The sequence below is a fragment of the Arvicanthis niloticus genome, chromosome 4 (assembly GCF_011762505.2).
Source record: "Arvicanthis niloticus isolate mArvNil1 chromosome 4, mArvNil1.pat.X, whole genome shotgun sequence".
NCBI lineage: Eukaryota > Metazoa > Chordata > Mammalia > Rodentia > Muridae > Arvicanthis > Arvicanthis niloticus.
In genome coordinates, this window is record NC_047661.1 from 31,296,938 (window position 1) to 31,369,026 (window position 72,089).

The 72,089-nt window shown below is 34.5% G+C and overlaps 1 protein-coding gene across 1 annotated transcript; it reads right to left on the bottom strand.

Moving 5' to 3' along the window:
* Window positions 1–18,387: 18,387 nt before the first annotated feature.
* On the bottom strand, window positions 18,388–49,787 carry LOC117707921 (rho GTPase-activating protein 20-like). The gene is made up of 16 exons (XM_076932077.1): window positions 49,641–49,787; window positions 43,430–43,609; window positions 40,889–41,038; window positions 39,495–39,536; window positions 38,838–38,919; window positions 34,717–34,794; window positions 33,034–33,097; window positions 27,968–28,150; window positions 25,641–25,819; window positions 25,095–25,256; window positions 24,025–24,134; window positions 23,459–23,648; window positions 21,872–22,130; window positions 20,620–20,759; window positions 19,449–19,662; window positions 18,388–18,638 (listed from the first exon to the last, which is right to left on the bottom strand). The coding sequence occupies exons 2-16, from the start codon at window positions 43,570–43,572 to the stop codon at window positions 18,598–18,600; spliced, it is 2,037 nt and encodes a 678-aa protein (XP_076788192.1). The 5' UTR covers window positions 43,573–43,609; window positions 49,641–49,787; the 3' UTR covers window positions 18,388–18,597.
* Window positions 49,788–72,089: the final 22,302 nt, after the last annotated feature.

The following is a 72,089-nucleotide window of genomic DNA, read 5'->3' on the forward strand; positions in this document are numbered from 1 at the left end:
CATCCATGATAGCATGTTTCAATCCACAAATAAGTGCTACAGGATACAGATACATCTCATGGCCTTATCTGATATAAAGATGTCAGAAAACAATCCTTTGGGTAAGAAAGATATTTTAAATGGAAGCCCTGTTGACACTGGGGTCTACCTTGAGTGCTGTGATTCCAGCTGTAGGAATCACAATGCTATGTTATTATTATCCAAGGTTTTATTATCTAATTCCTATTCATTATTTTCAAACAAACATCATTAAACACACACCAATTATAAAACGATATATACCAGTTTTGTGGAAAGAAATACAAGACTTCAAAATGACTTTAAATTTCAATTCTAATCCCATTATAAGTGCTAGTCAGAAGCATTGTAATTATATTGGTGTGTTTTGTCTTTCAGGATATTTCTCTTACTGAAAAATATTTAGCAATTTAGACATTCCTCCTCCCAATTGAAGGGAAGAAATGAGACAAATCTCATAAAAATAAGACTGGAAAGTGGAATCACAGGAAATCAAACTTTCTAGCTGGGCCAATCTACCTGATAGTCGTTTTTTGTTTGTTTGTTTGTTTGTTTGTTTGTTTAAATTTCTGTCTCCCTATATTGTTTCTGAAAAAAAATTCCCTATATTGTGAGCTTCTGAATCAGACTGAAGATCTTAGCTGAGACTGTTAATTTAATTTATATGACTTTTTCCTTTTAAAATGTGAAGTATTATCTGTTCATTGCTTTGAGCATCTTTAACATTGGAGTCTCAAACAAATAAACTATAAACAATAACAAAAGGAATGAAGGCTGTGCAGTTTTGGACAACAAAATATATTTGCACATCTGAGACCCCTAGTATATTGCATAAAAATGTTAAACTGCTTGCTTGCTTGCTTGATGGTTGTTCTATTGTGATCGATTTTCTGTTTCTTGTTTGAAATTAGTTCTCTTGTATTAACAGCCTTTTTGTTACATAAATGACTACACTGAATCATTATAACAAGATTTTTCAAGAATACTATTTAATTTAGTTGTGGGTACCATTGTGTACTTTATTTTTCTATTTACATAGTTGGCTATTTTCAACTATACCAGCCTCCTGTCAGCAAGCACTTCTAGGCACGATATACCTGTCTCCTGAGAGGCTCTGCCAGTGCCTGACCAAAACAGATGAGGATGTTGGCAACCAACCATTGGACTGAGCACTGCGACCACATTGGAAGAGTTAGAGGAAAGAATGAAGGAGCTGAAGGGGATTATAATCCCATAGGAAGAACAACACTATCAAATAACCGGACCCCCCAGAGCTACCAGGGACTAAACCACCAATCAAAGAGTACCCATGGCTCCAGCCTCATATGTAGCAGAGGATGGCCTTGTCTGGCATCAGTGGGAGGGGAGCCCCTTGGTCTAGTGGAAGGTCAATGTCCCAGAGTAGGAGGAGGCTAGCGTGGTGAGGCTAGGTGGGTGAGCGGGTAGAGGAGCATCATCATAGAGGCAGGGGAAAGGAATGGGATAATGAATTTGTAGAGGAGAAACCAGGAAGGGGGACAATATTTGAAATTTAAGTTAAATAACCAATAAAAAATAAAGAAAAAATTAAAAAACAAAGTTTACTATTTTTTATAAACTTAACTTTTGACATTTTTGAAATCAAATTTTTAATTTTTATATTTCAACACTTTTTGCTGAAGTAAAATATAAATTCATTGAAATAAATATTATTTAAAAGCTATATAACATGTCTACACTTCTATTGATAGAATATGATTTCCAGTGACTTGTTAGTATTATAAAATAGCTCATAAATATTTACAATTCTGTATCTCAAATATGGGTTTATATTTGTTTTACTTAATGATAAATTCAAAAATATATTTTACACATTTTTAGTTAGTCTAACATTAGTAGCAAGCTCTTATGTTCTCACTCTATTTTTCTTCTCTTAGAGAATGCTTTAAATCCATGCAGAGTCTCATTGGCTATCCCCAAAACAGTAATACCACTATTGTACAAGTGGGAACATCTGCCTGGAAGGTTAATATCCTATTACCCAGAAAAATGCTGGTAACACCACCTATGCTATTCCTTCCTCCCTCCAACAGCATGCACAGTAGCTTCTGGCACTATGCAGAAGAGTCAGAAAATGTAAGCCTCATCTTGCTGGTAGCTTGACTCATCTGAAAGCTGTATCAATGGAATGTGATGTCTTCCCCAAAAGAGTCTCTGCACTGATATTTACATAAAGTTCAATTACTTTCAATAATAATAGTAATAATAATAATCTGTTTTGATTTTATTTTGTATCCCCATGCTTACTCTGTTTTATTTCTATTTTAAAAGTATAGTATTTTATATTATTATTATTATTATTATTATTATTAATCATTCCATTCATTTACATCTCAAATGATATTTCATTTTTTGGTTACCCCATTACAAACTCCCCACCCCACATTCACCCTGTCCCCCCTTCCCTTTGCCTCCATGAGGGTTGATCCCCCCATTACCCACCGTCTCCTGCCCCACTGTCCCAGCATCCCCCTACATTGTTGCATTAAACCTCCACAAGACCAAGGGCTTCCCTTCCCACTGATGTCAGATAAGGCCATTTTCTGTACATATGCATCTGAAGTCATGGATCTCTCCCTGTGTACACTCCTTGGTTGGTGGTCTAGTCTCTGGGAGCACTGAGTGATCCAGACAGATGATGTTGTTCTTCCTATGAGGTAGCAATCCCCTCTGCTCCTCCAGTCAATCTGCCAGTTCCCCCATGGGGTCCCTGACCTATGTCTGATGGTTAGGTCCTAGCATCCACATCTACATTGGTTAGTTGTTGGCCTGACCTTTGAGTATTTTCAATAATGATTTTGTAGAAAATAATTGTCTATTATTAGAAACATGAGACAAAGAGAATTATCCACGTGCAGTAAGCTAGTTCTTGCTGTTTATAAAATTCAAAGTTAAACATATACACACCTCAGATAGAGAACACTTTCAAGCTGCGTGTCTGAATTCAAATGATAATTGAATTTCATGGGCTTTAACTTTTTCTTGGATGATGAATATTTCATATTCAGAATAATAATTATAAAGTAAATGAAATAATTACCTAAGCTAAGCACAAATTGATTTAATTCCCTTTTGGCTTAAATGAACATGCCAGTATACACATAAGACTTTATAAAGAGAAAATTGCTTTGGAAAAAGGAAATATTAAAAATAGAATGTTATTATAATTCAAAACAAGAAAATTATCAGAATGATTTTTTAAAAATTAACTCATTTTGTGATGTTCTTAACTTTCAGTGTATAATAAATAGATTTTAAGATTAAAAATTGAACAAAGATGGTTTAGTAGCTTTTTTTGCTGAAGTTTTTTTATAGTAGGTGGTAATGAAAAGAAATAAAAGGGGAAAAAGAATAAGATTAAAACATTTTACCACCTTCAAAATTCCATTTATTTTCTTAAAGCCCTGGCCCCACATAATGCTACTATTTTAAATACTTATCCTTCAATCTCTACCCTTCTTCAAAAGCTCATACTTTCTGTCCTATGAACTACAGACTTCTCATGATCCACTGCAAATATCAGTTTGTGTTCCCATGTATTCCAATGTGTTCCTTTTCTACTCCTCTTTGGATTTGTACATGTGAAGTTAGAGGTCTCTGCTTCCTTTGCAGCCATCAGTGATGAGGTAGCTCTCAAAAGACAGCATGTTCTAGTATGAGCTCTTAAGGGTTTTCCCTTTGGACACTGGATGAGTAGGTGTCATCTAAAACGAATTAACAAAGCAAACAGTTTATTCATTTGGGATGCACTGACATGGTGGTTTAGCTTTAGAAACATACAACTCTGTAAGTGAACGTGATAGCTCAATGGGTACAGTCCTCACAGAGGATGCAGAGCAACTTCAGTTCAAATTCAAGTACTCAAAAAAGCCTTTAACTCAGTCACTGGAAGGTCAGGGAGGCACATAGAGCTTCTTATATATGGGACGTCTTAGCCATCAACTCTAAACATAAACTGAGTGCCTATTCAATGTGAGATTGTTTATGGAAATGTAGAGAACATTGTGAAAGGGGGATGGAAAGATGATAAGAGCCAGAGAATCAGTGAATTTTCTATAATACCAAAGGCTTCACTAATGAAATCTTACAAACAGGATTGAACATATGTGAGCTGAATAAGGGGCACAACAATGAATATTACAAAGTTTGGGGAGGACATAAGAAAAAAAAAACATTACAAAGTTTAAGAAGAGCACAAGAGGCTTCAACCCTACACAAAGAACTATAGACCAATGAGAAGCATTGAAGTAGAAGTGGTCATGCCCAGAAAAGAGCACACCAGTTGATGACCCAGTAATAAACTTCAGTTAGACCTGGAAACATTCACATAGGAACATGGTATGAATGAACAGGTTAAACATGTATATAAATATATGCATGCAATATCAATTAGTGTAAAAGGAACCCATGCATTTGAGGAGAGTTATATGTCAGGGTTGAAGGGAGGATAGGAAAGGGAGTGAGGTTTTAATAATAATCTTCAAGCAACAACAACAACAAAAGAGTAAAAAAGAAAGAAAGAGAATGAGAGAGAAAGAGAGATGGAAAGAAAGGAAGGAAGTGGAAGGTTACAGAAGACACTTTATTTCAATCTCTAGCCTCAGGCTTGGGGATCTGCATGCACATTTTCACATATCATACAAACACACACACACACACACACACACACAAATGTATGCACAGTATAAAAAAACATTTTACTGATTAGAAAGCATCTTTCTTTAAGGTTGAAACTAGGAGATTTTACAAAACTTTATTGTCTATTTCCAAATCATAGTTCGGAAATTCTCACATTACAGAGTGGCAAGAGAAGCTGGCTGCACCTATGAGGAAGCATGACAACTGAGATTGGATTTATTTTATTAATAGAGCAAATTATGTTAAGGCCTGTATAAAGTTCCACAAGATAAACTATGAAATTAATTTTAATAATATAGTGAAAACTCCAGTGCTTAGTATGGAAAAGTGGTATCTTATGCCATCAGATTAAAACAGTTGAGTGAAAAATGCTTTACTCACTTATGAATGAGAGAATATCCTCAGTCACAGAAAAGCTAAGAAATGCTCAAGGTGGACACATGAATCTCCTGGAGAAGGGGAACTAGAATAGAACTCATTGGTGGATTAGGGATGGAGAGAACAGGAGACTTGAATCCAGTGTGTAGAGGATAAAGGAAGAGAGGACTGAGAGAGACATCTGAAGCTAGGAGGCATTTGCAGGTGAGGTAGAAACCTAGTGTAATGGAAACATCCAAGAATCTACATGGGAGACATAGCTAAGACTCCAAGTAATGAGGGATCTGGAGCCTGAATCAATCATCTTCTTAATCTGTCAAGGCTTCCAGTGGATGGATTGTGACAACAACCCAGCAACAAAACTTTCTACCTACAATTTGTGCAGCTAACAAGATGTGATGGAGTTAAGATGGTGCAGAACTTGAGGGAATGGCCAACGAAGGACTGATCCAGCTTGAGACCCATGCCACCTTTGACACTGCATGGAGGGCCAGCACCAGAGGCTGAATAGCCCAGAGACCTAGGATAGAACAGAACAAACTGGCAAAAAGGAAAAAAAAAAGTCAGTGAAATATTTTCTAATGATACTCTGCTATATTTATAAACAGGAACCTTTCAAAATAGTCAGAGAAGATTCGTCAACGAATTGATGGGAGCAGATGCAGAGACTCACAGCTAACGTTAGGCAGAGTTTGGGGGAATTCTGCAGAAGAGGGGGTATAAGGATTGTAGGAGCTATAAGTTTCAAAGACGATATATGAAAATCTACAGAATCAACCCACCTGCCCTCACAGGGGCTCACAGAGATGGAATCAACAAAAAGGAAGTGTTTATAGGTCCCATGCATGTATGTTGTTGCAGTTGTATATCTTGGTCTTCTTGTGCAACTCTAACAGTGGGAACACAGGCTGTATCCTACTCTTTTGCCTGTTACTCTTTCCCTCCTGTTGTGTTTCCTCCTTTTATTAAATATAGATCCTTTTCTCATACAATAAAATCTGAGTATAATTTCTGTCCTTCTACTCCTCTCAAATCATCCCTGCACACAAGCACACTTCTCTCAATTTTGAGTTTAGTCCATTTCTGTCTTCCATTAGAAAGAACAGGCTTCATAGAGATAACAACTTAATATATCAAAATAAAATATAGGAAGATAAAAATGATAAAATTAGAGTGAATAAGCCAAGCCAACAGAAAAAAATAAGGAGCCCAAAAGAATTGAAGTTCCACTCCGTTACATATTGCTAGTATATATGCAGAGGATCTGCTGTAGACTCATGTAGGCCTCGTGACTGCTGCTTCAGTCTCTGTGAGTTACTGGAGTTTTGCTGATTTATTTTAGATGGCTTTGCTCTATTGGTGTCTTCCATTCCCTATGTTTTCATCACTCCCAGAATAGAATTAGTCTTTAAAATCTTTAAAATTACAGAAATTGAATACTACAAATATACATTACTGTTTAAAATATATTTAAATTATTAATAATGTAATAAATTTTGCAATATGGAAATTTACTTGATGCTAAAACAAAAAGTAAAACTTATATTACACTTTCAGTCAATAAAATTATAGACAGGTAGAGCAATCAGAATTGCTAAGATGCAAGAAACAACTAAAAACAAATGCAGAAAATGTGGGGACAGGGAAACATTCACTCGTCGGGACAAACAAATCTGTGCTGACAATCTGGAATTCAGTTTGGAGAATATTCATAAAGATAAACACAAACCTATTGTGTAACCCAGCTACACTAATCCTTAGAAAATATCTAAAAATCATCAAAATCTATTCGACTTGCTCAAAATTGTTCATTGCCAGTTTATTCACAATACTTAGGATACAGAAAGTGTATATGTCCTTAAACTGATAAACAGATAAAATTGTGATAAATACATATTGTACAAGTCCATTCAACTGTAAGAAAAAAATAAATAAATGAAATAAAGCTTAAAAGTAAATTGATAGACCTAAAAAAAGACATTTTATTAAGTGAAGTATCCCAATCCCATAAAGACAAACACTGACTACTCGCTCTTATCTATAATTTCTAGCTCCAATTCTTTACATGTAAGCATAAATGGAGGAAAACTTGAGAAGTTAGAAAAGTAAAAGGGACACTTTCGGAAGGGGTAGAAATTCTAGAGAGCGAAACAGCAAGGCAAGTGGTAAGCATAATAAAATGATAGTCCTATTTTATTTACTGAAATTACATACAAACATCTAATTTTTACACACACACACACACACACACACACACACACACACACACACACATATATATATATATATATATATATATATATATATATATATATATATATATACATACATATACACACACATACAGCTTATGACACTTGGGCTAAAAATACCCCCACTAAAGCTCACAGATTGTCTACAACAGTACAATAGTACCATGGAAAAATAACAACCACTTGGTTTTATTTTATTTTGTTTCGCTTTTGATAAGAGTCAAGAGACTCTCAAAATAATGTAGGTTGTTACTGTTGCCCTTGGTTATATTCTAGAGACTGAAGGAGTTTACCAATTGCTAAAGACACCATGCACCTCAAGACATAGGACTTGGAGGATCCAATCTGGATTTAACCTGAACACCTCCTTCATGGTTATATTTCATAGTCCTGGAAGGTTTTATGCAGAGTTATAAGGAAAGCAACCAATAGTTTCAATAGTTTTATAAAGATCTATCCGAGTTATGGTCCGAGTTTTTTTTAGGATTAATTATGCATATACCTACAAGATTCTTTCTTTCTATATATCACCCAGTATCGAGGTCCAGCATGAAGAGGTTCCTCAGAAAAGCAGGAATGAGAATGGTACTTATTCAATAATGACTTGGGATCAGTAGTAGATGCAAGCTGTAAGATCAGGTACTCTCTCTGCTTCCTGGAGTGTCTCATCATTCTTCCTTCTTTTCTTCTCCTTTCTCATCATTCTTTAGCTTTCTTCTCTCTAATTATTCTTTTTCCTGCTTCCCTTTTATGCTTTAGCTTTCTCCCAACTTGAGAACCTGAACCCTGTTTTTTATTGAACAAAGTTACATCAGCAAGGCTTTGATCACTGTTAATAATCTTCAAAAATTAAATTTACAGAAATTCTATGAATCTCAGATCAATAGTTCCAACCTATTTTTCCTTAGAACAGAAACTAATCACAAAACAAAAGCACATTTCCTTATAGGTTTACACAACCTGTTCTTCATGGGTAGTTGGGCACAACTCTTGTAGTTTACTGGTACAGCAGACAGCAGTCTTAATAACTATTTTTATTGTAAGAACAGAAAGATGACAGACTACTAAAGTTAAAATGATTGCTTGCAAAGTTTTGACTATTATGGAAGTAAAGCGGTTAGCTTTCTCTAATATCATTTTCAATTCTTCAAAAGCTAGAACAACAAAGTACTAACTTTTTGCATGCTTTTACATCATTTTCTAATTATCTAATCTTCTTTTCCTCAGCCTAGCCATTCCATAGCCTCATGTACTCTCTTTCTAATACTATTTATTCCTCTGGTTATATTGTCTAAATCCTTTCCCTTGGCCCTAAAAATGAAGTGGAAGGCCTGCTCATACTCCACAGCCTCATGACCATCTCCATTCTTAATTAATGAGAGCCACATCTGTTTAATTTATTATGGTGTGATAATCTCTGAGTAATGGGGGAAGTATATTCCCTAGAAAGACAGATTGAAAGTTAAGTAGTAAAGACAGCAGATCAGCGTCAGGGCTACAGCATCCATCAGCACACATGGGGATCATGGGACTCAAAGGCCTGGTGATGGAGAAAGAAAAGACTGTAGCATCACAGGTTCCATGTAGGGTCACCCTAATCCATATGAGTGAGGAAGAGGTCACAAGATGTTCTTCAAACCACATTACTTTCTTCCTTTCTTCTCTTCATGTTTCTGATATTTCTTTCCTTATGTCCACCTGGGGAGCCATTTTTAAAGTGGGAACTCCACAGAACTGCACTAAGGTGCCTATAGCTTCAGAGACATGCTTTCTGTTTTTAAGATGAAGTGCCCTATTGGGAGAGGAGATCCTACCCTCTGAGGGAATTCTCCTTGGGACTTTAATAACTTTCAGAAGAGTTGAGCAGGGCCCTGTTGATACTGTTGGTAATAAGTGGATATGTTTAAAGCACAGGAATTATGACTTTCTGAGGTAATCCTAGCTGGTATTACAATTTTGTGATAGAAGACAGAGCTCTCAGGATGGTGGTGAACATCTTTCAGAGGTGTTCTTAGTATTTCTGACAAGGTTAAAAGCAGGATTGATGTCATGGATCTGCAGGCTGCCTGTAGAAAATTGATAAATAGGGTGACATATTTGGCATAATCTCCTGGTGATGGAGATTTTATTTTTATTTATTTTTATTATTTCTTATTGGATATTTTATTTATTACATTTCAAATGTTATCCCCCTTTTTAGTTTCCTCTCTGCAAACCTTCATCCCACCTCCTCACCCCGTGCTTCTATGAGGGTGCTTCCCCATTCATCTACCCACCCTATCCTACCTCTCAGCATTGGTTTTATTATACTCAATCAAATGGATTAGCATTGGTTAAGTTTAAGAAGTAGTAAAAGGAAATGATCTGGCTCTTTTTGAGAAGAAACTTTATTTGATATAGGGTAATAGGATACCTCAGACTGTTTGAAATTGTGTTCTTCTTGTCCCAGTTTATTAAATACTGACATCTCAGATGTGATCCACCATGATAGGAATTTGTGATTTTTAGAGGGCGGGTGTCTTGTTTTGAGGCAGGGTCTTTCTATGTAGACAAAGCTTTCATGTGACTAAAAATCCTCCTGCCTCCATATGCAAAGTGGTAGGATTATAGGTGTCCCCCAATGTCCCCAGCTGAGACTTGGGTCCTTTTGTAAACCTCTGATGGGTTTTCAAAGCTCTAAGCCTTGATCTAGAATGGTGGCTTAGACAGTAAAAGCATTTGCTGACAAATCTGATGACCTCAGCATGATCTCCAGTGTCCTGTGCTAGGAAGGAGAGAACAAATTCTATCAAGTTGATCTCTTATTTCTATGCCTCAAAACACATACATAAATGCATGAAAACACACACACACACACACACACACACACACACACACACACACACACCGGAACTTTTCTTCTATTAGTTTCAGTGTATCTGGTTTTATGTGAAGGTTCTTTTTTCACTTGGACTTGAGCTTTGTACAAAGAGATAAAATGGATCGATTTGCATTCTTCTACATGTTGTCCTATAGTTGAACCAGCACCATATGTTGAAAATGCTGTCCCCTTTTCACTGGACAGTTTTAGCTTCTTTGTCAAATATCAAGTGACCATAGGTGTGTGGGTTCATTTTTGGGTCTTCAATTCTATTCCATTGATCTTCCTGCCTGTATCTGTACCAATACCATGCAGGGTTTTTTTTGTTTGTTTGTTTGTTTGTTTGTTTGTTTGTTTTTGTCACTATTGTTCTGTAGTACAGATTAAGGTCAGGGATGATGATTCGCCCAGAAGTTCTTTTACTGTTGAGAATATTTTTTGCTATTCTGGGTTTTTTTGTTTTCCAAATGAATTTGAGAATTGCTCTTTTTATCTCTGTGAATAATTGAGTGGGAATTTTGATGGGGATTGCATTAAATTTGTAGATCTCTCTTGGTAAGATAGCCATTTTTACTATATTAATCCTTCCAATCCATGAGCATGGGAGATTTTTCCATCTTCTAAGATCTGTATTGTTTACTTTCTTCAGGGACTTGAGGTTCTTGTCATACAGATTTACTTGCTTGCTTAGATTCACACCATGGTATTTTATATTATTTGTGACTATTATAAGAATGTCATTTCCCTAATTTCTTTCTCTGTCTATCTTTTGAGTAGAGGAAGGCTACTGATTTGAGAATTCTCAACTGAGGAAACTCGAATGGCTAAGAAGCACATAAAGAAATGTTCAATATCCTTAGTCATCAGGGAAATGCAAATCAAAACAACCCTGAGGTTTCATTTCAGACCAGTCAGAATGGCTAAGATCAAAAAGTCATGTAATAGCAGATGCTGGCGAGGATGTGGAGAAAAAGGAACACTCCATTTTTGGTGGGATTGCAAGCTGGTACAACCACTCTGGAAATCAGTTTGGTGGTTTCTCAGAAATTTGGACATAGAATTATGTTAGGACCCAGCTATACCACTTGTGGGCATATACCCAGAAGATGCTCTAACATATAACATGCAAATATGCTCCACTATGTTCATCACAGCCTTATTTATAATAGCCAGAAGCTGGAAATAACCCAGATGTCCTTCAACAGAAGAATGGATAAAAAGAAAATGTGGTACATTTATACAATGGTGTGTGGGTCCCTTGTTCTGGAGGGCGTCCCATAATGATCTCCTGGCTAAGGACAGGGTGAGAGCAGGGAAGGTTCTCTATTGTCTCTGCTGCTGCCTCTGCCTGTGTCTCCACTGTCCATTGGTCTCCAGCCAGGCCTGGTGAGGATGGTCTGGGCCAAAGGGCTCAGAGTGCGAACAGGGAGGGGAGATTGCCTGCCCCAACTGCTGCCTCTGCTGATCTCACATCCGGGTCACTCCCAGGTGCTACACCTCTCTCTTCTGCACTGAGCCTGCCAGGGCTGGGCTGATAAGAAGCCAGCTACCTGGCAAGGAGGCAGTTTGGTGTCCCAGGCAGTTTCCGGGAGAGCAGATCTCTCCCCAAATTACAGCTCTTGCAACAGAAACTCTCAGACACCAGGATGATTCTTGCACCCTTACTTCCTCTGAATAGAGCCCTTATATACAGTTTCAGGGTGGGTTAGAGTCTGGAAACAGATAAAGCGTATTGGCTTGGTCTGAGAGCTTGTGGGAGAGTCTGAGGCACTGTTTCTCCTGACTGATAGCCATAGATCTCTCTGTGGGAGGAACTGTGGAGGGCTGAAGCTAAATGAAAAGAACCTGGGCCCAGGAGCAGAGCTGAACAGCTACGATCCAATAAGGGTCCAGGTTTTCAGGCTTATGCTTGACCAAGCACACAGCTGCTTCTCACAGCCCACTGCCCCACAATGGAGTACTACTCAGCTACTAAAAACCAATGAATTCAAGAAATTCTTAGGCAAATGGATGTAACTAGAAAATATCATCCTGAGTGAGGTAACTCAATCACAAAAGCACACATATGGTATGCACTCACTGATAAGTGGATATTAGCCCAAAAGCTCACAATACCCAAGATTCAATTCACAAACCACATGAAGTTCATGAAGAAGGAAGACCAAAGTGTGGGTACTTTGATCCTTCTTAGGAGGAGTAACAAAAACCCTCATGGGAGCAAATATAGAGACAAAGTGTGGGACAGAAACTGAAGGAGGGGTCATCTGGAGAATGTTCCACCTGGGTATCCATCCCTTGTGTAGTCACCAATGGTAGATGCTGATGTGGATGTCAGGAAGTGCATGCTGACAGGAGCCTGATATAGCTATCTCCTTAGAGGTCTACCAGAGCCTGAAATATACAGAGACAGATTCTCACAGCTAACCATTGAACTAATCACAGTGTTCCCAATGAAGGACTGAGAGAGAAGACTGACGGTTCTGAAAGGGTTTATGGCCCTATGGGGAGAGCAACAATAACAACCAACCAGAGCTCCCAGGATCTATACCACCAGCCTGGAGCAAATAGGAAGGGACCCATGGCTCCAGCTGTATAAGTAGGGGAGAATGGCATTGTTGGGCATAGGTGGGAAAGGAAGTTCTTGGTTCAGTGAAAGCTGGATGCACCAGTGTAGAGAAATTCATGAGTGGAAAGGTGAGAGTGGTAGGGTGGGTGTGGTCATATCCTCATAGAAGCAGGAGAAGGGGGATTGGATAGGGGGTTGCTGGGGGGGGGGGAATGGTGAAAGGGGTTCACATCTGAAATGTAAATAAAATATCCAATAAAAATAGAGAATACAAAGCAGCTATATGTCCCACTTTTGTCTATTAAAAACACCTTTTCTCTCAGATATCATCAAAAATAATTACAAGTTGTATAGACTATACGGTATGATATGCACTAATAACATCCAGTCCATCAATTTTGTCAATTTAGATATGTTATATTATAATCTATTTTAACTTAAAGAGTTTACAATTATATACCTAAATTATGTTTTGATTTTAACTTGCATTATTATCTGAAAACCATCCTATCAAATCTAGGACATCTTCCTTTATGCTTAACAACTTAAGCTGAATTATGAGACTATAACTAGTCTTTAACACCATCAGAAATCCAAGATTGAATCAAATTTTACCTGAATGTATAAGCAGCACAAAAATGTAGCTTCCAGTATTTTCAGTGAGACAGGAGTGAGTGGATGGGTGTGGGGGCTCCCTCATAGCAGCAGGGGTTGGTGGGATAGCGAGTTTTCAGAGGGGAAATGTAATAAGATAGCTAGCGTTAGCATCTGTTACTCAGTCTTTGTATGCTTAGAAAGTTCATGGCTTGACTGAAGTTCTGAATGGATCTATCTGAAAGCCTGGATGAACTGAGTTCATCAGGAATCAGCAGCTATTCCTGAAGCTGTTCTGAAAGCAAGTCTCTGGAAACAGCATTATGAGGCAGAATCAATCAGGGAGCTCAAATGGCAGATCTTTTCACATCCCCAAGGATGACTCTTGCCAGAGCTGCACCTTGGTGCTTCATGCTGCAATATAAAAATCTTACAACCAAAATTTTAGCTACATAAATATATTCACATAGATTGTGCAAAGTGCAAAGTTCAGCTAAGAATTAATTTTTGCCCCATGTTTGAGCAGATGAATGACAACTGTCTTTTCATGAGTTAACCTGATCAATTACCAAATGTAGTAGATCTTCATTCATGCCACCGGAAAGATGGGATGAGGAATCTTAACTATTCTGTAACCAATAAGTGTTACTGGCTAATTTCTTTCTTTCTTTCTTTCTTTCTTTCTTTATTTATTTATTTATTTATTTAATTTATTTATTATGTCTGAGCAAGTGTGAGGGAATCAGCAAATCATGTTACCTGTCCTGTTTGGTCTTCTTGAATTTTTCTTTCCTGCTTGTAGCCAAAATCTTCAGGGGGCTTTTCCCTATCATATCTAATCAATAACTCTTTGGAAGATATCCAAAGCCTTTTCTTCTTTTCTGTTAACACAAACACAGAGCCTCTTTTCCAAAATAGTATGTCCTTGGTGCAGCAACCCAAAAATCATCAAAGTCTAGATTGATTCAAATTAACAGCCTCCTGTATTTTTAGGCCTGTTCTATTTTGACATCTCTCATAGAGGATTTGTAATACCATAACCCCCAAACTTATAACCATCTGCGTTTTGGACATTAAAACAATTTAAAGCAATCCTAAACAAATACTATCTGTTGAGAAGGACTTCTCCAAATTTCCTGTTGTTGTTCCCCCCTCCACCTTATTTGGAGTGTGCATGAATTTATTTTTTTATCCATACATAAAAACAATTAAGCAATTTTCATTCATTCTCCCTTTTGGGGATTAATAGTTTTGTAGTTATATATATATATATATATATATATATATATATATATATTATGTCACCTTTCTGTTTCGATGAATTGATGAATTGAATTAATATCTTTTTAAAATTTAACTTTAAATACCTTCAACTTACTATATAAGCCTATTCTCAGGCTGACAGTGTCATATGCCAGGCTAAGCAATCCCAGAATTCTTGTGGGACCCATGTTCAAAGAACTCAGGTGCTTGCGATAGGATAAACCTCTTAAATTTGTATCATTGCTCCATTTCTATATTTTATTTAGACTTGTTCTCAGTGGCCTGCCTTCTCAACAGGAGCTGCCTGTTTTTTGCTGCCTGCTTTCTCCCAGCCAGAGGCATTAGCATTCACACCTTTAGACCCCTTTCATGGTCCTACAGCAGACTACCAGTTCCATCTTTCTTTTGCATCCAAAACACACACTTGTTTTAGATATACTTGCATACATTTGTTTAGGATTCAGTTGCCTATATTTCTTTGTGTATGTTTCCGTTCCCATTTAGTTTTTTGTTTGTTTGTTTGTTTGTTTATGTTCGTTGGTGTTGTCCTTGTTCAGCTAATGCTTTGGCAGTCAAATCGGTGAAGATTTATGGGTGAAGCTGTTGGGGTCCACACTAGCCCCACATTGGGGCGGCCAAAAAATGTCGCGGCCCAGCAAAATTTTGAGGCCCAGGCTGCCCCGAGTTTGGCGGCTACTATATCCCGGTTCAAACTGCAGCTCTGGTCCGCGGGTCCGGGTTCAGCAAGAGAGAGAGTGAGGGCAGACTCGAAGACCAGACAGAGTATGTTTCAATCCCATTTATTCTTCAGTCTCTCTTCCTAGTCCAAATCCCAAGTCTTGAGTTTCTAGTCCCTAGTTCCTAGCCCCTAGTGCCTCCAAGTTCCAAGTTACTTCTTCCAAGTTCCAAGTGCCTAATGTCTAATTCCTACTCCAAGTTGTACTCCAAGTTTTACTCTCTGAAGTGTCTCCTAAAAGTGTCTCCCTAATATCTGATTCGTCTGATTCTCTCTAAAGCCAAGTGTCTTCTACCTAATGTCTGATGTGTCTACTGTCTGCCTCTGCCTTTTATATGTCTTACTTCTAAGCCACGCCTCTAAGTTACACCTTTAATCATGCCCTTAGATTTTATCTCTAAATCTGATCTCTACACTTCTAAGTCATACTCTTAAGTCACACACCTTTAATCTCACACACCTTTAATCTCAAGGTATCTAAACCAAGATTATCGGAGTGTGCTCAGCTGTTGTAGGCTATTGTAATCCAAGTCACATGTCAGGGTATATGGCTCAAGATGGCTGCAAAGCTGATAGCCGCTTTCTGCTAAAAGTCGGCCCCCAACATGAAGCCAATGGAACATGGCAGAAGACTAGGAAGAATGAGGGTTAAAAAGAGTCACTTCTATAATATTGTTTCTCCAAGTAATATCAGTAGTGTTATAAATTTTAAGCTGAAAAAAAATAGAATCAAAATGGTATTATAGTATGTTATTTATATATATATATATATATATATATATAAGTCTTACTGATTCATGATCATGGGGGAATCTTTTTATTACCTGATACTTTCTTCATTTCTAAGGTTTTTTTGTTGTTGTTCTTGTTGTTTTTTTCTTTTTTATTTTTTGTTCTTTTGTTTTTGTTTTTAATCATATAAAGTCTTTTCCTTCTTGGTTAAAATTTCCCCACGATATTTAATACTTTTAAAGGTTACTGTGAATGATGGTGTTTCACTGATTTACTTCTCAGTAAGTTTGCAATTTTTATAAAAAAAAGAATACTCACTTTGTGTGTTAATTTTGTATGTTGCTATTGTTGAAAAAGTTTACAAGATATATCAGTATTCTTATGGAATATTTAGGCTCACTTATGTTTACTATCATACAATCTTCAAAAAGAGAAAGTTTGATTTCTTCATTTCCAATGTGTTTCTCCTTCGTCTCATTCAATTGTAATATTATTCCTGCTTGTGTACAAGTGCTGTATGAAACAAGAGTCCATTGAGTATGACCAAAGATGAGCATGGTGAACCATTGGTACCATAATAGTTCATAAGTTACTAGATGATGGGCTGAACATACTTAAGGAAATTCTAGGTGATAGAATAATTATCATCCATGTAGAAATAAGGCAGTTACTAGTAAATGTTATTCACTTAACTCAGTATGGTATGGCATTTGATAAGTATGAATTTTCTGATTACTAGAAATTTCAACCTTTTACATTTCATACTATAGTTGATTAAGGCTAATTGCAATATGGAAAGTAGAAAACTAAAGTAGCTAAAAGCAAAGAAAATTTATATTTATATTTAATTTATTTTATATTATACTAAGAAATTGAATTACTATTGTCAGAGAGGAGTGAAAATGTGTGACTTGGACAAGTCAAGGGTCCTGCATGGATGATACTAAAGAGAAATAAGGAATAAATAATACTAAATAATAAATAATACTAAAGAGAGATAAGGAATAAAATGTCTTATTTCTTTAGAGGAGTACTTCAGAATAACATTTATTCTTCTGAGAAACCAAATGAAAGACCCAGAACTATGTTCAATTGTGTGGTTAAAAACACACACACACATAAGTCTAATTAGAGACCTATTGGATACTACTGACTTGTATGACTTATTGCACCTATTATGATATCTTACCTTGCTGATTATCGTCGTATTTCATAAGTGTTTAACCAGCAAGGTAAGATATACTGATTGTATATGATGCATGTACCTATGTGTATGTTGTGCATGTGCGTATGTGAGTTCATGTCCATGTGCATGTGCGTGTGCATATGTGTGTGTGTGTGTGCAAAAGACATGCAGATCACTGGTGATATATTTAGAGCTTTGAGCTTATTAATATTAGAGAAGAGCCTCAAGTTTCCTCGCACTTTTTTTTTTTTTTTTTTTTTTTTTTTTTGACACTGGGTCTCTTTTGTTCACTACTTACAACATGCCAGAAATATCTGGCCAAAAGAGCTTCTGTTAATTACTGCCTACAAATCCCATTGCCACCAGAAGCCTCTGGTTTAGAGATGCTTGTGCTACAATACTCAGTTTTGTTTTGTTTTTTATTCGGTATTTTATTTATTTACATTTCAGATGTTATCCCCTTTCCCCATTCCCCTCATTAACTTCCTATCCCATCCCATCCGTCCTCCACCTTTTTTTTTTTTTTTTTTTTGCTTTTATATCTTTTAAATTACATGCAAGTATTAAGGTCAGTTCTAGGTTGAGGAACTAGCAATACAATAGATGTAAATAATCAAGGAATAAGCAAGACAATAAACACAGATAGTCAAAGAACACATACGACAATAACAGAGTCCCGTGATCACTCTTGTGATCACTTTTTCTAAGGGCTTATCAGGATGACCAAAATATCTGAGCCAACTTTCCTGTCCTAGACTAAAGTCATTTTCATGTCTGAAGCCTACTTCCTTGGTTTTGATGATCCAAATTCTTGTCACAAAGTCTGTATCTCAATTGCTTTAGACACTGAAACATCTTTTCAGATCATTTTGTATGTTCTTAAAATTCTAATTTCATTGTGTGCGATGATTAATTTTGATTGTTAGTGGAATCTTATTTGGAACTATCTATGGCATTAGATTCTAAGCACAACTCTGAGGGATTGTTTAATGTCATTATCTCCTGTTCACGCTTTGGTAACTAAAGTGGGAAAACTAACACTATAACTGGACTCTAGATGCAGAGACTGAAAAAGATGATTTTCCAAAGACAATGGAGACTCATGAACAAGGCACATTGGAGTGTAAGCAATAATATAATTGAATAACATTTATTTTAATAGTAAGTAATATGTAATAAACAGCATAAAATATATATGAGTGAAAGCTATTTGTAATTAATATCATAAAATATCAAAATTAGGTAGTATCTTGTAATAATCTTTTCTGCTGTGATTAAGTGGGAAGTAGAAGAGAACATTAAAACAGAATGACTGAAATCTTCTTCTGTCACCCTCTACCACTTATATGATGTGGCAGTTGTTCTTTTTTGCCCTGCTAAAGGAAACATAAAATGTCATCATTAGAAAAACATTTTCAGATGATAGATTAACCTCACTTCAAATAAGAATATTATTTTGGTATATTTTCTTAACTCTATATAAAGAATTACTTGAGTTAGCAATGTATTTGAATTTGAATGGTGCTACCTGATAAATCAGGTATGTTTTAGCCCCCTTATCATTCTTCACATATGTGTTTTAGTGGATACTGGGAAATTTAATATTTATACCACTGCTAAGCATTTGGCAAGAATATCTCTCACATAAAATTAAACAGTGTTTTTACACAAGAATAGCAAAGCTTGTTGACAGTGGCACAGGACCTAATCTTACAGAATGTTTATTGGAGTTTTAAATGATTCTTACAAAAATAATTTTATATCCAAAATATCTTATATGACTTAAGGACCATTGGAAGAAAGAGGGGAATATAGTAGGCAATATTGTGGGATTCATACAGGGGCTAAATAAAGATTCCATCTGTCATAAATACCTGTATAAATCTGTATATATATACACACATATACTTGTATGTATATGTGTGTATATATATACAGATTTATATATATTTGTATGTATATATATACACACATATATATACATGTATGTATATATATACATATACATATATATGTGTATATATACATATTTGTATGTATGTATAGATGCATGTATTTATGTATAATTTAAGTGTTGTTTAAAAAACTTTTCCCATACTCTAACTGATGTGCCCTAATGCTGCTCTGAAATAAAGGAATGACATTATTCTTCCACTCATTTGATGACTAAATAAAACTTGTCTTACCTATAGGACCTTCCTCCTGCAGAGAAACAGATGAAATCTTGAATTTTTCAGCATTATTATAGGTTTTTCCACTTTGGCCATCTATGGCTTCTTTAATAACAGGTAATTCACCTGCAGTATCAGACTCATTTTGAATATCTTTATAAGTTATATCATCATCATCATCTCCAAAGATGTCTACACAGTTGTCAATCGTGAATTTTATAATAGACTGCTATAACATCACAAGGCAAAAAACAAGAACCTCTGTCATTTCACATAGTTTACAAAATTGAAATTTAAAAAAATTGAAATCCAAAACTGTGAAAAAAATAACAATTGCCACAAACAGATAGGAATCCATGAAATGAAGTCTGTCTGAAATGGAGACTCTTTAAGTTCTTTGCACCTTACTAAAAGTTGTTAAAATTTCATACATATTGCAAAGACTAGAGAAACTACTAAAGCAAAGTAACATTTTAGAATGTATATGCTGCCAATTACTGTCTGCAAAAGTATCTTGACTATGCTTTGTTGAATATTTTTTGTGGGGGATTGTGGGGTGGGTTTCATTGTGATGGTTTAAATGTAATGCTTCTGTAATTCCAAGCATTGCAATACTTGATAGCCTTTTTGTGACGAGTTTTGGGTGGTTAAAGTGGCTTGACCTTCCTAGAGGAAGTATGCCATTGGTTATAATTTAGAGTTACCAAAGGTAGATGTCATTTTTCATGTACGCTCTCTGCTTCATGTTTGCTGCCTAAGAGGAGAGCCATCACTCTCTGCTTCTTGTTTAGTTGTCCTTCCTTCCTCTGTCATGAATTTAAAGGACTGTAATCTCTCTTACATCTCTTACATCTGTAAGCCCCAAATAAACACTTACTTCTATTAGTTGCCTTGGTCATGGTATTTTATTAAGGCAATGAAAAGGGAACTAGGAGTAAAAAAGAAGTTGGTGAGAAGAGGGAATCTTAATTAAGACAATGTCTCCATCAGATTGACATATTGTGTAGGGAAGTCTATGGGATACTGTCTTGATTAACAATGGAATTTATATGTCTTTTACTCTCTTTTACTGTAAATCAAAGTCATGGCAATTATGGGTACAAAGCTATGACTGAGAGGAATGAAGAAGACATTGAACTTTTTTTCTGTTTACAGGACAGCTGTAGAAATACAAAATGAAACTCACAAGTATTGGAGCAGGCAATCTTTTGTCTTCACAAATGCTTATATGAGGTTGTTCAAACAAATAATTCTCAACTGGTGAAAATTGATTTTGCGAACATACTCGTCTGGTTGTATACACATTGCCTTCTCTTTTCACTGAACCTAAGAAAGAAGGAAAATCATTGTTTGTTGTAATTGAACTAACTTAGCCTTCGCATGCCTTTTCATTTTATAGCCTGCATGCCTTATGCATCACCACAAATAAACAGAAAATAACTAGTCAGTATTATACCATTTATAATGATATTGTTTCATAAGGCATTGGATATCTAGTTGTATATGGCCCATACTTCTGATATAAACAGTAAATTCTTGTGTTTGCCTTGAAAGCAATGCATATAGGTGTTAGACTCAAGCAATAATACTGTCACCAATCATTTTATACCCCATGTGACTTTCTGACTGAACTGCCATGGGCAACAGTAATTAACAACAGTATCTGTACTTCACAACACAATTTGCCTGGCTACACTTCTGTTACAGCCCTTGCCTTTCTACACTGAACTTCGAATTCAAATCTGAAATCATAGTGTCTGTTTCCCATATGGGTATATTATACTATATTTTAAGATTTTCATAAGAGACAAGCATGGTGGCACACGCCTTTATTCCTAGATCTCAGGAAGCATACCCAAGAAGATCTCTGTGATTTTGAGGTCAGCCTGGTCTACAAAGTAAGTTCCATGACAGCCAGAGCTGTTACATTGAGAAAACCCAATTTGCTATTAATTTGCTATTCTATTTAGTATAAGAATCTGTGTTAAGACTCAATATATCAATGTAAGAGATCTACTTCACATAATCTCATTTCTGGGATTTAACTCTTACATAAACTCAGGACCAGTGGTAAGAGGTACCAAAATTTAGAGGCAATTCTAACAATTGGAAAACACCTATAATGCATAAGTGATGTTTTTCTCTACATGGTTTAGTAAATACTTCACTGCTGTTTGTTATAATTCATAGTGTCATTGCTAAATGATTCTAACTTTAAGTTATGGTAGTAGAACATCTATACACACTTAGAATGCCCTCAGACACAGGAGGAGCAGATCTACTTCTGGGCAATGCATAACGGCCAGGGGTGCATGTTCTGCCACTGGGGCAGCTGCTGAGTCCATGTTCTGTTTCCTTCCTGTTTCCGATGTTAGATGGAGTATTCTGGGAACATGAGGACATTGATCCTTATGGATGAATAAGTGATGTTTCCTCACCTATATCGCCTTCACAGAGGAGAGGAGCCGATCGACTTCTTGGTAGGGCATAATAGCCAGGGCTGCATGTCCTGCTGCTGGAACAGCTACTCAGACTAAGTTCTGTTTCACTTGTACTCCAGGTGGTAGATAGAGTACTTTCTGAACACGAGGGCTTTGCCCCATGTGGATAATACAGCGATGTTTCATACCAAACAGGAACGATATCTTCTCCAAATATTTTTGGCGATTTTTCGATCATAAATGTTACCAAAGAAGTCTGTGACAAATGGGGCAAACACAGAGGGTCTCTGTCATTTTACATGGTTGCAAATTACATTTTAGTTATGAGTCTTAGAGCCCAAAAAATGTAGTTAAAATTCTGAGAAAACGTTAGCTGTTATAAAATATAGCATCGGTGTTGTGTTAGAAATTTAAATGATGATTGTGAGATGAGATGCTCAAGTATGTTCATCACAGTGCAATAGTATATAAGAGGATGATTTCCAGTTTTCACATTGGGATGGCCAGTATGTAAAACACACTGTCCACTTGAGAAACGTTGGTTGCCTTTGACACATTCATAGCTGTGCATATTTGTAAGGATGCTTATGGAAAGGTACAACTAAGGAGGGAATGTGACCTCTGAATGTGGGGACCATCCTACTGAAAGTTCCCATGGCTGACCAAAAAGCAACAGACAGACAAACCCATCTGAACATTTATGTGTTTCTGATGGCTCACTGCAGATGTAGTGGTAACATCTTGATCCTCGCGTTTATTATAGTGGGAGGTATTTGAAATAATACTTATTTGGAGGAAACTGGATAATTATGGATTTCCAATGATAGGTCCTTAGGAAACCTATCTTTATCTCCTGATCTTTGATTCTACACAATATGAGGAATATTTTTTGTTACTCAGGCTGTCCTACAATATATCCCTTACAGGTTCAAGGGCAATCAGTCAATTAATAATGAATCAGAAACTCAAATATTGAGAGTCAAAATAACCATTTGATCCCTACACTGTAAAAATTTTGGTATTTTATTATAGTATTTGAAAGATAGCTGAAAGAGAAAAGCATAATCTGTTATTTCTCTAAACCAATCATAACCAGCATCAAGAGGCCAAGGGCATATTTAATCACACTAATCAGGAGTCCTAATAACCATGTCTGATAAAAAACAATTCAAGTTGTATTGCCTTTGTTTTGTTGGGGTAACCACCTTGAAAACAAGTAGAATTTCACACTATCTACACTGATTATTTCAGAATTCAGTCTTGATTGCTGACCCCAGTATCCAATATTGTTTTTAATCATTTCACAGCATTTGTTCTCACTGGGTTAATCTAAGGATATTCTAAATCACAATTGACAAATGACTGAATCATTGAACTCAAATACCCATTTATATTTTACTTACTTAAAATACACCGACGATTCTTCCCTAAGAACACGATTCAAAGGTGTACTTATTTTACAAAATGAACCAAAACCAAAACAATCACCACCAACAAAATAACCCAGACTCTCAGGATAATCTTATATTTCTGTCTCAATGTAAAGGCTTATCAAATCTAGGCTTAAAGTTCATGTCTAATTACCTTTTTGTCAATGTCACTTGCCAGTACTTCATTGTGGGAGCTATCCAGGAATAAGAGACATGGCGCTATCACAAAGGACAGAGCGTAAGATGGCACTTGATTAACAGAAGAATTTCTTTCTATTTTGTGTAATATTCGAAAAAGGTGTGTCAGAAGAGCAGCATTTGGAGGTGGTAGTTTTTCTATAAGACTAAACACAGAGATGGTTATTTTAAAACAAGTTTACTCAATTTGTAAATATAAAGGGAATGGAGTAATTGTCTCTTACCTTTGGTGCTCTAAAAATACAATGAAAGTAATAAGGGGTGCTAGAAGTATTGCTTGAAATGTTTCCTCAATTCAGAAAAAAAATTAATTGGAGTATAAAGCTGAGGTTATAAGCATGGGCCACTATAACTCTCCAAGTCAAACTTCTATTTTAAAAGTGTCTTTCATGTTTGTGAACAATTGAGACCTTTTACTGTCAGTCAGTATTTTAGTAAATATTTCTGTGATATAATCTCTAATGTAAGCAAATATTACTTGTCTTTTGTTGATGTTGTTTACACAATTTCTTTAGCCATTACCTTTGCACTGATAGTAACTTCTCTTTTTCATTGACTTTTTCCAGTACAGCAAGCCATTCATTATACAGTGTTGATGTCATCAGACTTCCTTTAACATTTTGAATGAACTCCTTATAAAGACAGGAAAAATACTTTATGGAAAAAATAATCACAGAAACTACTCAAAATACATTCACCTATAAAGTTCAGTTTAGTTCTAACTTTCTTCAACTTTCTCCTAGCTGGAACACTGACCAAAAGTTAGGTCCAGGAAGTTTCTTCCTTTCAAAATAGGAAAATAAGAGCAGATTTTGAGATGTGCTTAGAATACAGAAAAATCATTCCTTAGCTCAGCATGGACAGCTGAGCAAACTAGCACACATAAATAAACAATATCTCAGCTCAAATACTATTTTTAGATGATAGAAAAATACAATTATGGTAACCACAACAAAGATGACCATAAGAAGTTATTATCTGAATTCACAGGAGCAGAAAACCATGCCTGGTATTGAAAGCATGGAGACACATATGTTCATGGCTCTTAGGGAACATCCTGTTCCTATTTCACTAAACAAGCATGATTCCTAACTCTATTATAAATTATTAACCTAATATTCACAGATAATGTAGCCCTTACTTATGCATCAAGGAAGTTTTTTTTGCAATGGATGAAGACTCTTACAAAAAAAAAAAAAAAAAAACAAGTTATTCAAGGTACAGAGAACAAAATATCCTGTGGCTCTGATCCCAAGTTTATACATATACATACTAACTCCTGAACCTTGGGTGCCAAATATTGGTTAAGAGAGTCAGAAAGAGTAAATAACAGAGGTTTGGGATATTTGCTTTGTGATTGTGTCTCCTAGAAAAGAGGAAAGTGTTCACTTTTGGTCGTCCAATGATATCATTGCTTTAATAATTTCTGAACAGTCATCATCCACTTTAGTAACACTAACATAGAAGACTTTTAGCTTACCAGATTTCTTTCATATGTACCTACTGTCACTCAAGGGAATGCATAATGAAGAAAACTACTCACTCAGACTCAGAGGGATCCTGAGGGTGGATGATGCAAGGACTTTCCCTACCTTTAACATCCACGCCACCTCATGCACCGACTGATTGTTTATATCCACCTCTTCTCCAGAGGCAAACTTTTCCTTTAGTGATTCTAACAATGATATATCCGGAGGCACTATAAAAATACCCTCAGTTGTGGGCCCTTTGTTATTTAAGAGGGACAGCATGTCCTGAGAAGAAAAAGGGGAAATATCACTTAGGCTCATGTAGCACAGAACATTGCTCCTTGAGAAACATACCAATGGTGTGCACAGGTACAGTACAAGGGCTGGCATGGGCAAGGACTGGTTTTGTGCCTTAATCTTTTGTTGTACACATCGCACCCTAACGTTAACTCTGAAAGATCAGGCAACATTCTTTATCATATTTTCGAAAATACTTAAGTGATTAAATCCAACTTTTCCAATAGGTGGTTCCTGATTAATAGTTATTGTAAAGCAAATGATTTGAGACAAAATAATTAGTCCACATGGTGATAGAATTGAAAGAGTCGGGTATGTAAGAAGCAGGATTTTGTCCTTAGGAGAGGCAGAGAAAATCTATGTTTGACCTACCAGGATTGCTGAGGGCAGGTTGCCATCAGGACAAATGGAGTTCAGCTCCTTTCCAAATAGGTTTTCTCCCTTATTAACTCTCGGGATAGTGCACACTTGTTCCTGGTGGGGCACAGAGCCCCGGTGGAACCATGATTTTTTAGAAGTTTTTTGTTTCTTATCAGGTCTTTCTTTTGTTTCTAAGGAGGAGATAAGATCATTACATGGAATAGTGTAATTTATACAGCTCTTTTAAAAAACAAAATTTCAATTGCATAACGTCCCCATTGTAATGGGTTAGTCACACTGTAGGGTCTACATATTCTTATTCCCTATATTCTACACTGTTATTAATGTTATTAATGTCTCTAAGACATGATGTAATGTTCTCTAAGACATAATCCAGTGGGAATTCTCAAGAGACAATGCTCTCTAAGTCCCATTGCATCATAAGATACATGATATCTAATTGAACAAATTCCTTGAACTATGTACAGGCAGTTGCTTCAGTAGTCATGTCTGTTTTCATAGCCACCCTCCCTTTTATTCACATCAATCACTTTTCTATTGTCTTCAGATGTCATAGTGAACCTCTTCACATCCTTAGTTTTCTTGTTGAGTTTTCTTTTAGAAGAACCATTGTTAAATTTCTCTCTTCGTCAGCATGTCCCTTCATGAGAAAGTATACATGACTATTTTTGTCAGGCACTGAACCCTTGCTCCTATAGTGTAAGTTCAAAGATGATCAAAGTTTTATTTTATCTTATAAGTTTTCTTTTAGAATATTGGACCATAATAAAATCTTTAATATGTTCCTTAAAACAAATGAATTAAAAGTAAAAGAAGGAGTCATAACAAAATATAAAATAGTCTTTCTCAGAATATGTTGTATGCCTGGTTGTATAATATAAAATTATGAGGCCTGAAATCACAAAGTTGCCTGAACGTGTATGTGTGTGTGTGTATGTTTGTTTGTGTATGTATTTATATATAATATGTATATCAAAACACATTTTTAAATATCTGACTAGAATTGCTCCTGTCTAAAGGAAATGCAGGAACAAAACTGGAGCAGAGACTGAAGGAAAGGACATCCAGAGATTGCTGGAACTTCTGTTCCATCACATGCATAGACACCAAACCATAATAGTGTTGCTGATGCAAAGATATGCTTGCAGACAGAAACCTGAAATGGCTGTCCTCTGAGAGGTTCTACCAGCACCTGACTAAGACAGATGCAGATACTTAAAGCCTACCATCTGACTGAGCCCTGGGACCTCAATGGAAGAGTTAGAAAAGAAGGAGTAAAAAAGGTGAAAGGGATAGCAAACCTATAGAAAGCATAATATTAATTGACTGGACCCCTCAGAACTCCCAGGGCCTTAGCCAACAACCAAAGAGCATATATGGCCAGTCCCTGGCCCCTGCTACATATGTAGCAAGTGACTGTCTTGTCTGGACTCAGTTGTAGGGCATGTGCTTGGTCTTGTGGAGGCTTGATGCTCCAGAGAAAGAGGATGGGAGGTGGGATTAGTTAGGTTAGGTGAAAGTGGGTGGGTAGTTTGACAGAAGAACACCCTCTTAAAGGCAAATTGAAAGGGGGATGAGGTGGGGTATTCTTGGCAGGGGCAACTTGGATGGAGACAACATTTCACATGTAAATAAATAAAATGATTAATAAAAAAAGGACATCAAGTGGTGTAAGTGGGAGGTTTTCAAGAAAAGAGAGTAAGGAAAAATTACAAAAGTATTCTATTATTTGAAAAATATTTTTTAAAATTTCATAAGCCCCAGTACATCAATATTGTGGCCATTTCAACTCTAGACGTAGGTCTAAAGGATATATATATAAAATATGCTTGTTGTATGATTTGAAATGAGATTAGATACTGGGCTATAAGGTGATTTCTATTCGAGCCTGCAATAGATTATTTTCAATACCATACATATAATTTTTCTGTGTTGCTTTCATTGCAATAGTTTGTCAAAATGAAGTTCATATGTCATTTTCTGCTTTGATCATGAAACCATGTGATGGGTAACATATCAGAAACTACGTCTTAGATGTGTTATTCTAATGGGCAAAAGTGTGTGTACGCAGTGTTTTGGCATACCAGTTTACATGACTATCTGGAAAAAATAAAGTGTTCTCTTTATAACCAAGACTAGCCTTCACATCAAAATTTAGAGTTTACTTAAGATGGACCTGAAATACATTGTTTTAATTTTTGTTTTTGTTTTTTACAGTGCCCTTCTCCAAGCAAGAAAATGAAAATATGCTGTGATATTTTATGAGAAATTTAAATGGAAACTGAGAAAGGCCACTTAGAGGAAGGTGGAGGACTCACTTTTCTGCTCATTGCTTGTTGCTGAATCTCTGGGCTTTAAGATGAATTGTCCCTGTGCATCCGAATTTAGATAATTCATGAACAGTCCAAGTAGGGAAGGTAAAGCTGTGAATTTCCTTGATTCCTGTGAACTGATATTCTTTTGAATGTTTATCATTATAACATCATGTGGATACTCATATCCTATGAGAAAAATATGAATATAAATTGTAACTAATGTTACTGAGAATAGGCAACCCTTTCAGTACAATTTAGAATGCTTTGTTGTATTTATTTATCCATTTTCTTCTTCTGGACAATATAGACTGTACATGATAGAACATTAGAACCCTTACCAGGATACTATAATAAAGTAAGCTGAGAACGCTAAAAAGAATAAAGAGAAAAATTTCAATTTGTCACTTAGTAGAGATTATAGACCCATCATTGCACTGTGTAGGGGGATTTTAGCTGTGTTCTCTGACAGTTTTAAGACCGACCTGTTGAAGTATTAATATCAGTAAGATTTTTACATCATAAGAATTTTACTTCACTTGTCTAGCTTTATATTAAGCAATTTAAATATTTCACACTGCATATATATAATAAAATATGAGCACTAGTTGTCTTCATAAAGAAAATGGAGATATTCTATACTAGCAACATATCAACACACTGAAAAATCAAGAACAAAAAGAAGCAAACACACCAAAGAGAAGTAAATAATACAGGACAGCAGGAAATAATATCAGGGCTCAAATCAACCAATTAGAATCAAAGACTCCATTAAACCAAGATCTTGTTTCTTGAGAAAATCAATAAGATAGAGAATCCCAAACTAACTAAAAGTCTCAGAAATAGTATTCACATTAACAAAATCATAAATGAAAAGGGAGACATAACAGCAACTGAAAAAATAAAAATATTATCATGTTTTACTATAAAAGCCTATATTGACAAAACTTGAAAATCTAGATGAAATGGATGATTCTCTAGACAGATAACACACACTGAACTTAAATCAGGATCAGATAAAATAATCAGTTCCTTAACCCCTAAGGAAATAGAAGCATTAATTAAAAACTTCCCAACAACAACAAAAAGCCCAGGCCAGGTGGCTTTAGGGCATAATTCTACTAGACCTTCAAAAAAGAGCTAATACCAGTACTTCTAAAACTATTCCACACAATAGAAAGAGAATGACAGAACATGCTGGTGAGATTCTGGAGAAATGGGAACACTCCTCCATTGTTGGTGGGATGGCAAACTTGTACAACCACTCTGCAAATCGATCTGGTTGTTCCTCAGAAAAGAGGAAATAATTGTACTAAAGACCCAGCTATACTGGTCCTGAGTATATAGCAAAAGATACTCCATCATAACACAAAAACATGTACTCCACTATGCTCATATGAGCCTTATTCATAAAAGCCAGAAACTGGAAGCAACCCAGATGTCCCTCAACCAAGGAATAGTTATCAAAAATATGGTTCATTTACACGGTAAAATATTATTCAGCTATCAAAAACAAGGACATAATTGAGATTTTTCAGGCTGTTGGATGAAACTAGAAAATAACTTGAGTGAGGTAACCTACACTCCAAAGGATAGTCATGGTATGTACTCATTAGTAAGTAGATATTTCCCAAGATGTACAGAATATCCATGACTCTAAGAAGTTAAACAAGAAGGAAAGCCTAAGTTAAGATGCTTCTATCCCACTTACAAGAGGGAACTATATAATCTTGGGAGGCAGAGGGAGAGGGAGAGATATGTGAGAATGGAAGGGGTGGAAAACAGGTCAGAATTAGGTATGGGAGGAGACATCAGAAAGGCCAACGGGTCAACAGAATGAATTGAAATATACAGCTTTTGGGGTCGAGGGAAATTTTTAGAATATCCTGGAGACATGGGATGAGGACAGCTCTCTATCATGCGGATAGAGAATTTGAAGAGGCCACCTCCTGTAGTCAGACAGGACACCTGTGGACATGTAGGGATACCAACCCACCTATAAAGCTCTTGACCTCCAATTGCTCCTGTCTAAATGAAATGCAGGACAAAAATGGAGTAGAGACTGAAGTAATGACCAGTCCGTGACAGGCCCAACTTGGGATCCATCCCATAGTTAGGCACCAATCCCTGACACTATTACTGATGCAATGTTGTGCTTACAGAGAGTAGTCTAGCATGGTTGTCCTCTGAGAGGCCCTGCCAGAAGCTGACTGTAACACATGCAGATATTACATCCCACTGTTGGACTGAGGTGAAAGACCTGTACAGAAGTTTTAGGGGAAGAATTGAAAGTACTAAAGGGATGGCAACCTCATAGAAACACCAACAGTGTCAACTAACATGGACCCCTGGGAGCTATCAGAGACTGAGCCACCAATCAAAGAGCATACATACATGGGTGGATCGGAGGCCCCAGGCTCCTATGTAGAAAAGTGTTTCCTTCTCTGGCCTCAGTGGGAGAGGATGTTCTTAAATCTACAGAGACTTGATGCACAAAAGATGGTGGGGGTGGGGTATGCTATAGGGGAATCTGCAATGGGTGACCAGGACGGGTGCAACATTTGGAACATAAATAAAATAATTAATAAAAATATGTTCATAATGTTTAAGGCCTGGAACCCTTTAGGTATTTATATTAGCCATGTAAAGCATATGTTCTGTTCACTATTTTCTCTCTCATGACGATTGCCATATAGAGAGTCCATTTCCATTCACACTATGAGGAATGGGTTTCTTAGAATCAGTGAGACGGAATGGTCTCTGCTTCCTCCCATTGCTGTTCTCCTTGACAATGGTCAGGTTGATCCTGTATTCTGTAGAAAACACATGAGGTCTTCTGAACAGTATTTTAGTATTCTAGTTGGGAACATGGACATGGGAGAATGTGGCTTAATAATAAGATTGTATGCAATAGACAACTTTTCTCAGAGCATCAGACAATGTATCCTCTGATAGTTAAGAAGAAGCACCTGAGAAATGTGTATAATCACAAGTACAAGCTGGATGAGACAAAACATGTTTTCTCCATAGAGGCATATGAACAACAACAGTTGAAGTAAACTCTCTCCTATCTGTTACACCTAGGGAGGGCACCAAAACACATTCAAAGAACAATTCAGTGTCTTTAAGAAAACTCTTTTTAAGACGTGTGTGTGTGTGTGTGTGTGTGTGTGTGTGTGTGTGGTTTTCACACAGCAGTAAGAATAATTCCTTTCTCACACCATTCTTGGACTTTTCTGACAAGCAGTGAGCATGGCACAGAAATACAAATACAAAATTGGAATTAAAGTCCAAGTGTTTGATGTCCTCTCTGTTTTAAGAAAATACTTCTCTAAAGAAATATTAGAGAATAAGTGTTATATTGTGGATATGTATTTTTGTGGGAGGAGTAGAAAATCTTGGCTCTGTCAGTTTCTAATGAATAATTAATATGATTAAAGTTTTGATTTGTCTTTGTTTCTGACAGATAGAATGTCAGTGCTACAGTCAGAGCAAGATTTATAGCTACCTTGAGATGAAAGAGGTCCATATCCTTCCAAGAGTTTAATATGGAAAAATCTAAGCATAAGGATATATACTTGAGTATGGCCTGTGGGTTGAAATACACATTCAAAATGGATGCTGTGAAATTAACAAGAATGTTAAGTTCTTGGAATTTCTGAAGCATCCATGATACACACAAAGCTCTTCCAAGCCTTAAAATTAAAATATTATCAAGTTAACACATTTTACTCAGTAGATTTAATTAAGAATGTGCCCCATCCTCCAGCCCCTACCACATTTGTCTTTTAACAGATTAAGAACTGCAACTGTGTCCACCTTATAAAGATCAAAATAACTAGGTGCTTTAGGCTCATGCCTGTATTCTCAGCACACATTTGGTTGGGACAGTAAGAACTGAAAGTCCCTAACCTGCCTGGCTCAATACCAATATTCCGTTTTATAAGAGAAATAAAATCAATCACATATGTACATTTTTTTTGTCCTGGTTATTATCTAGTGTACTAAAAACATGAAAATATTTTAGAAAAATAATAGGCTAGTTTGGTTTTTTTAATAATTAAAACTGTCTCCACAGATTGTTTTCATATATACCTTACAAAAGTTTGAATAATAATCTCTGTTTTTCAAAAGACATTGTTACTGTCATTTGTCTGAAGGCCAACTTTATATTTTAAAACTTCACCTTTTCAGTAGCTTTTAAAAGATCAGGTTTGCAAGCATACTCAGTGATCTCAGATTTTTTAATTCTTAATCGAAAATTTCTGATAATTCTATTACTATTATATATTTGGCATTAATCTAATGAGAAATTTACAAAAAAAAGGCAAAAGACAGAATAGACTAGTATTCAGTCAAGAAGTCTCTAGAAATCTGAATATGATCTTTCATTCAGTGGGGGAATTGCTGGTCAGGGAGATGTGAACTGCATACTTCAAACGAATTCAGGGAAATGGCTACAATTCTGATTTTCATTACAAAACAGAATCTGCATTATTTAGAATAAATAGAAAAAATTAAAAGTTTTACATTTTAAATTATACTTGCTTCTGTGTATAAGACTTTTGCTCAAATATCTACCTGTTTACCACATTGTACCTGGTGTCTGTACAGTTCATATGAGAGAATTAGTTCCTCTAAAACTGGAGTTATAGGTGGATGTGAGCTACCATGTGAGTGTTGGAAATCATTGAGACATCTCTCTAACTACTAGGATTTTCTGTAATGATCTCCAAGGTTTTTTTTTTTTTTTAATTATTTCTTTCAGAAGCAAGATATCCAGAGTTTTCTTTCATTTGCCCTTTTAGGAAAATTCTATTTCTCGAATGGAAAAGCACAAAAATTCCAGTTATTTTTTTCTCAGACCTCAGACTGTTGTTAATGAGATGTTATCTTGTGCCTGAAGGTTATATTAAACTGTTATTAATTATGAATTAAATGAAGAAAATTATGTTAAAGTCATCTTGCTTTAGGGCTTATCTAAGTTTAAGAATAAATAATGGAAACATTGAGACTTCAGGGTTAGACCAATAAACCCAGCTAGTCCTTCCTTAGATTTTTCTGTTACTTACCTTGGAGTGCTCTTGGAGCTTCCTTGTGGCCAGGACAGAACCACAGTTCATAGTCTTCAATGTTCTGGGAGCCAAAAAAAAAAAAAAAGTCACAAATATGACAGTGGAGTCTTGAAGAGTCTAGCAATTTTCTTTACTTACCATTTCTAGCTCTCTAGCAGGAAAATTATTAGGACAAATATTAACAATATGTCTTCTGACAACAGGTTTGAATAATCAGGACTGATTTCAGGAGAAAACCTTTGGGTACTTGCCTTTCCTTTCTGAGGGAGTCTTGATCTAATGATCCATAATAGAATCAGAATTTCATTTAGTCATTTACACTAACCATGACAATTACTATTATGAAATTTCTTACCTTTGTGCAGATTGTGTGTGGAATATTGAACTTTGACTTAACATGAGCACACAACATAGTACCCACAGAGGCATATACTCACAGTGACTATGATGACTTTAGCAAATATAACCTTCAAAAGATATAACTCGACAACAGTGAACAAAATAGACAAAAACAGAGAGGCTTTGAAGGTGTCTAGGAGTGAAAACAACTTTTGGCTTTCATTTGGAGCTGTCCAGTATGGAGATGAGGGACATGTGTTTATCCTGGAAAATAGGCCAGATGCTGGAAAGAAGGTCTATGACATAATTACTATACACAGTGTTATGGATCCCTTAGAAACAATCATCTAAATAGAACATTCTTTTGAAATATTTAGCACTCTCAAGGAGTGGCTAGAATGAAAATATACTCTTTGTTGACTCATAATTAAAACCAATGACATTGTCCTATAGAGTTTTTAAGTATTAAAGCCATCCACAATTCAACATACAAAGAGAGGAAGACTGAGACAGAAAGACACACAGCGAGGAAGAGACAGAGAGGTATAGAGTAAAAGAGACAGATTGGCACATATAGTCTCATTGTACAAACTCACAGAAAGTGATGGAGAGGAACATACAGAGAGAGAAAAACACACACACACACACCACACACACACACACACCAGAGAGAAAGAGAGAGAGAGAGAGAGAGAGAGAGAGAGAGAGAGAGAGAAAGCAACAGAGAGAATTACACAGAGATACACATGCTCATTTAAAAGTAGAAACACACACACACAAAAAAAAAACCCACAGATACGTATGCAGAATGAACATGGACAGAAATACATAGACACATTTATTAAAGATTTATTAAAAGTTTAAAAATAAAAAAAACACATCAGGATGTGTACATTTATACCTCCACACATAGAGAAATGAAAAGAATGAATGAAGGAGGAGACAGAATTATATCAAATAAAAAGTACAGTATAATTTTCAAGAAAAGAAAGAAAAAAATTCCTCTAAGATTGGCATCCTTTAAATCAGGTGTGAGCATATGACCAGTTAATCACAATTTGTAACAGTGGATCTTGATATCTAGTGAAACTAAACATAAAGCTCAAACCATTGAACTATGAATTTCATTTCACATAAAGCTAGACAAAAATTCATGAAAAATGTCCCTCAAAAAGACTATTATTATACCTTAGATGCCTTCAGTTTCAAAAGGAGGCATTTGTAAAATGTTATTTGTGAATTTATCATGATAAAATTTCTTCTGTATTTACACATTTCCACATATAAGGATCTAAAAAACAAAACTCAATTTTAACTCAAAGTAGATTGAAAGTAACTTACATTTTTTTCTGTCTTTGGTAGTAACTTGCCAATTATATCATGCACCATATCCAAGTTTGTTGCTGTCACATATAGAGGCTATAGAATGTACAGAAAAAAATGTTATAAAATAACTTCGAAACTCATTATTACACAATTAGTTTTGGTCTAATCATTATGTATAATCTACAATCTGTAGCAACTCATCTAATGTATAACTTATTTTTGCCCCATAAGATAAGTCTGGAAGACTCTCAGTCTAACATATTTATATTCAAATTTAGTACTTGGGTACTGAGAAATCAAATATAACTGCAACAAGTTGTGTATAATAAAGGTAGACTGAGAAGCCATGGGTGCTAGAGCTCAGCATCATCATTTTTCTTTCATTATGGCAGTGGGGAGTCAGAGAGAGCAGTTACAAAGAGAGGAGAAAGGTTTGCTTTCTCCCCAACTGGACTGCCATCATTTTACAGCCTTACTTCTATGCACAACATGTGCATAGTTCTAGGAAAAAGAGGATGAGAAGCAACTGTATTTTTTTCTTTAAAATGAAAATGAATAATCATTCTCATCATATCAGGGTTTGTAAATACTTAGATGATAAACAGATATAGAGTGTTGAAATCTACTATGGTGACAAATATTGGGATCCAAAATGAATATTTTAGAAACAAGACCACATTTTTTAACACTCCCAGGAAAAAAACAAGGTGCTTATACTATTAGCTTTCTACTGACTCTCACATTTAGAAGTTGTTCTAGAGACCTAGAAGGACAGAAGAAAATAGCATGTAATGAAATGACAAGAATCTGAGAAGATACCACCGATATACTGGAATTCTAATACATTACCATAGTGTGTGACAGTGAATGGATAGGAATATGTTTATGAAGATAGTTTCTACACTGTGTGTGTATGTGTGTGTGTGTGTGTGTGTGTATTTTGTTGAAGATTCATTCAAAACCTTACTATAACATGCCAGGTTAGTTGAATTTTAAAAACAAGGACACCTTACACTAATTGATTTTACATCTTGCTCTCCACAGGCTAAGGATTATGCAAAAGCATCTTAGAATATGAAAGAACAGCTCTGATATTATGGTTGTAATGGATCTAGGAAGGAACCAATGTGAGCTTTTGTTCAGAATATAATTAATCATCTATGGATGGAAATATAGATCAGGGCTCAGAAATCATACATGCTAGAAGGAAATCAACAACTCCTGAAAGTTCCTTCTTGCACCAATATGGCACTTTGAAACATGGGCATACATTCATATACCACATACTCACAGAAACACACACATACACACCCGGACACAATTACTCACATCCACACATACATACAGAGTGAGCAAAATACATTTAAAGTAAAGCTTATGATACTTTGTTGAATATCTGAAAACTTCTGGATAATTTTAAGACAAGAAAATATTATTATAGAAACCCTCACATGTGAGAAATACTTCACAGAGGATTAAATTCACATTATTGTAGAATGTTTTCTTTTCAGAGCATTTGGAACATATTAATGTCTAATTAATGATTGCAAAGATGTATACATTTGTTCCTAAAGATGATTTTGTTTATAAAACAGATTTTAAGATAAAGCATCTTTTTATACAAAATATTTCTAAACATAATATCCTAAAAGCATGAAAATGAAAATATAACTGGGAGTTTTATTATATATGCTAAAATATTTCTTGACTCATGATGAACCAGAGAAATGTAAATGATTCTCAGGAGAGAAGATCACAATAGATCACATGTTCCTTCTATGAGGAACTAAAGGTTTTAATAATTGTTTAAAGATAAGTAGAAAATATGTTTAATCTAGAAAAGTGAATTATACTATCATATAGTAATAAAAACCTGTAAATACTGAAATTACATATTAATAAACTAAATGTGAAACAGTAATATGATACGTTACATTCACTGACAAGGTATGAATTTCAATAATGATTTATTAAAGCCATCTAAGCATGTAGTAAAATGCTGTCCTCTAGACATGACATAGGCATTGACCAATGAGGACAGGGTAGTTAATTGTTATCTATACAATATTAAGTCAAATATATCAATATTTTATATATTTGCATTTGAAGTCAAGAGAAGGAGAGAACATAAACTTATGGAAAGCTTTGGGGATATCTTGGGAGTCGTGCAGGTAATTTGGCAGTGGATGTCTATACTTATATAAAATTATCAAATAAAGATAATTCTAAAATCATCTCCATTTATGTATTTTAAAATACAAACACTTCTGAGAGATCTAAGAATAAGAAAAGAGAAAAATTAGGAGAAAAAAAATCCTAAAGTGAAAATGTTTAAAACATTTTCCTAATTCATCCATAAAAAATTTACAGGTTTATCTTAAGTGTAATGAAATAACAAGGATGATTCAAAGAATTTTCAAACTGAATAGGCCAAACTATAAACATAAAGTCAAGGAAAAATAGCAAGAAATTGATAAAAAGAATTATGCAAGAAGAATCATTACCTGAATACTCACTGGAGAAGATGGAGAAAGAAAAGTGATGGAGGATATTTAAGAAAGTTAGAAGAAAGTTAGGATGTTCTGACAACATCTCTTCAAGGACAAAAGGGAAACAAACACATTATCACATGAAGAAATGCTGAAAAGTATCTATTAGCAATCATATGAACTACACAAAATGATTTTAATAATTATGGCAGAATAAAGTATGAAAGTACTAGAGTTGTGGGTGAAAATCACTAAAAATGTTTTTTTTAAAGGAATTGGATCTAAGTCTCAATGATGTTGAAAGACATCACGAAGATTGCTCATGTACAATACTGGGCATTTGCCATAGCTGAAACCAATCAACAGAGTCAAGAGAGCATTGACCTACAGGACTCTCTGCGCTTCTCCTCTTCTCTGTCCTGTGGACACATCTGGTTCAGCCAAGCTAGTGAGTGTTCTCCTAATTTATGTCATTGGCTATAATTTACTTTTTTAATACTATTTAATTACTGTTTTGTATAACATAGACCTGCTATGTAGAAGAAATAGCTTGGTGATCTAAAATATCTTTACTATATATACCTTTGTAAGTCTAGTGCAATATCAATAATGACATATTGGAATATTGACTATAAGTGTGCTTTATACCTATTAGCATTTATAAAAGTCAGAGAGATGGTGATTCTCTGAGCTATATTCCATCCTGTGTAATAGTAGGAATGGTCTTTACTACTCTGCATGCTACTAACTGTTACATTTCTGACCTGCACTAAACCCATAATATAAGCATTAGAAAAATAAACAATTATTTAATAGATAGGTGTGTGTTTAACTCAATGACAGAACTACTGTGTAGTATGTATAAGGTTGTGAGTTTTATGCTAAGCACTGTACACACAGATGACAACACACACAGACACACACACACACACACAAACACACCGCTGTTAAACTTATAAAAGTAATTTCTGAACAGAATTTTTATGCAAAAATACCCTTATGCCTAGAATGCTCAAATGAGCATGAGGAAATAGACAGTCATGATTTTGTAGCTGGTGTTCAAAAGCAGATGTGAGGATGCACAGGAAAGACAGAGAAAGAGAACAGGTTGGAGATGAAGAGCTAAAATATCACTGAACAGGTAGGTATGGAGAGCAAATGTAATTCTTTATATTTTGCTGAAAATATCTTTATGATAATCTTATAAAATTGAATTGTTTATTAGACATTGATATTTTAAAATAAATAAGGAATAGTGGAAACAACACACAAGTCTGTATATAAGAAATAAGGACTCAGGTAGGGGCAGTTTAATTGCACAAATAACTCTTCACTTGGAAATGTATGCTGTTGGAACTATCTGACCCAATTTTCAGTGATTTACCAAAAATCTAGTACATGGATAAATCTTGTTTCATGTTTTTTTCTACATATCACATATGAGAGACATATGTGCATGGTACACAGATGTACCCTTTTCCATATAGTGCTACCTAAATTCTCATTCTCTCTCTCTCTCTCTCTCTCTCTCTCTCTCTCTCTCTCTCTCTCTCTCTTTCTTCCACCCTCCATCTTCTATTACTCTACAAACTGTCTCTCTCATCGTCATGAACTTGGAATATCAGTTTTGGTTTTGTATTCACATACACTGTCACAGCATGCAATGTCCTCAGTGAATATCTTCATTAATGTATTTGTCTTGTTCTTCATCTTGGCTTGATAAATGGCTCTGCTCAAATGCAATAAAACATACATTATAGCAAAAATTAATTTATTAGAAGCTTATTTCAAGCTCATGCCTGTTGATAGTTTTAAATAAAAAAAATAAGTTCAGCAACATGCATTATTAGACTGGTGAGTACTCAAAAATATTTTAGAAACAAAGAATTGATTGGGTAATAGTTCATTGACTTATGTAAAATAGCCAGTCCTCAAAATGATAGCCAGGTCCCAAATGTTTGTGTCTGAATCAAACTGAAGGACAGATATCTGCTTGACCTCAAAGCAGGAAGCAGCAGATGGTTTGAATGTGCATGGTAGAATAACCTCTAATTAGTGGAATATAAAGTAAGACTTGAGAGTAATGTTTACTCCAATATAAAGAAAAAAGATAAATGCAGAACTTCATCAAAATTAAATAAAATAAGCAATAGACAGAAGAATTTAAAGCAGTATCCACTGGCCATCTAATTAACAGCTGATTTTAAGACAGACTATCAGATATTTATTTTTAAAAAGAAAATGAAACACAGACTGCAATTCCTATATCACCAAGAAATTAAAATATAAACATTAGTAAAATACCTTTTTAGTAGGTAGTACCACCAATTTGTCTGGTTCTTGGAACTGTAAAAATTGAAAAAATTAGAGTAATGATAAATACTAAAAATTTTAAGGTTATTGTGCATAAAATATATCATAAGTCAGTGGCCATCAATGATGGTGCAGGTATAGTTGGTAGTCTCCACATGACTCCACCTCCAAATGACTAATTTATTTTTTTGCACTGGAAATGTGTCATGTGACACTTTAACATCCCTAAATATAGTACTTCTCATATTCATTATAGCATTAGATAACAATCTTTATAGATTTTACCAAAGGAGTAGAAAATATTCAGATAACAACAAAAATTGATCTTCTTACTCAGAGTCTATGACAAATGCTTTGCTAAGTGCAAAGTCACAGAGTCTAGAATGTTTATAAAACTTGTGTTTGTGCTCTTTGAGTCAACTGTGTGATGACACTAAAGTTTGGACAGAGGAATGAAGAGAGCTCAAATTTGGGGTTTGCATGAAGTTTTCATGTGGAAAAGAAATAGGAATTTTGGTGTATGCTTGTCTAGAGCAGAAGGTATATGCTATACAATCACTATGATTCCAACACTTGAACTCAATATGTTATCAATATTCCATGAGCACCTTTTCTCATGAAAAATAAGAATGCAAACTTGAAATTTTCCTGAACTCTACAAAACAAATCGGACTCTAACGGTCTAATGACACTAGTCCTCTTTCAATGACTATAGACACCAGTGATATTCTACACAGACATTCAAATGCTTCAACATTACATGAGTAACTTTTCATCATTCAATTAAATATTATTTTTTAAGTAAATTAACTTGGGAGTATAGGAGGTATTTGCCAAATTTAATTATGTACCACACGATATTACTGGAGTGAGTTAAAGTTATATACTTTCAAAACACAGATAAAATTAGATCATTTTGGGGAGACAAATGTCTATGAAAGAGTAAGACCTTGTTCTCTCTAGATCCTCTTTAGAAGACAATGCACCTCTATTCTGCCCCAAGGATCATGTGGAGACTTGATAAACATCATAGATCAAAACCTAAGGAACCTACCTACATGTAGAAATGTATATGGTAAAGAGTATAGAAAATCTATGGTCATCATAGAAGGGGAAAGTTGAGTTGGCATCCTGTATACAATCAAACTAAAATTGATTCTATTTTTGTAAACATTTTGGGATGTTGAAAGCCTTTGTTGAAAGAAGTTACTAGATACACACTCTTCAAAGATCACAAATAGCTGTAGCCAGATCATCATTTTATAAATGGAAAATTTTAAAATGAATATACTCATTCGCTGGGAAGTAAGTTACACATGATTAAGTTGACGCACAGTTTCTACTGCTATCCTCTTGTAATCACAGGTCCCAAATCTAAGTCTTACCGGAAAATGGCCACAGCATTTTTCAAGGGCCAGTATAGGTGAATCGATTTGGAATTATGTTTTTTGTCTGTCCTGAATGTATCCTCTTGATCATCAAGCCACAGGTAATGCAATGGAATGATATGTTTTACCTTAAACTTTTTCCTAGTCCTAGGAAGAGAATCAAGTATCTCTGTTAGTTTGATTTGCATTGAAGTTGGAATTGTGGTAAGACCCAGTTCTTCTTGCCCCAGAGCAAAGGAGGATTCATCCATTTCTCTCTCCAGGTACAGCTGATGCCAGGGTAGATGTATTTCAACAAAGCCTTTGTTGAAAGAAGTTACTAGATACAGAGCCTTCAGTGGTCACAAATAGCCATAGCCTGATAATCGTCTTTTAATTAGAGAATTTTAGAATGAGTAAACTATTTTAAGTATATGACATTTTTAAAAAGACACCTATTTCAATATTTTTTACCTGTATGTAGTCAAGTAGTAACCATTTTGCTGTGCTTATTTCCATAATATACAAAAGAAATTAAAGATTTTATATTTAATTAATTACATGAAATAATCTTTCCAGAATAAATATAGAAATATAGTTTGACTTAATAAAATTCATTTTCAATTTTCCTTCTCCTTGCACCAAAAAATAATCACATTAGCTCATTCCAATGGCTCCTTTAGAAAACTTACAAAGCACATATCACACAACTAAACAAAAAGATGATTATTTGCTCCAATAATTTAGCCAAATGATTAGAAATGTCTTCCAATCAAGCATTCAGATATTAGAAGTGTTTTAAAGAAGCAATCATCTTCAAAGCATAAACTTCCTCCTTTTGTCATTCTTTTCATGTGTAGTTTGCTCTCTAATAATGTAACATACAGATAATGTGTTTGATAATTTTTTTTGTCATTTTATATTCTCCATTCTATCTCCTGACAAATGTCCTTCCCACATTCATGATTTTTTTTGTATTCTTTTATGATAGACCTAACATTATCTGGTAATTTGTGTGTGTGTAAACCTAGGTATTGCATTCTACTTTGGATACTCGTGAGCTAATATGTTGTTACATAACTGAAGGTAATGACTACCGCTCAAATTCAGGAGGCAGAATATCACAAGAATAAATCATGGTACAAGAATCTTGTATATAGATCTTTAAAATTAAAAACATGTGAAGACTAACATTGTACTACAGAGAGAGATTTCCCACATAATATAATGTAACATGTTATAATCAAATTACAAGCCATCATGTAACATTAACTTCAAGATACACATACACACATGCTTCAATAATATGAAACATTTATATTTACATTTTATATCCACCCTTTAAGACACCTACATGTATGTATGTATGTATGTATGTATACATATATATGCATATGTAAAAATCAAAATTCTCAAGAAATGCTTGAACTTGAAACTTCTAATTCCAATATGTCTGATAAGATATAATCGTCCTTGAAAATGGAAATAATGACAATCATTTCTTATAAGCTTGATAATCCTCTTCCCATAATATAAATGACAATCTAAAAATACTATTAATTACTATTTAATTACTATTGCAACACAACAGAAGGGGCCATACATATTAGCTTTTAAGAAAAACAACCATTTTACTTTCCTTTATTCTCAAAAAACAAAGTGAAATTCACTTCCACCAACTACACTTATAAGTCAACTGATCAATAAATTTCTGTTTAAATTTCAGATGAGTTGATTACTATCTTTTAAAATAAAATGTGAAAATTTCCCACTGTGGAAAGAATGGAAGCTGAATGGAAAAAACATGAAGGATGGACAGATTGATAGACAGCCAGGCCATTTAGTTATTTTCAGCCTGCCTCATTCAGACACTACTATTTTCTGTGATGGAGCTTACATGACTGATCAGGGTTGAGAGGAAAACATAGCCAGGTTGTTGTATCTACAGTGTATAGAAAACCTCTCACCTGAACACTTTATTTTTCTCACAATCTGAGAAATAGAACTTCAGGAAAATTATTCACCACTGATCAGAAAGTTTAACCCTCCTAAACTGAGTAGACTCTGTTATTGATATGCCACTAAAGAAGTATATGCCACTAAAGAATTTTGAGAGTAAGAGAAATTTTACTCCCCTAGGAATATCAGATGAATTGCTTGTCTAATACCAAATAGACATTCCTGAACACACATATACAATTAATATTGTACTGACTGAGAAGGTCATTTTAAGTACTTAGAAATTATATATACATATATATATAATATGTAGCTAGAAATATGCATATATACATATGCATATGTACATATATGTTTATTTTATGTTACCTTACATATAATGTGGTATGTAAGAACAAGTAATTAAAAACATGAAATCATGATTTTAAAAGAGAACAAGGAGGGGTATATGGGAGGACATGGAAGAGGAAAAAGAAGGAGAATAATCAAGTAATTATAATCTCAAAACATAAAGGATATTTTAAAAGCTTCAGTTTTGTACAATAAGGCCTTTTCAAATTGTAGACTCTCATAGTAAAAAAGATAAATACACATACTTACAGATTAGTAGATATAACCAAAACATCATTTAACAAGCTGAGATACCGCTTATTACTTTTCCAGCCTCTTTTGAATACCACGCAGGCGTGGTAAACCTCATCTTGATATACTTCTCCCATGTCTTCCTCTTCGGAAGATTCCATGTTGATAAAAAAGAATTCTCCTGGTACAGATCTCTACCTAAAAGAACAAATATTCAGTGGATAAGTTATAAGATTGATGTTCATACTAAATTTCAAATGTTGCCCCTGGTGTTAAAATATAGGCTCAACTCTCCAAGAGTCTTTCTCTTAAGTTACAGACAGCTTTAAAATGTAACAGAAAAGAAGTAATGTATAAAGAAAACTATTGGAAACATAATGAATAAGTAGGTTCTCTTCAGAAGTTATCTTAAGGGTCATGGGAATAGTTTGAAGAAGTGTAGCTGGTAGGATCTAGAGCAATGATTCTCAAACTGCAAATGCTATAACACATTAATTCAGTACCTCAAGTTGTCACACCCTCCAATGAAAAATATATTATAAAGTTGGAAGTTGCATTCCAACTTTATAATATATTTTGTGTGACTGTTATGGAACCTAATATAGATATCTGTTATGCCAGATATCAGTATGCTACTCTGAGAAAAAATGCCATAGCTAAACCTTTATAAACTAACATAATAGATGTAAAAAGAATAACCAGGTTGTCTTGATGATTTAAACTAGTTAGGTCTCAGGGGAACATATATTCAGAAGTTGCAGACCTGGTCTACCTCAACATACAGTTTATAAAGATTTCTGATGGTTAAAAACAAACAAACAAACAAACAAACAAACAAAAGAACAATAACAAAATGAAAAAAATACAGCATTCATCAAAAATCTTGACTAGCAAAGGGAGTCATTTCCCTTGACTATGGCAAAAGGGACATATGGCTCTTTATTAGCCTGTCCATATGAGGATATCAATACCATTCCGAACTCCTTTATTCCTGAAGGGGGTGTAAATATACTTGTCATACATTTAGAAGCCCCCACCTAGATTAGTGACCTTTTCCAAACATCCCCATGCCCTTCTTCATTGTACTAAAACTCAACGTGTGCTAGAACATCCCTCCTCTCTTTATGAGTGCATTTTCTTGCCCAAACTATCTCTATTTTTCTCTTCTGATCATCTTCCTTCTCTTTCTTCAGTCGTGGTTATATCAAGCCTGCTTCTTTTCTCTCTACTCTGAAATCTTCCAGTCACTTTTTTCTCTTTTATCCATAATTAAATTGTTCCCTGTAATAATGGAGTGGCTTCTATTTTGGTGATTTCTTTACTGGGCTCTGTTCATTCAGAATGAATATTTAAAATATATAGTTACTTAAGTGACTATAAGTCAGCCTCCAACATATGTTGCATCTTTCAAAGAATAAGTAGAGAAATATCACAGCTTCACTTAGAAAGGACTTAAGATTTCCATGAATCAAAATTTCAAAGAAAGAGCAGCCAATAGTTGTCATCACACATCAATAATGTAAAGATATGCTAAAAAATAGTACTAATAGTACTACCTCAGTTTCATGATAAACAAAATTGAAAACAAGGGACCATGTGATGAGAGTTGTTCCTGTCTAATCTGAATAAATGTTAAAATACTGAGAAATAGATTCCAAGGAACACAGTGTGTGTTGGAAACAATAACAAGTTTCTGAAAACCAGAGAGTTCTTAGGTTGTGGGTTGATGTCACATCAATTTTTTTATCTGCAGTCATAGTGGGTAAAACAATTGGATTGAACATGAAATAATTCTCACTTGTACAGTTTTTTGAAAATTTACAGAAATCTTCCTCATGTGTAGCTCAAAGCATACCTCTCCTCATGTGATAACTTTATATTTCTATAGAAAATTGGTACTGAATATTACTACTATGATTACCTTTTCAAGAAACCACTGCTTAGTTGAGAATTATATGATCTAGAGGAACCAAGATAAATCACTTCCTGAAGCCATTAGTATATCGTGAGAATCAAGTTATATATAAATACACACCTTTTCAGTAGAGCCTGGAATGAAGAACTTATCAAAAAATGTAAAATTTTTGTTTGCCTTCCTGCCCCTAAACACCAAACTGGTCACTGCAGTGGCTAGACAAACAACTGAAGTCTGAAGACTCTGTAGGAGTCAGGCTGGAGGACCACTGTGATGTCAATAGTCAAAGGCTCATGACATCTGACACTGTGACATGTGCATTTCAGTTTTTTTCTTTGTAAAACAAAAAAGATTTATTTTTGTTTGAATACCCTGTTGCTGTTTTCAGATACACCAGAAGAGGGCATCAGATTTCATTACAGATGGTTGTGAGCCACCATGTGGTTGCTGGGAATTGAACTCAGAACTCTGGAAGAGCAGCCAGTGCTCTCAACCACTGAGCCATCTCTCCAGCCCCATTTCATTTTTTCTATCTTGTGGCTTTAAAACATTATTTTTAAAAGCTTGTTGAACCATAAGTATTTGTAAGGAAAAGCATCTTCAGAACTATAAGCATAGATATAGAGGTAGATTTAGCTATATATGATATGATATAGATGAGACATATGGATAGATGATAGATACATGGATAGATATAGATAGATAGATAGATAGATAGATAGATAGATAGATAGATGATTGATAGACATGGATGGATGGGGAGATAGATGTGTAAAGCGGGAATATTAGTGTGAAATATTGTGAAATGCATATTCATTCCCAAAGATTATCAGTTTGTAAAATTTTCAACATATCAAGGTTCTATGCATAAAGGGCAGCACGGAGGCTTCATTAACACTGTGAATCTTAGAGTCTAATAGACACAAAAATCACAACAAACTTTGAACTTGAATGTGCTTTACTGAGATAGAATCCTAAACCTTCACACAGGGAAGTCAGAAGGCTTTGAAGGATACAGAGGACACATACATATTAATATATAGTAAAGTTTATAGAGTAAAGCCTAAAAACAAATAATTGTGATTGAAACAACCTTGGAGATACTCTATAAATCTCAGAATTATGTAGTTTGTCATGGAAACATAACAGTCATAGGAAGATCATGTAAAATTAGAATGTCTATATCTTTAAAATGATGGAATTTTGATGATAGTAATAAATCATTCATTCTGCAAACTACATAGTTTCACTGATACGTATCATAATTCAATACTTAGATAGTAAAATTCTATCAAATTGAAGTTCTTCATAAAGATTTTTCTGCTGCTTAATTTTGATTTCAAGTGACTGATACATTGAAGTATGGTAAATAAGAGCAAAGCAGAAATACATTTATGTATTCAACTCTTTTTTTTTTTTTTTTTTTTTTGGTGTTTCGAGACAGGGTTTCTCTGTATAGCCTTGGCTGTCCTGGCACTTGCTCTGTAGACCAGGCTGGCTTCGAACTCAGAAATCCACCTGCCTCTGCCTCCCAAGTGCTGAGATTAAAGGCGTGTGCCACCACCGCCCCATTTATGTATTCAAATGCCACAAATAACCATTTGTAAGTTTACATGAATATGTAAATGTGAAGAAAATAGGTATTTTTTAAATTATGTAACTAGTTAGGTCTCAAAGAGTGCAGATATCCAGATGCCAGTCTCAATCTCCCACCTAGATTCCATCCCTTTCCAAACCTCCCCTTCACCTTCTATACTATGAGACCCACAAAATGATCTAGAACACTATTCCTTATGAAGTCAAACTTTCTTCTGGCCCAAATATGTACAATTTTCTCTCATGATGTTCTCTCTTCTCTCCTAGATAGACTTTGTCACATAAAATCTGTTTCTTTTTCTTTCTTTCAGGAGCTCTTCCAATTGCCTCTGTACATTTGCACTCTCTTATCTATAATAAAAATCTTCCCTATAATAATATAGTTACTACTCTTTTGGTGGTTTTTCTACTGTGTCATAAACATACAATTTGAATATTTAAAATACGTTTACTTAAGTGAATATAATTTTGAGCAAATCATATGTTACATCTTTCAAGAAATATGTAGAGAGACACCATAGTGTTCTACTTAGGAAGCACTTAAGATCCCTGAGAATCAGAGTCAAAGAGAGATAGCAGCCTGTGGTAGTCATTATAGGCATCAAACAATATTGTAAAGATATGGTTAAAAAATAGGAAGAACTCTGTTCTATGATATGCAAAATTGAAAGCAAATGCTTGGAAAGTCATTCCTGTCTAATCTGAATAATGTTAAATTTTGTTGAAAACAATAACAATTTGCAGAAAACCAGAGAATTCTTATATTTGTGGGTAGTCTGACCAGTTACAAAAAAAATCAATCATGGTGTATAAATAATTGAATTGAGCATAAAATAATCCTCACTCATAACATGGACAGATGTTTTTTGAAAATTTACAGAAACCTCTCTCCTGTTTATACCAATGCATACTTCACACATGATAACTGTCTTTCTGTAGGAATTTGGCAGTGAATATTCCTAGTATAAATAGCTTCTCAAGACACTGTGAATTAAAATTTACTACACATGATATAAAAAAAAAATCAAGACAGAACACTTCCTGATACTATTAGTCAATCATGAGAATCAAATTTGTTATTAAAAGAAATACCTTTATGGTGAGATGTGGAATGGAGAACTTTCAATGGATGTGAAATTTTCTTTCCGCTTTTGGCCCTGAATACCAAACTACCTACAGCAGTCAGTAGACAAACTACTGAAGTCTGAAGACTCTGTAGTAGTCAGGCTGACAGACCATTATGATGCAATAATAGAGGTCTCATGCCCTACCTGACAAAGTTTTACATTTCACTTCCTGCCACCCTTTGACTTTAAAACTTTAGTACATATAGATGGTTGAAACATAGAAAAAAATATATATACATATATATATACATATATATAGTATCTATGTATGTATATACATAGATAGAAATAGATACATAAATACACAAATAGATACATATAAATAAAAAGAGATAGACATGGATAGACTGATAGGTAGATGATACATCTGCAGTTTGAAGGAATACTTTTAACCTATCAAAGGTCAACGTGTCATTAACATATCACAGGTCATATCATTAACACTGTGAATCTTAATATCTCTAAGACCAAAGCTTATAAGAGAATTTAAAGATAAATACGCTTAAGTGAGATAAAGTCAGAATGATTCCTACACAGGAAGGTCAGACAACATTGAGGATTACATGCTTATGGGTATATTGTAACATTTTTATGGTAAACCCTAGAGACACAAAGCATTGAGAATTAAACAACCTGGGCTGCAGAGATTGTTCAGCTCTTAAAGGCTAGGCTCACAACCAAAAAATAGAAGAGACTGAAACGACCTAAGAGATAATCTGTAAATCTCATATTTAACATAGTATACCTTGGATACATTATATTCATAGAAAGATCATATGAAATTAGGATGCTTATGTCTTTAAAATGATTGAATTTGGGTGCTAGTAATAAATTTTGCCTTTTGCAAATTATATTCTCACCGATATGTTTAATTACAGTATACTCATTAAAATAGTAAAACTCTACCAAACTATAAATTTCTTCATGGAGATCATCTGCTGTGTAATTCTGATTTCAAGTGAATATATTGCAGTGCAGCAATTAAGAGCAACACAGAAGAAAATCTACATTCTATGATCCCTTCATCTTTATGGAGGCAAAGTTTTTCTTCCTGCCACAGGCATCTCCAATTTTCTATTATGATATTCGATATTCTCCCTTCTGTACCAGACAGCCTCGGTCTTACCAAGTCTGTTTCTTTTTCCATCTCCTCTAAACACTTACAGATGACTCTGAATATTTTCTCTCCATAATAACATTCTTTCCTGAAATAATGGAGTGGCTTCTCTTCTCATGGTTTATTTATTGTACCCTATGCATATGATTCAAATATTTAAGTTATATATTTAATTAAGTGAATATCACTCTGCCCAAAGCATGTTACATTGTTCAAGGAATATGTACAAGGACACCAACTTTTTTTTTGGAAGACTTTAAGATCCTTGAGAATCAAACAGTCGAAGAGAAACAAATCAGTGGTCATCATCACACACAACAATAATGTAAAGATACTTTACAAAATAGTACCAACCTTTTTATGAACCCACTGTTGAGTTAAATGTTAATTCACATATTCTGGAGGAATCAAGACAAAATACTTCCTGATTCAATTAGATTGTCATAAGAATTCAATTCGTTATTAAAACCATACCTTTATAGTGGAGCCTCGTATGGAGAATGTATTTATGGACGTAAAATTAACACTTTACTTTGTAGAACTAAAAACCAAACTCGTGACCGCAGTTTGTAGACCAACTACTGACTTCTGAAGATTCTGTAACAAGCAGTGTGACTGGCCATTGTGATGTCAACAATCTAATGCTCATGTCATACCTGACAAAGTGACACATGCATTTTATTTCCTTCTACTTTTTTGGCTTTAAAAATTGTGAAAAATTACTTTTCACAATTGTTGAAACACAAATTTTTGTAATGAATAACAAATTTTCACAACTATAAATATAGAGATGGAGAGAGAGAGAAAGAGAGAGGATACATATGATATATATGTAGAAATATAGATAGACATAGACAGATAGACAGACAGACAGATAGATGATAGATGGATATATAGATCAATTGATTAATAGATGCATATATACATGGATGGATAGATAGATGATAGATAGATAGATAGATAGATAGATGATAGATAGATAGATAGATAGATAGATAGATAGATAGATAGATAGATGCAAGCAAACATATGTACATACATACATGGGTAGACAGATGGTGATTAAAATCAATAGGAATATACCTATGTAAACTCTATTATACTCCCCAAAGCAGACATATGAGACTATTTTCTTTTGCTTACTGTTTTGTAATGAGAAACAGCCTAATCTCATGTATTCATCCTCTGGTCATATTAACCTGATTATGTCACATCACAGCAAATGGCCCCATGTCTGGGTCATTAGGAAAGAGCACATGGAATGAAAGAAACACAGACAGAATCAAAAGGCCTTACTCTCTAATAATTGTCTTGAATCAAGTACTAAAAGAGTTTCAGTTAAACATTAATCTCTTGAAAGGTAGCACTTCCAATGATAGACAGTATTCATTGTAGACTTGTCTCTTAAAAATGGCACTAACTACCAATACTGCCATACTTGGCACTACACTTACAGAAGATTAGTTCATGATGGCCAATCATATCCAACCAAAGAACCAGTATGTGAATCTTGATACAATGAAGAGTAGGACATTACCACCACTGTAAGGTACCTTTATAGTTTTCTTCTACATATCATTTGATATCCTATGTTGAGCACCCCGTAAATGGCAATCAAGTATTTTCTAATTCTTTTTTTTTGTTGTTGTCCTTTTTAGTTTGTTTGCTTGTTTTGTTTTGATGAAAGATAAATATTTAGAAATATATGGAATATTCAGCATTTTTAATATTCTTTCCAATCAGTATAATTGAGGACTCACTTAATCTTTCATATTACTGCATGTTATTGGAGGTTTAGACACAAAAAGTTACTGAGTAATATCCAATGTCCTTCTTTTTAAACCATTTTACTATTAATAGATTGATTTATCATTGCTTTCAGTTTAGAAATACAATTTTTCAAATAATTTCTGTTAAAAATAGTTTAAAAGGTACAACATCTTAATTATTTATCTGTATGCCAATGTGGATTATAATAAGGACACACATGATAATAGGCTTTTTCATTAGTATTAACATTTGATAATTTATATACTGAAATATTTCAAGAAGTCTGAGTTTTAGAGAAATTTCCCTAGATGAAAATCAACATGATACTTTATTTGTCTACATTTTTATAATTGATTTCAACCCCATCAATGGGTTGACATTGCCTTACAAGTTTTCTAAGAGGAAAGTTCTCTCAGAAGCACATGGACTTGTCCTCTTTGTATGTATTCTGTAGATACAGCATAAGCCGTGTCCCTTTGTCTAAAGCACAGTCACATGCACCCTAGCCTTTCTTCCAACATTCTTGAAATAGTGATTTTACTTAGAAACCCAACCGATAGGAAAATGTAGAGGAAAACAAATTTAGCTGTCAAATCCTTAGTAGACTGTATAATTCTCTAATACATACTCAAATTTGAGTAATATAATTAAAACCTCCAATGTTCACATTTCCTGTTTTGCTTATGTCACTGTTTTTAATCTGTAAGCTGCTTTTCAGAAAGCAGTATGCTTTGTTTTATGTCTGTATGCTTGTCCTTTAAAGAAATTACATGTTTTTCAACTTGATTTTTATGTATTTTATGTTACAAAATTATGATGAAACATATCATTTTCACCTGATCTTCATAACTTAACTCAGTTAAATTACATTTTACCAAATAAATGCTATTGATTAATTAATCAAATGATCTACTCTTCTCTTGCTTTTTACATGTTCATGTGTCTTTTTGTCTTATTGATAGGCAAGTTTCACTTAGCCTTTCTAACTTTCCTCACTCATAAAGCCTTTTGTATGTTATTGTGAATCTTTTCTTGAAGCTTCTTCAAACACATATAGGACTAATTTTCACCTTTTTTATCAGGAACAGACATATAGGACTAATAAAAGCCTTCAAATTCTCTCCCATTTGAATCTTTCTAAACCAAAGTAGAATTTAGCCCACTAGTAAAACTGACAATTATCTTGATTATATTATTTATAGTATAATACATAATGTATAAATATATACTATGTATAAGATTACGTATTCTTTTGCTACAGTAATTTTGGAGTTCTAGCTGTATACCTCCTCTTTTTTGATGTCACATAATAATGCATCTCCCAGTGGAATCTGAGCATTTAATATGTTGCACATTCAAGTATGATGTAGATCATTTTGTTTGTTTCCTTAACAAAATAATCAGTCTGTATGATTTCGATTCATGTAGAATAATATGATTTGTTGTTAAATTCTTTCATAGTATTCTAGCCAGAATGGTATTGAACACAATGTTGCTCTTATTTCGGTGTTTAACTGTTAGCCACTACTGAGGAACAGAAGTACAGTAGCCCCTTCCTTTCTCCTTCAAAACGCTTCAAAACCGTATTCTTTCCTGTAAAGACAGTTGGCACCCTCTACTTATGTGCTTTCTCTCTCTCTCTCTCTCTCTCTCTCTCTCTCTCTCTCTCTCTCTTTCTCTCTCTCTCTCTCAATGTACTTATTTGTTTGAAAGGATATGAGCCCACATTTCCCCCTCCTGAATAAAGCAATTTGTGAATTATATACAGTGTGAAGAACAAATCACCCTATTCCAAAAGATAAATCATGTGTCATTGTTATGCTGAATGGAGGAGAAAGCATGGATTGCGAATAGATTAGATGATTGCATTATAAAGACACAAAAGTAAACTAAACTGAAGGCTGTGCTGTGAATGGGCTAAATTTTGAACATATTTCTTTGCTACCTGTGTCTATGGCAATCTAATGAGCAAATGGTGATTTTCTATCACAGACTTTATTCACAGCTGAGAATTTATGTGAGCCCCATTTGAGAAAATCTAGTGCACTTATTGTCCTCCTTACCCATGCAGTGATTTGATGAACTACACCAATATTATTAGTATGTTTCCTTTGCAAAACTATCCATGCTAACAACAAAGTAGTTAATTCCATTTAAAATCTTATACATGACTACTAAAAGAACTTTGCTTCTGTAATAAAGTAGCACATATTATGTAGTCAAAACAAAACAAATTCATTGTCTTAACATGCAGGAGATTGGAACCTAGAAATGGTAACCGTCTATTTATGTTCCATCTGAAAATGACAGAATATGATCTGCTCTTAGTATTTCTCAGCTTCTAGAAGTGTCTTGACTTGGGGTAACTAATTCTAATGCTCTGTAGAATCCTGTATTTACACCAGTGGTTTGAAATTTTCTCTTATGTTAAAGGACATAGAATGGATTAACTATTGACCTCATTTTTAAATGGATTACCTCTTCAATGGTGCTAAACTAAATTTCTATTATGTCATCAGTTCTGAAGATACTCTGGTTGTGGTTGATATATCAGCTTACTAGATTGAGTTGAACTCTAAAAAGGATTGCTTATCTCATCACACTGGAGTTCCCGCCAAATTTTATGACAATAATAAAAAAGGTTGTTCTGGTTTTTATTTAATTAAAAATGTGATGCCTTCACCAAATACTCTGCCTCACTCTTTCTTCCCTGCCATTTATAAATCTATTGACTTCTGTGACTCACGTTTTTTTTTTTCGTATGCCACGCTGTAGCATTGTAACCATAGTAACTCTTCCGGGGAAGTGAAAAATGAAACAAGAATGGAGACAGTATCCATTTCTTCTATAGTGAGTATAAAATCATTCCAGACTCTACCTGAAGAAGCCTTGAAATATGAAATGGCCTAATCTGGCAGAAGGGCTGAGGCTAGTGCAATGTTTAAAAGCATGGTTCTTTCAGAGTGGTTAGGAATCCCAAGTCCTATCCTGTATTTGACCACATTTATACATTAAGTTTATTCAAGGACACAGAAAGTGCATATGCACAGTCATCAAACTCAAAATAGCTACTTCATTTAGAAAAAAGCATTCCTTCTATTCATGGTAGAATAATTATGATCTGCTAGTAAATAAAAATCTTCATATTCTCTTAGTTTGGGTAACTATTGCTATAATGGAGCACTATTACTAAAAGCAAATTTGAGGAGGAAAGTTTTTGTTTTGATTACATTTCCAGTTTGTAGTCCATCAGGATAGGAGTTTGGAACAAGAACTCAAACGGGACAAAACCTGATTCCAGGAGCCGATGCAGAGGCCATGAAGGAATCCTGCTTTACTGGCTTGGTCCTCATGGCATGCTCAGCCTGCTTTCTCATAAAACTCAGGCCCACCAGTCAGTCCAGGGCTGGCACCACTGGTATTGGGCTAAACCCTCCTCTATCGATCATCAGTTAAGAAAATGCTTTATATACACATCTTAAAGGGGCTTTTATCTCATTTGAGATAACTATGTCAGGTCCATTAAAAAAAAAAAAAGCCAGTACAATGAACCCCTTGTCAATGTGACAATGATCTTCTCGACTTCCTTAAAGGGCTTGGGTTGCTTTTCTAGATCTGTCTTCTTCTTACACATAAACACACACACACACACACACACACACACACACACACACACACGGAGATTAAAGCTCAAACCATCTTCACATCTGCTCTCATTCTTAGCAATCATCTCATGGTACCAGTATCTTCTGCTGCAATTGGGCTGTACTTTCACCAATAGTCTGTCCTAGGCTATCATTATAGTGTCAAGCCTCAACTTCTCTGGTGCCTTTCAAATGCTAATGCTGCACCTTGACAAACCTCTGCTGCTTTGCATTTATCTAATTATGCCTTTAAACCCAGTACCTCCTGGTAGGCTCTCACACTACCAAATTTGGCTCTCACCATGATGTACAACCTTGACTGCTTCTGTTAGACAACTGTGTGCTGACTCTCAGGAAACACTTTAGAAGATTTTTCTTCAATGAATCTGTTGTTTTCTTAACCATAGCTGATTCTTAAGCCCTAGTTGAGCAGCATCCATTATCCCAGAAAAGATTTTATTTTAGTAATTCTATTTTGTTTGGTTTGGTTGGGTGTTGTTGTTGTTGTTGTTGTTGTTGTTATCTTAGTGGATTCATAGGTTCCATCTTACTAGGCACCACACATTTTTCATGAAAAAATGTCTGGTAGAGTCTGTGACTCCGTTTGAACCTTCAGAAGCCATGTCTCCATTATCTGCTCCCGTCTTTCTTGTTTTCCAAACTACATAACAACTTACTGAACTCTCAACACCCAATGCATTTTGCAGTCCAATGCTACAAAATTCTTCCACAATCGTTCCAAAACAACACGGTGAGGTCTTTTGCAGCAATGCCCCACCATCCTGATACCAACCAGTCTTCATTTGGGTTACTATTTCTATGGTGAAACACCATGACCAAAGACAAGTAGGGAAGGAAAGAATTTATGTGCCTTATACTTCTATAGTGCAGTCTATCACTTAATGAAGTCAGGACAGGAACTCAAGTAGGGCTGAAACCTGGAGTTATGAAGTTATCAAGAGGCCATAGAGTGCTGCTTACTGGCTTGTTCTTTATGGCTTGCTCAGCCTGCTTCCTTATAGAATTCAAACCACCATCTCAGGGTGGCACTACCTACAATAGGTTGGCCCCCTCCCTGATCAATTATTAATTAATGAAACACTGCGAATCCAGATCTTATGGAGATACATTCTCCATTGAGAGATCCCCTCTTCCTCTTAATAACTCCTGTGTCAAGTTAGCATAAAATATGCCAGCACAAAATTGTACTATGAAGTTAGATTCAAATTTTAACAGAATACATTCTTAGACCAAGAACATGCTTAAAATTCATTGATAGTTATTTTCATTTTTAAAGTTCAGAAGAATTTGCAGTTTTAACACGTTTCTCATCAATCATACCATTTATTTTACAATGAAAAGTTTTCCATTCACAAATGTTATAAAAGAAATTTTTATTCTTTAAATTAACTTTTTAAAATAACCATCTTTTTATTGAAACAATAGCACTCATACACTATATCCCCCTACTCTCCCATATTCTCCTCTTCTCCCCACCCACCCAAATCCATACTCTTTCTTTCTTTAATCACAAAACAGGAAGCTAGAAATAAAATTTAAAAAATAAGAAAACCAAACCAATTAGAATAGTACAAAACAGAATAAAAGTACCACAAAATCACACAAAAAAGAAATACAAATATGCTTGCATGTATGCACACACACCTATTATTACACACACAAAAATCCCACAAGAATAGTAAAAAACAGCGAATGTAACATTTAACCAAAAGACTTGTAAAGAAGAAGAAGAAAAAAAAAAAACCACAAACAACAAAACTGCCAGAAAAAGCATTCTGGGATCCAATCAACCTTCCAAAAAAAAAAAAAAAAAAAGAAAGAAAAGAAAACCAAAACAACAACAAAAAAAGCCCCATAAAACAAAAACAACTTAGTTCATTTTGTGTTGACTATCTGCTGCTGAACAAAGGGCTTACCCTTAAATGTTATTTTATTTGTCTATATAATGACACTTCATTGGAGTAAACTATTTTTCTTTTGAGATTAGTTATCAATTGGAGATAGAATCTGAGTTTGCAATGTGTCTTTGTGTTCACTTTCCATCTATGGCTGCTTTCCCATCTGGGTGACCCCTGTACCTTTCTTTCCAGGTAGGTTGATGTTGGCTTGCCAGAAATCACTCTTACTACGTTGAAGTATGACTAGTGTATCCTTGTCTCTCACTGACCTTATCATGAAGGGGTGTTGGACTTTGTCAAAGGACTTTTTTTGCATCTAATAAGATGATCATGTGGTTTGGGGCATTCTATCTGTTTCAAAGATGGTTTATATTTATTGATTAACATATTTTGAAGTATTATATACATTATATAATATGTATATACATATTATACATATTATACTGTATACAATATATACAGTATGAAGCATATGTGATGATAGTAGATGATTTACATGATGTGCTGTTGAATTCAGTTTGCATGTATTATATTAAGAATAATTAAATCTGAATTCATAGGGGAAATTTGTAATTTTTATTGTTGGATAATTTATTGTTTTGGTATTAGGATGACTTTTGCCTTATACAAAGAATTGGGAGATGCTATTTCTGTTTCTATTTTGTAGAGTACTTTGAGGAGTGTTGTGTTAATTCCTCTTTGAACAATATGGTAAAATTCTACATCTAGGTCATGTGTCTCCATGAGTGAGACATTTAAGTACTACGTCTATTTCAGTAGGTTTTATCATTCTGTTTAAATTGTATTATCTTGTTTTGATTTAACTCATTAAGTGATATAATTTTTCCAGTGATATTTTAAATTTTAGAGTTTTTAAAATAACATATCATCATAGGAAGTCTCTACAAATGGTATTTAATTACAAAATAGCACATTTTTCAAAGTACATAGTTTTAATATATTTTATCTTTTCTCCTTATGACTTAATTTTCTGTGACTCTTTTCTTCTAGGCTAAAAGATATTCATTTGTTTAAATATACATAGAAACAAATATTACAAACAAATATACATAGAAGCAAAAATAATATTATCCTGTTATTCAATAGAGCTATTGAAAACATTTGTCTATTTTGCTACTCTTGCTTTAGAAGTAGGAAAAAAAGCTCCTCATAAATTGAAAAGTTTGTTCTAATAATTTCACATAGAATCAAACTTTGCATTGGAATTTCTTTATATCACAGTTATTTTTATTTTAGTATTTTTGTGCAGTGGGCAATAAAATACATTTATGGAAACTTTTTGTCAGAGTAGAACTGAAGGGAAAAGAAAGATGTTCTATAGTGTAGAAGCAAAACAAAAACAAAACAAAAAAAAAGCTGTCAGAGGACTAGTTGCCAGACACCAAATAGAATTGAATCCCTTCAATGGAGACAAAGTAAAAAAATAAATGGTATAAAAGTTAAACACTATTGCTGGAAAGAAAACTTAATGAAAACAGTGAATCAAAAACAAGTTGTCTTGAGGGGAGTAAAATGTCTACAATAACTTAAGGTTTGGAACTTTAGCTGATATTATATCATATAAATCATATAAATGACAATGCCTGTTCTTGGAAAAATAGTAAGTAATACTTGCAAAACCACCATTCAACAAAGATAATGCATATCTACAATCAGACATATCATGTATAGGTACTTCTACATTTCAGTAAAATCAATCACAAATAATTTGAAAGCAAGTTGTACCCAGACGAGGTAATTTACAAGTGAAAGCATGTCTATATTCTATAGATCAAATCATGTTTTAAAGACATAATAAACTATTCACTTTGAAGTTTACTTACAAAAATCATAAGGAAATTTGAAATATGCTACACGTAGAATACCATTTATCTTCAGTAAATAGACATATAATCTTCCTTTAACATAGCTGAAGCCTATGGAATCATTGGAACTGAAAGACTTGTGCTACTCTGTGACATGACTGTTTCTAGGTTAACACACTTACTGTTAATATTCATTTTTATTCTGAGTACAGTGATATCATAGATAAATTCTAACCCTCTTGCTTACAAAAACGTTCTTCAAAAATTGAGATATGATAAGATACTCATAACTAAGTTCACTGATAAGTTTATTAATATGAGGTATCATAAAATGCATTTTCACCAACACATATATTTATGCCAACTTAAACATTTATTTACAGCTAGATGTTGTAATCTCTCTATTCAAATTCTGTTATTTATATTATATTATTTACTACATCTTGGTACATTAAAACTCTAAATTTAGAACTATTCAAAGTAGATTTATGTAGGCATAAATTTTTTGCAACCTACTTTTAATAAGAGTTCAACCTCTCCTCTAGCCCACCACCCAGCAGAAGTAGTAGAAGAGAAAAGTTACTAGGATATTTGGGGGGAAGTGGACCTATTCAGCGATAGTTCTTAGGTGGCTGGTTTGATCTTCTGTGGCAGCAGTTCAATCCCATAGCAAACACCAAATATGATTCAGCGGCTGCAGATCAGCCTTCTAGCCAGGCAGGCTCCAGGCACAAACCAGCAGCTACAGTCCAGTCTTTTCAGCAGGCTGACACTAGGTGAAAACCAGCTTCTGTAGTTCAATTCTGAAGAAACAACCAGGCTCACCAAATGGCATAGGTGAGGCCATGGAGGAAGCAAGCTCCAGCAGGAACCTCATGATCAGTTCTTGGGAGAGTTTCTTTCAATGATGGCATTGCCTCAAGTTGAGTTCAACAACTAACCAATGTAAGGCAAAGCAGTACATACATGTCTTTAGCAAAGAATAGTGAGGTGGAGCAAATGAAACCAAAGCTCAGTACTCATCCCTGACTGACTATGGGGTCATATTTATACTCCAGCATCAAGCGTCCTTTCATGTGTTTGCTATATCAAAACATCCTTTCATCTGTGTCTGCTTCAGGAAAACAGCCTTTCACAGGTTTTAGCAAGACATCCTTTCAGCTATGTGCCCTCACAAACCATCATTTGATGTAACTAACTTTCCAAAGAAACTAGAAGTTTCCACTTCAGATTTACATTTGTGTTGAGAGTTCCGTATTGCAAGAATAAAGCCAAAATTTCATAGAGACTCTAGGAAAACAGATTTCTGTACATTCTCTTGAGTGAAATAGAAATAATTCAAAGAAAGTAGAAAGGGATTCTTACATATGTCAGCAGTCAAACTTACTAAAGAGACATACTTATTCTATGACCAGTATTGTTAAGAATATTTTAATTAATTTGTCTCTTCAGGTAATAAAATGCATACAACACAAGGACTGCCAGGAATAACTTCTGGCTGTATTTTCCACATGGAAAGTTTTTACAGTGCTTCTTGAGGATATATTGAGTAGATCATACGTAATAATGTGTTAATCATACCTATACATTTTTCTAATTAGTTTTTGACATTACCATGTATGGTATTTTGTGTTTGGTAGCTGATATAGGTAGAAAGAATAATATAAGTAAAGGGTAGTGTCCAGAGCTGCAGTATCTGTTCTTTTCCAAGCATGCATTATGGAAGATTAAAGGATAAATTGATAAATTCTGGCTCTGATTTTGGAGTTCTATGAAGACCTTTCAGGAACGTGACTCAAAATCCAATAAATGAAAGGCCCTGTTTTCTGGTTTGGACATTTACCTTCTTTGTCCAGTAGGTAAATTTTATTTACATGTCGACATATGCAAATGATTATTTAAAAGTGACAAAAGGAAATGCCAACAACTCTGTTTATTTCTGAATTACTTCATCTTGTAATGCAATGCATATTCCTGGTTTAATTCCTCTCTCTCTCTCTCTCTCTCTCTCTCTCTCTCTCTCTCTCTCTCTCTCTCTCTCTCTCTCTCTGTGTGTGTGTTTTGAGACAAGTTCTGTGTAGCCTTGGCTGTTCTGAAACTTACTTTGTAGACAATATTGGCTTCAAACTCATAGAGATACACTTGCAACTACCAGTGTTGGGTTAAAATCATGCCCTACCACTGCCAGGCTATTGTATTTATTCTGAGCCACAATGTTATATTACTTTTTTTTTTTAAATTTTGGATCAAAGTAAAAGTCATGTATCATTCTACATTTTCAGCAAATATGTTATAAAATATATTTTTCTCTACTCAACCCTTTGAGTAACTTGTCCTATATGTAATTCAACATGATAAGTGTTTATGTATAAAATTATATTTGATATCACAATTGTGACACAGTAATCATTGTGACTATATTTGTTCATAATCATCGAGTGGCTTTTCTCAGTATCTAATAATGGAAGTCAGATTATTATATGATAGTTAAAAAATACCATTGATGGTAAATTTAGTTTAAAGACATTTATTTGATATTTCTAGAATATTTACTTTAAATCTTTTATAAGTTACTTTATTCTGTATCAAATAAGCATAATAACTTAACATTTTGTTTCCTGGTTAGGTGAGATCATTCTTCAGAATTTTTCCCCTGTGTGTAGCAGAAATTTTAAAAAGAAAAGTCTGCATCTTCTAATGCAGAACACTGATATATCATCTATAGCACAACTACATTCTGCCAGGATTGATAAGAAATTTTTGTCTTTCTTCAAAACATTTTAAATGTCTGGGGATGAGGTCCTGTAATGAAGTAGATTTCTTATTTGTGAAAAGACATTAGTTCAACTGAGTTCTACGAAAATGCAAAACTGCTTCTGAATTTTTTCCTGATATATACGCACAGATATTATTTCTCATCAGTCTTAACTTAAACTCTTCTTATTATATTGAAATGGCATTAAATAAGATATATAAATTTGAGTTTTTTCAAATTATTTTATCTTTAATAATTGAGAATCTATATGTCTGTTTCCTCTTTTAAGTATTGCATTTAACTCCCTGACTGAAAATAATAGTTTATACAGTTGGATGTATTGTTCATATTTATATAGGTATTACAGAATTTTGCTACCAGTAATTTGGTAGTAACAGTGAACATTGCCAGATTACAGTCATTTTAAATATTTTACACGTCATACCTATAAATCAAAATCATGCCAATTATTTAGAAGTAGGACAAATTCATTTTGATAACTTCCACAAATTGTTTGACAAAACTTAAGAAAAAAGCTACCTTAATGTAAATATTTTAATTTTTTTAATTGGGGTAACATAGGCAACATAAAAATGTCAGTGAACATATTATGTAAATCAAAAGTTAAGGTCAAATTCAAGTACAAACTTGTAAGTTCTTAACTCTACAACGTACCATTGCCTAGTAAGTTATGATTCTCCAATACTGTACTTCAATAAGAAATAAATTCTTGTTTTAATTATGTGTACTTTTAAAGTTAAGTTGTCATTCTGGATTTGTCATGGTATTGGGGAAATTTGAGTTTAGATGTTGTAACTTCGTCGATATAAAAACTCCCAGTGTATGTGAAACATAAAGAGTTATTGAGAAATCAGTCATGTTGTATTTGAGCTTGTCATGTTTAGTGTTACAAATTAGTGCATCTGTTAGCAACAAATCTTATGAAACAGAAAATCCAATAAACTCTTCCCATTGACTGTCTATCTGGATCTCACTGCTTGGTGTCTTTAAAGGACAAATATGTCCATGTATCACAGACATTCTTTTATAGCAGTTATCAGTATCTTGACTTTAAGTAAATTTCACCAATTACGTTATGAATATACATTTTAATGCAGGTTTTGCCAGAGCCTGACAAATACAGAGAGGATGCTCGCAGTTAACAGTTGGACTGAGCACAGGATCCCCAAAGGGATCCCCAGTGTAGGAGTTAGAATAGGACTGAAGTAGCTGAAGGGGTTTGCAACCCTATAGGAAGAACAACAATATCAACCAACCAGATCAGCCAGAGCTCCCAGGGACTAAACCACCAACCAAGAGGTACACATGGAGGGACCCATGGCTCCAGCTGCACATGTTGCAGAGGATGGCCTTGTTGGGCATCAGTGGGAGGAGAGGCCCTTGGTCCTGTGTAAGGAAATTAATTTGATGGTGGGAATGCTGCGGGAGTTGGTAGGTGGGTGGGAAAACACCCGCATAGAAACAAGGAAGTGGGGATGCAATAGAGGGTTTGGAGGGAGGGGAAACCTGGAAGTGGGATAACATTTAAAATGTAAATAAATAAAATATCCAATAAAAAATGCCGTTTTTATTTAACTATTTTAGAGATTCTCAGAATAAATTGACCTAATGTAGACAGTATTCTATGTTTGTTGTTAGTTTATAACATAGAGATTGAAATTAAGACTCTCCCCATTATCTCTTCAGTATAGAAATTGAAGTTCTAGCTAGAGCAATAAAACAACTAAAGGCAATCAAGATACAAATTGGGAAGGAAGAAATCAAAGTATCCCTATTTGCAGCTGATATCATAGAATACATAAGTGACTCCAAAAGTTCTACCAGAGAACTTCTACAGCTGATAAATACTTTCAGCAACATGACTGGATATAAAAATCACTCAAATAAATCAGTAGCCCTCCCTTACATAATAGTCTGAGAAAGAATTGAGGAGAACAGTACCCTTCACAATAACCACAAAAACATGAAATACCTTGGAGTAACTCTAACCAAACAAGTGAAAGATCTATATGATAATAAATTCAAGTCTCTGAAAAAGGAATATGAGGAAGATATCAGTAGCTGAAAGATCTTTTTTGCTCATAGATCTGTAGCGGACTTTTTGGGTAATAAAGATGGCCAGGAGCCAAACACTGCGTGAGGAGGCCTGAGAGAGGAAGAAGAAATGCAGGAAAAGGAACTCGCCCTTTGGACAAAGAGGCAGGAGCAAAGCAGAAAAAATGTAGGCCAGGAAATGTAGATCTGATGGCAGATTCCACCAGAATCCGCCATCGAAGAATTTCCAACATAAAATAGTTGATAAGTCTAAAATGATAGATTCTGTGCCCAGCTGTTGTGTTATCTATTGATTCTAAACTAAGATTGTCTGTTGTTTTCCATTCCGCAGAAACTCCTATGGTCCAGAGGGAAAGAACATAGCTGAGGCAGAATTTGGCCAGGCTTTGGGAAGGGAAGAGTGGGCAAGGACTGAGCTCCAGGGCAAAGGTAGAAAGCCAAACTCGGGCTAGTAAGAAAGAGCACACCCACAGCTGCCCTCAGGGGGCCAAGGGGATATCTTGGAGCTCTGGAGAAGCAGAGGCAGTATTGGTGGGAGGACTTTGGCCAGGAGAAACATGCAGTCTTGAACTCGGGCTATATAAGAGGCTGGGAACAGACCAAGAGCACCTGCCGATTCCAAGCTGGCACCGCGTTGGTTAGTTTTTTAATTATTACAATCAACATAGATCAGTAGGCTTAACATAGTGAAAATGGGCATCCTACCAGAAGCAATCTACAAATTTAATGCAATCCACCATCAGAACTCCAACACAATTCTTCGCAGGTCTTAAAAGAACAATTCACAACATCATGTGGAAAAAACAAGAAATACAGGACAGCCAAAATGATTATGGACAATAAAAGAACTTCTGAAGGTATCACCAATTCCTGACTTCAGGCTGTACTAAAGAGCGATAGTGATAAAAACTACATGGTATTGACATAGAAACAGACAGATACATCAACGGAATCCAATCAAAGACTTAGAAATAAATCCACACACCTATGGACACTTGATATTTGACAAAGAAGCCAAGCCAAACAAGAAAAAAGGGAGAACATCTTCAACAAATGGTGCTGAACTAACTTGATGTCTGCGTGTAGAAGAATAAAAACAGATTCATATTTATCACCCTGCTGAAGCTCAAATCTAAATGTATCAAGCACTGAACACAAAACCAGAAACACGTTATCTAACAGATCAGAAATTTGGAAATACCCTTGAACTTGTAGGTACCAGAGACAATTTCCTGAACAGAACACCAATGGTTCAGGCACTAAGATAAAAATTTAATAAATGGGGCCTCATGTAACTGAAAAGTTTCTGTAAGTCAAAGGACACCATCATCAGGACAAAACGACAGTCTACAGATTGGAAAAATATCTTCATTAATCCTATATCTAACAGAGGGCTAATATCCAAAATATATAAAGGAATCAAGAAGTGAGACACTGACAATCCAAATAACTCAAATAAAAATGGGGTACAGGGCTAGAGAGAATTCTCAGTAGAGGAATCTTGATTGCCCAAGAGGCTCTTAATGAAATGTTCAATGTCCGCAGTCATCAAGGAATCACAGAGTCATCAACCTGACTCTGAGATTCCACCTTACACCCATCAAAATAATGAAGATTAAAAACATGAAAGACAGCACATGCTGCCCCAAGGACTATATAATACTCCTCAGGTAGAGAATGTGGGAGTTGGACTCCCCAGAAAGATATGGCACAGAAGAGGAAGACCTGGTGAAAACTTTCCTTTTGTGCAGAGCTCAGGGAAGTTGTCTGGACATGGTAGACTATGATCTTAAGTAGCAGAATCTTCCAACATCTGTGGATTTTAAATGTGTAAGAGCAAAAACAACATGAAGTATTGTATCTTCTTATGAATTTAATGAAAGTTGTAACAAACACTGTGAGATTCTTGAGCACCAGTATAGTATCTGTGTCCTCAGAAAAGAAAACACTAACAAATAACTGTCAATTTCAAAATTCTAAGAGAATAAAGTGAGTGAATAATAAGTAGATATGTTTTGACTATAAAGTAAAATGAAGAATAAGATATTAGAAGAATGTGAAAGTGTCAGAGTAAGTTTTATGATCTTGTGTCACATCATGTGGTGTTCAGATATAAATAATATACAGCACAAAATTGTGCTGAAAAATCTCTCATGCCTATGTCTAGATCATTCATTGCTTTGTATGTGTGTGTATGTTACTGTGTGTGTGTGTGTGTGTTTTATTGGGTTTTTGTTTTATTTTATTTTCTGTTAGACTTCATCAATTACATGAAATGACTGGCTTCATCCTATTGCATCAAGTATATGTACCAGGATCATACTACATAGTGTACTTGCATAATGTTCCACCTCTTTGGGTTTTTTTAATCCTTTTTGATCTATAACTATAATAAGGGTGTGGTTACTTTTCTTTTCTTTCTCTAGTTTCCTTGATCTGATTGAAATAAATTCCTCCAAAGGAGAATCTGCCATTCCCAGACCATTCCCTGAATTTTTCTTCACACAGGAAAGCTTCTTGCCAAGGTAAGGTGATCCTGAAAGGTTTCACTGGTCCTACATATAAGTTTCACATCTAATACTGTGAAAATCAGATTAACAGAGGCACTTCACAGGAAAAGTATATGGGCTGTCAAGGCTAGTCTTTATTATTTTTTGAGTCTATGAATGTGCTGTAGCAGTGATCTATTATCTTGGTACATGGCATATACCTTTCTTTTCCCTACCAACTATAAAGCAGGGTTTATACCTTTCTAATCTCATTAGTTTATGGCTTACCATTTACCTTTACTTCACATGTCTTTGAATGCTAATCATAAGTATCCCTTTGTCCTGTTCATCTTATTAAGCAGATTAGAACACTCAGAGAGAAAGAAAGAAATCTCTCCTGCCTCTAAAAGAGGCAAGTAAAACAAATTTCTTAAAATAACATACATCACCAATATAATTAATTATTTTTTTCTCTTTGAATTACATTCATCACACTTAGCATAGGGCATTCATTATCTCTTTGAGGATGAATTGACACTCATTTGCCAGGAACTTATTTTATTCCTGGATTCATGGCTTGTCTTCTTTCATAAATACTGGGACTGACCTCTTCCCCATGAAATGTTTGCCTGTCTGCACTGTGTCTATTTGCAATTTTCTGTGATGTTCCCCATCTGCTGGAAAGAGAGTCTTCTTTGATAAAAAAATGTACACTTACCCATTAAAGGAAGTTAGTACACCAAGACCTGTTTGAGGATAGTTTTGTGCACTGTATATTCAGATACTTATTTCTATGGCCAGACATCTGGTTGTAGTCCAGACAATGGCATGGTCAAGCATCACAAGCCTCAATGTTACACAAAAATTGTTTTCCATTACCTGTGATTGGTTAATAAAGGAATTGACCAGCTAATTAGATGGGAAGAAGAAATAGGGCAGGATATCTTATCCCAGTCATTGGGATCCAAAGAAAACCAAAGAGTAGAGAAAGAACATGAGAGAAGAGCTTTGGAAAGACCATGGTAATGGACTACTAGGATTTGCCTGGAAGTCTTAATGACAGAGCAAGCATGAGTACAAACATGGACCAGAACAAACCGAGGCAAGAAGTGATGGCAAGTAATGAGGCATTTGGCTGGGTAATAGGAAGCCTAGTAAGGTTAGAATAACTCAGAACCTGCTCAGCTATTAGTGTTTGCAGGTTGTTAATAAAAATACCAGGTCTCTGTATCATTCAATCAGGAGCTAGAATGGTTAGATCAAGTGATGAAATACTCCCATGTAAACCTGGGACCAAAAGCAATAAAAAATTCTCTCAAATTAATATTATAAAGACTTCAAAGCGATTTAAAAGAAATCTTCAAAAGATTTTTGAAATCATGTAGTCTACATTATATTGTTATATTATATCTCTAAAAGTTAACAGTCATATCTGCCATATCAGTAGAATTATGGAATGAGGAAAAGAGAGATGATACTGTTTGACCAAGACCACAAAAGAGGCTATGTATAAGCTACATATTAAGTACATTCACTTACTTCAGTAAGCCCAGAGCAGCAAGGTCTTTTGCAGTTCACCTTAATGACATGTGACCCACACAGTATTTACAACAGCTTACATTGGAATTCATATATAACTGGCTAATAAAATTTAAGTTTATTAGAATGATGAAGGTCTTTTTTTCCTAAGATTTGGTTGTCATAGATAATACTCCCATTTGTGAATATTATCAATGAAGAGTAGACATCAGCTTTCAGATATCCGATTTGTCTAAGTGTACACAGGCTTTTTGGAGCCAGGCTGCTGCAGTAGAGAAAGGTGTGCCACTCCCTCTCAGCAACAAAAAACTGACGAGGCTTATTATGAAGCTTGACTGTGAGACACTGCACTCCATCTAAGTGTTTCTCATACTATTACTCTGAACTTTCTAAAACCAAATATTCTAAGATTTATCTCTGATCTCATTGCCTCTTGACTTAAGGATACGTTCACATGTTAATATATCATAGGATAGAAACTTGCCATAATGGAGTGATTATAAATCTTTGAGATTTCTGTTCATAAATAAAGATATATAAGCAAGAGTACTTTTTTCTTTTCTTTCATGTATAAATTAGCCTTAGGATTTTATGAATAATTCAATATGAAGACTATCAGCTTTCAAAGATATGATAAATAAGAAAATGATTCCATGCAAGTAGGTCTGTGTGTTTGCAAAAATAACACAAATTATAATGTATACAAATTAGCAAGGCTTACATTAATGTTTTTCAAAACTTCTTATCTAATATATATATATTGCATATTTAATAAATTCTATGTATAGAGAAAAAATAAAAAACAATTTAATTGTATCTAAATTATAATTCATCTACTATATTTTTCAGGTTAAATATATAATTTAGAATGTTCATGAGCAAAAATCTTAAATAGTAATTTATTTTAAAGTATTACTGAATTATTAGATATTTTGATTAACTGTGATGAAAATTTTACTAAAATAGTGGAAAGTATTTCAGATTGGCAAACTATGAAAATATGGTAAAATAAATCTAATATCCACATTAAATTCTTAGACATAAAAGTTAAATCTGTTCTGAAATATATTTAAAATATTTATAAAATGTAATACATTTATTCTCTTTTTCAAGTACTTTAATATACTGTCCAAAATCTCAATAAATATATAAATGTGTTCATATACAAATTTTGCACATTATTTTATATATATATATAATATATATATTATATATATATATATTACTATATATTACTGTGTATGTTCTTAATTGTGATCTATTATCTCACTTCTTGAATCAACTCCAATATGCATCAATCCAAAAGCTTTGAGAAATTCTAAAATTATTATGAAAACAGGTTTTTGAGATAGCACCTTTTATCATTTATAATAAGTTTTTATATCGAGCCGGGCGGTGGTGGCACACACCTTTAATCCCAGCACTTGGGAGGCAGAGGCAGGTGGATTTCTGAGTTCGAGGCCAGCCTGGTCTACAGAGTGAGTTCCAGGACAGCCAGGGCTACACAGAGAAACCCTGTCTTGAAAAACCAAAAAAAAAAAAAAAAACCTCCAGTAGCCTGTATTCTGTTTGCATCCTCTCCCTCACTTGATCATTTTTCTCTTAGTTTCTAAGAGAAATCAATATCTTGAAATATCATTACTGTGTTTGGGTTAATATTTAAATATTTCATATCTAGAAAATTTTGTAACTTTAAGTTTGATAATTTTGATTGAACACAGAAAGATTACATTGTTGTTTTCTGGGACTCTTACGAAATATGAGATTTTTTTATGATGATGAAATAATGAGCCCCTCTCTCTTCCTATGTAGTTCCTAGAAGATATCTTATTTGTCATGATTTGGGGGAAAAAATGTGTTGCCATTGCCAAATGATGGCATTAGTTTCTAAATGCCAGTGACTTTTTAATAAATCTTCTTTCACTATTTATACTTGAAAAATAAGTTGCCCCATTCTCTGCAAAGAGATGTGTGTAGAAAATTGAGGCCATTAGTATGGTTTTGATTTTACTGAATCAACACCATATAATGATAGCTATGACATGGTCACATCATCATTTTACCACCATTAACACCATGTCAACAATTAACTGACTAAATAAATATTTTGATAAATCCATTTAATCAATTCAATGACTTCATATAGACAATGAGTGAATTTCCACCAGCCTTAGGGGGAAAAATATGCTAAGGCACCCACTTCAAAATAAAGATGGCTCCTTATGAGTGGCCAGGCTAATGGTGGAGAGTGTGACTTACATTTCAAACTCAAATTCCACTTAAATTCTTACATTAAAAGATTTTCACAGATTTGTGACTAAATCATGAAGAGAAATCTACTGGGAGACGGCTTGGTTTTTTTGTTTGTTTTTTTTTTTTTCATGAATAACAGAACTGCATGTAAAATAGTTTACAAAATACGATAAGAAAGTGAGTATTATATGTAAAATTCCAATGGAAATTAACAACAGAGCTCAGAAATTTGATTCTATAAATTTATATTGGCATCTATGAGCTAATGGCCAATTCTGGAGGCTAAAGGATATTGTGCATTTTTGTTTTAATACATATTTGCATGTTTATATTCTATATATATAAAACTAAATCAATTTATATCCAAAATAACTAATTTATAGGCTATAATTTTGCATATACAGAAATTAGGACAGCCTATAATATAAATATTTACTATTCATTTTAGATAAATAACATCAATTTTGGAGTTTTATTATTTTTGCTTTATGATTCTGTTTTATTTTTAAGAAGTTAAGCATTATATAGCAAAACAGCTTCCTGTAGCCAGAAAGGTAGAAATCTGGTGCTTTCACAAGAGGCTGTTGAGATTGCCCCTGAGATGCTGGTTAAATATAGCCTCATGGAGCAAGCAGTAGGATTCAAGGTCTCTGAAATTTTGCGTGGGTGAATGCCATCGCTAAGGTACATAATAGCTGTTTCTACGGGCATAGCAAATGTATCCACTACATAAAAGATATAAATTCAGGTCAGTGCATTAGTACAGAAAATGTTATTAGCCAGCTCCCGCTTTCCCTTCCCACTTGAGGGAGTCATTTCTTCTTCCTCAGTGAGTTTATATTTTTTAGAACGCAATGCGCGAATACTAATTCAGAACCATAGCACAGCAAGTTTTCTAAAATAAAATTGTGAGACAATGAAGGCAAATGGAACGTATGCTCATGACCCAAAGAACTGATAATATAATCCTTCTTAATATCATGGAAACTGAACTCCACTGTTAATACATATTTAAGTAATATTTTAATTTGTTTGAAACATGTTCATGCTAGATAGATAAAGCACTATGATTAAAGTTTTTCTTGAAATGTAGAATATTTTATTTTTGCTTTTCCTTAGTGAAATCACCAATGCCAAGTTATTTGTGCCTACACAAGGTTCTTAAGACATGTCTTCGGCCAGTTTACATAGTATTCTTCTAGAAAGTGAATAGTCATGGTAATTCCATAGACCCACAGAAGAGTCTAACCTGCTAAACTGTGATAGGGGACACTTTGGTAAATGCAAACAGGAAGAGAATAGATTACTCTTTGTTAAAAAAAAATAGGTTAATTGATTTAAATTGTGTGAGAAAGCTGATAACACCCATGGTTCTTTGTGACCCAGACTACTTTGCTGTGATAATTCTGTGAATTGTGAAGGTTATTGACTTGAAGAATTTTGTATATAATAAAAACTAAGCTCTTTCATAAAGGAAGAAGTTTTGAATAGTCACCTGAAAAAGTGAGCTAGAAGCATGCATTTGATCACTAATGATAGTTTGTGAAAACCAGTGTAGGGAATTACATGGCCGTTTTTCCATATAAAAGTATTTTATAAAACACACTTTCTAAAGAAATAAATTCTGATTTCTACTCATTTCTATTCTTTGCAATTGAAATGCTTAGATATCAAGTAAACTCTTTGCATAACAGTCCACCTGAGGCTTAGGAATGGTAACTGCTATTCCTTCTTCATATTGATTGCAAATAGAGGTTTCTTATACTCTACAAGTCAGTATAATTTTCCATTTGCATAGCACATTAATCTGTGCTTACCACATCTCTGAAAACAGGATGTTTATTCATTGTGAGCCCTATCTTGGGTTATAGGAATCCTTTGCCTTGAGTATTAAGACCACTATTTCAACTATTTCAACTATTTCAACTCAGAGTGTAATTCCTAATTTTTGTCACATTCTATTGAGTATATTTTTAGTCTCAATTATTCAATGATGGATATTACGGAACAACACTGATCACTGAGCAAATCCCTGCCTTGCTCAGCCATTATCTGGAAAGCTTCCTCCTGCAGTAGAAGAAAACAAATCAGAGACCCAGAGATACAGGGCAGAGAAAAAGAGACCTTGGAACACTCAGTTCTAAGTGGGATGTTCTTACAAATTCCTCCCCTTGGGGATCAGGAAACAAAGCTGAAGGGGTAGCAGAGTGAATGGAGGACAGCAAATAAACATACCTCTAAATAGTAGGATTGACACATATAAGAACTCACAAACACTTAGACAGCATGTGCAACACCATTAGGACTCTGGACCAGAAGGGATCCTAGAGCTGTAAGGAGAAGAGGGTAAACATGTGCATTCTTAATCCAGAAGCAATATCCAATTGATGACAACTTGCAAATAAAAATATAGTTTTATTCAAGAAAGTCTCGCTGGGGAAACCAATTACCTTCTATTTTCAAAGTATTAGATAATATGTAATATGTACTGCATTTTATGTAAGATATATACATATACACATATAAAAATACATATCAATAGATAGATAAATGATAGATAGATAGATAGATAGATAGATAGATAGATAGATAGATAGATAGAACTGAAATAGTATATATAAAGAATAAAGATCTTTTAAAACAGTGAAAATA

Excerpts from the sequence above, each read along its gene's own strand:
- LOC117707921 (XM_076932077.1), bottom strand. The coding sequence starts at position 43,572 with ATGGAATCTTCCGAAGAGGAAGACATGGGAGAAGTATATCAAGATGAG. Across the intron at positions 41,039-43,429 it reads TTGGTTATATCTACTAATCT|GACTAGGAAAAAGTTTAAGG; the intron begins GTAAGTATGTGT and ends TTCTCTTCCTAG. Across the intron at positions 28,151-33,033 it reads AGCTCCAAGAGCACTCCAAG|GATATGAGTATCCACATGAT; the intron begins GTAAGTAACAGA and ends TTTTTCTCATAG.